Source organism: Gracilinanus agilis, chromosome 3 (genome assembly GCF_016433145.1).
Source record: "Gracilinanus agilis isolate LMUSP501 chromosome 3, AgileGrace, whole genome shotgun sequence".
NCBI lineage: Eukaryota > Metazoa > Chordata > Mammalia > Didelphimorphia > Didelphidae > Gracilinanus > Gracilinanus agilis.
The window spans coordinates 42,360,229-42,418,945 of record NC_058132.1 but is presented as its reverse complement, the minus strand read 5'-3'; the positions used below and the strand labels follow the sequence as shown (position 1 = coordinate 42,418,945).

General features: G+C 39.5%; 1 protein-coding gene across 2 annotated transcripts; it reads right to left on the bottom strand.

The window, feature by feature from the left end:
* Nucleotides 1-8,263: 8,263 nt before the first annotated feature.
* On the bottom strand, nucleotides 8,264-36,169 carry PARK7 (Parkinsonism associated deglycase). Of its 2 annotated transcripts, none has more exons than XM_044667676.1 (7): nucleotides 36,121-36,169; nucleotides 27,594-27,794; nucleotides 26,459-26,560; nucleotides 25,132-25,191; nucleotides 24,767-24,836; nucleotides 13,061-13,147; nucleotides 8,264-8,768 (listed from the first exon to the last, which is right to left on the bottom strand). In XM_044667676.1, the coding sequence occupies exons 2-7, from the start codon at nucleotides 27,681-27,683 to the stop codon at nucleotides 8,608-8,610; spliced, it is 570 nt and encodes a 189-aa protein (XP_044523611.1). In that variant the 5' UTR covers nucleotides 27,684-27,794; nucleotides 36,121-36,169; the 3' UTR covers nucleotides 8,264-8,607. The 2 variants fall into 2 exon arrangements, with proteins under 2 accessions (XP_044523611.1, XP_044523610.1); XM_044667675.1 differs by having other exon boundaries at nucleotides 36,056-36,139.
* Between the last annotated feature and the right edge of the window lie 22,548 nt (nucleotides 36,170-58,717).

Here is a 58,717-nt window from a genome sequence, read left to right as displayed (position 1 = left end):
CTCCTCTCCTCTCCCCTCCTCTTCTCTCTCCCCTCCTCTCTTCTTCTCTCCCCTCCTCTCTTCTCCTCTTCCCTTCTCTCCTCTCCTCTCCTTTCCTCTTCTCTCTTCTCTTCTCCTCTCCCCTCCTCTTCTCCCCTTCTCTTTCCTCTCCTCTCCCCTCCTCTTCTCTCTTTCTTCCCCTCTTCCCATTCCCTGCTCCCTTCTCCTTCCCTCCCTTCTCCTCTGGATTTTGTAATCTTTTCAACTCTCTTGGGTTCAATTACCCTATCTAGGCAGGTGATTGCCAGACTTGTATATCCAACCCTAATCCCCAGGTCTCTCCTGAGATGCAATATTTCTTTGTGTCTATTGGATATTTCCAACTGGACATTGGACATTGTGTCTAATGACATTTCAAATTGTATGTTCCATTGGCAGAACTCTCTATCTGCATTCCCCAAACCCATCCTGCTTCTGAACTTTCCTCATACTCTTGAGAGCCCCACCATCTTTTCAGTTACCCAGGTTTACAACTTCAGGAGAATTTTTCATCTCTGTTCTCCCACATCTCCAGTCAGCTGCCAAACACTATAATTTTTCTCCACAACATCTCTTGTATATGTCTTCTTCTCTCCAGTCCCATAGCTCCCATAAAGTGATAAAGTTCAGTTGCTAATCACTTCTTAGCTGGATTTTATAATAGCTTCCTCATTGATTTCTCTGTCTCAAATTGAATACTGTTTATTATTTACTGGAGTGGGATCACAAAGATTTGGACATGACTGAAAAATGTCTGAACCTTAACTTTAGAGTTAATAGTGTCTGAAGTCTCACTCTTGAAAGGAACAGAATCTTGTAACATCCAGAAAAAGCTAAACAAATTAAGCAGGAATGGGATGGCATTATTCACTTTTTTTTTTAAACCGTTGCTTTCTGTCTTGGTAACAAGTCTAAGACAGGAGGGCAATGGCAAGGCAAATGGGGTTGAGTGACTTGGATGTGTCTGAAGATGGATTTGAACCCAGCTTCAGGCTGGATGCTCCATTCACTAAGCACCTAACTGCCCCCATTATTCACTTCTTAAACAACTGATGAAGTATTTTTCTAACTTTTTTTTTTGGACAGAATTTAAGGTCTATAAAATCCAGCCTCAGACACTTATTAGCTGTGTGACCCTAGGCAAGTCACTTAACCTCTGTTTACTTTAATTCAGTGGAGAAGAAAATGGTAAATCACTCCAGTATCTTTGCCAAGAAAATCCCTCATGGGATTGTGAAGTGTTGGACGTGTCTGAACAAATGAACAACCACCACCTAACTCACTAGGATTAAGATTCTTGAAGGCTGGATAACCATTGGGTTTTGCTTTCAGAGAAATTCAAGTCATTTCCCCCCCATTAGAGTATCTTCTCTGTGTAAAATGCTCATGCTTAGGTGCTGCTAGTTACACAGTATGGTACACCAGGTGAAGGATTATACCCACTATTTTGTATTGTAATAACAAAGATTATATAAATCAACCTTAAGTGTATCCTCAGATATTCGAGCCTCCCTAAATGCCCTCCTAGGAATTTGAAATAGCCAAAAATTATAAGAAACATTTCTCTGATGTTTCACTTAGAAGATATGGTCATGACAGATGCTCAATGAACAAGGTGTATTTTTAAAAATCTGCTATAAAGAAAAATAGAGTTCTTACTCACCAATTTTACAAAAGGAAGTAAAAGGAACCCTATCACCCTACCCTCGATTATAACAGCAGAGGAGATTACACACGTTCTCCCTACTTGTTCAGAACCTGGAACAACTTGGTACTGTAGGGAGTGATGATGGTGAATCAATGATTAGCAATCTTTCTGAGTCAATACTGAATTGCTCCATGTCCCAAGAGCCTCCCAGGGGTCATTATATCTTCAGGCATTGGTCAACCCACAGAAAGAGGCACATGACTCCTCAGAGTATCTGTGCCTTGGAGTTCCTCATCATTGTTAGCTCTAGGATTGCCTAAAGAAATTGGCAGAGGATGCCACTGGGTGGTGATTGGGTTTCTGATGCCTCAACGATATATATTCATTATTGGTGCCTACTTGAATGATTCAGATTAGACAGATGGCATACATGCCCTGGTTAGGTCTTATCTGGGATACTGTGGGCAGTTCCAGGTACAAATTTTAGGATGGACACTGAGAAGACGGGGTGTGTCCAGAGAAAAATGAGCAGCATGTTGAGGGACTTGGACGTGTAGACAGATGAGATGGACTGGAAGGAGAGGGTGTGATTTCTACAATTTCACTATTTTTTTAAAATTTTTATTTTGAATATTTTCTCCTAGTTACATATTTCATGTTCTTTCCCTCTCCCCCAAGCTCTCCTAACCCCCCTTAGCAGACCCACAATTCCACTGGGTTTTACATGTATCATACAATCTCACTATTCCTTTCTTTGAGCTCTCCCCAGAATCATGGAAATCTCAGGTGTGGAAAGGACCTCAGAAAAGCCATCAAATGCATCCTGCACCTGAACAAGAATCACCGCTATTGCCCTCCCGACAAATCTTGGAAACCGAAGGATTGCTCTATGGAAGTGGGGTTTGATTTGTTTTACTTGGCTCTAGAGGGCAGAACTAGGAACAACGAGTTAGTTGCAGAGGCAGAATCCCAATGAACACAAGAAAAACTTTCCTGATATTCAGTTGACCCCAAAGTGGAAGGTTGCCTTAGGTGGTTATGGGTTCCCTTTCATCCTACATGTAGGAAACCAAAGCTACATCAATCACTGAAAAATGTAAACGATAAGAACAAGCTAAAAACCAATTTTCAGTAAGACTCTGATGGGGCAATTTTTCGTAATCACATTCACTAGAACTCTTTGATGTTATAAAAAATAAAATATAATATCCATATATCTCAAATGGACAAATAGAATCCCAAAGCCAAGGCTAGTAAGACTTTGATGCACTCGTTATCCATTGCATCACCCATCCATGCCTTTTTCTGTCCATGTCTTCTCAGTCCTCTCCATAAGGGATGTGTCTTCTGGCTCTTTAGTCATTGTGTTTGTAGGGGGTGGGTGGCTAGATGGCTCAGTGGATGGAGAGTCAGATCTGGAGATGGGAGGTCCTGGGTGCAAATCTGGCCTCAGACACTTCCTGTTACTGTGGGTGTCACTTGACCCCCACTGCCCAGCTCTTCTGCCTTGGAACCAATGCCCAGTGTTGAAATTCTAAGATGGAAGTTAAGGGTTCCAAAAAAATAAAGTCCCGGGTTTGACATCTAACACGGTGTTTGTAGGCTCCCCCACCAAGGGGCTGCCCATCAATTATCTCTCACTCTTGCTAAATGACTGGCCTGCCTGCTCTCCGGCCCTTCTTTGATGCTATCTCTTCTATTGCTTCTCCTGCATAATTCTTGGTTGATGATAGGCTGTGACCTACCCACACCCACCATGTCCTCTCCATGACCTACAACTTGAAGCCTTGGGGGACCAGTGCTCACGCCTCATTGGGCAGGCAGCATCCCCCCAAGACTGTTGGCTTCAAGAAGATGGAAGTCAGTCCCTGTTCAGTTTCCCAAATGCCAGCCAGCCATCTTGTTCTCTTCTCTATTCAACTCTTCACCAATAAAGATGTCAGTATTTACATAATAATGTTCACTGTGAGCTAAAAGCTCTACAAATTTAATCCTCACAACCTTGGGAGATGGGTGCGGTTATTATCCCCTACTTACAGATGGGGTAACTGAGATAAACAGAAGTGAAGTGACTTGCCCAGGATCACCTAGCTAGGAAGTGTCTGAAGCTGGATTTGAACTTGGGTTTTCCTGGCTCTGGGTCTGGTGCTATCATATCACCTAATTCACTGTCCTTCTGCAGTGTCTGCCCAAGAGATATATACTGATGACGGACTAGTTGTATGGGCTGTCCATTCACATGCTTATCTTAATCCGCACAAAAAGCTTATTTTTACTATGCTTTGCATGATTGCCCACTTGTAGCCTAGATTAACTTTCTTGCTGTCCTGGAAGGGAAGGAAGGAGAGAATTTGGAAACTTTGGAAAATGAATGTTAAGTTATTTTTGCATGTAATAGGAAAAAATATATGTAAAAATTATACAAGAAATAGAATTACAATATAATGTTAAAAACAGACGATTCTATTCCCTGGAAAAGCCAGTAACCATCAGTTATTAAATAGGGAGATGAATGCTTCAACGATGTTAGACACCATGGAAGATGTCCAAATGGTAACTGTAGATGAAATAAGAACCCCTATCGATCAGTTCTTGGGCTGTGGGGAGGGGAGGTTGGGCTAGGAACTTAAACATTTTTTGAATAACTATTTCAGTATAATTGGCTTCCTTCATAATCCTCTGAATTGTATTTTACACATTTAGAAGCTTTATTCTGAGAAGGAATCCATAGGCTTCACCGCACTGTCCAAAGAGTCCATGGTGCAGAAAAGGAGAAGAACCCTGGCTTAGATGGCTAAGTCCAAGAGCTTCTGCCTGTTTTACAAAGAAGATTCTCTTGCATCAAGCTCCAGATCATCTCCACCTTCTCGGCTTTCTTTGAGGTCCAGTTAAAATCACACTTTCTGACTTCTGTTCGCGGCCTTCCGTGCCCTGCAGCAAATAGCACAAGGACGAGACAGGCAGGAGGCATGACTCAGGTACCCTCCACCTTAAGGAACTCTCATGAAAGCCCACCCTGTGCCTTCTGCAGATGGAAGTAGATTGAGTCTTGAACTGAGTTGATGGAAGAAGAATTCAAAGAAGATTTGAGCTCGGTTCAAAAGAAGGAATTCACCCCTCATTCCTGGGCTTGTACTCACTGAGAGGAATGGCAGATTCTACATGTGCTACATAAATTGGGGTTTTTTTTGGCCCATCAAGGACAACTGAATCAAAGCAAATGCATGGATGATGATACTATGTATAGCAATTGTTTGACATTTGCATAGGACCTATTTAGGGCAGGAAGATGATCATTCTGGCACCTTTTTACTTTCATCCTTTTATTTTGTACATCTTCTGGGAGTTAGAAAAGCTAGAAAATGAGAATATGTAAGGGAAAGAGCTAAATCTCTTCACCTTTGCAAATAACAAAAGCCTAGGATTAGGGAATGGTTTTGGAATTGTGTCCAAAGTAACTCAGATGAACTTTGGAAGAGTTTGGTATTGAGAACATCATAACTGAAATAAACATAATAAACACTGAAAAAAAAATCACACTTTCTGCAGGAAGCCTTTCCCCCAACTCCTCTTAGTTCTACAGCCTCCCCCTGTATATAGCTTGTTTAGACTTGGAGCCCCGAGAGCAAAGTCTGCCTCTGCATCCCTGCTTAATACAGTACCTGGCATGTGGCAGATAATAATAAACGACACTGCAAAACTCCTAAATAAGACCCATATTCCCTAAAGTTTATTCTAACAATCCATACAAGACAAAACAAGTGGATGAAAAATGTTTATTATCCCAACAATGAAAGTTAGCCAGAAAATTAGTAAATAAATTTATATGAAAAGTTCAAATCCCGCCTCAGATATTTACTAGCTGTGTGATCTTGGATAAGTCATTTCACATCTACCTCAGTTTACTCATCTGTAAAATGGTAATAATAGCACCTATCTCCTAATGGTTATTGAGGACCAAATGAGATGATATATGGAAAAGACTTTGCAAACTTTATTATATTATAATATATTATACTTTAAAGGAGCTTTAGAATTCATCTAGTCCAACCCCCTAGATCCAGAATATCTATTACTTACCCAAGGTCACAATGATAGTAAGACAGAGCCAAAACTTGATCTCTGGTCATCAAACTCCAAATCTCCTACTTTTCTACTTCACTGCTTTTTTTAAAAAATCCTTACTTTCCATCTTAGAATCAATATTATGTATTAGTCTCCAGGCAGAAGAGTGGTTAAGGCTAGGCAATAGGGGTTAAGTGATTTGACCAGGGTCACACACTATGAAATATGAGGTCAAATTTGAACCCAGTACCTCCTATCTCTAGGCCTGGCTCTCCAATTCACTGAGCCACATAGCTGTCTCCTACACTGATACTTTTCGGTTATGTTTGTTTACTTTCCAAAGCTAAATGCTTAAAATTCAGGTTCATATTTGGTTACATTCGTTAATGAAGTTATAAGGATTTAATATTTCATATCAAGAAAGCAAATCCAGCCAAGATTAGGAAAAGAGTTCACATAACTAGAAATTTGGGAAATAGAAATACAAACCTGGAAAAGTCAAGGCCACCCTCTAGGTCAGACTTTGTCTCCCTTTCTCCACCCTCTTCCCCTCTAGTACAAAGGATGATATTTTTTTTATATATATATATTTTTTTATTTTATTTTTTTTTAAACCCTTGTACTTCGGTGTATTGTCTCATAGGTGGAAGAGCGGTAAGGGTGGGCAATGGGGGTCAAGTGACTTGCCCAGGGTCACACAGCTGGGAAGTGGCTGAGGCTGGGTTTGAACCTAGGACCTCCTGTCTCTAGGCCTGACTCTCACTCCACTGAGCTACCCAGCTGCCCCTGATATTTTTTTTAGAGTAAGAAAAGATTTTTAAATCAAGGGGAAAAGGGGGACGAAGGTGTAATGAAGATTTAAAAACGTTGTTACATCTCTAAAAATAAAATCATTCCTTTTAAGCCAGAATAAGCCCCTGGGCCTAGATCACAAAGCTGCAGGTCAGTTTTGGGGATAAAGATTAGGAAAACTTATATTGGCTTTGGAGAAAAACCTTAGCCTGAGACATTGATGAACTCTTTGAAATTCTGTCTTTAAAAGAGCTTTCTCCTAAGGTTTTTCCTTCTAGGGTTCAGGGGACAAACATGAAGAATTAATCTTCTTTGATCTGCATACATCCCATTTCACTTTCTTTTTCTACCCTATCCTCATCAGAGCTCTGTCTCCACTCAGAGCAGAGACAACATTTCAATGAATAGCTGCACCTAAATCAGATTGCTGTCGATCACAAAGGGTTTAAGTTGAGTAGATATCAATATGGAGGGCAGTTTACAAACAATGGAGAATAATAAATTATCAAATTGTGACTTCCATGAGCCAGCCTGATTCCCCTTTTCTTATTGACAGTCTTTGGTTTTTAAAACTATTTCCATGTTCTAAAGCTTAATGCTTCTTTTTAGGGTGGTCGTTCCCATCACAGGTACCAGCCATAACCCATCTGGCAGTGGACAACTTCCCAAGGGTTGCCGTGGTTACGTATGTGTCTATTTTTATACACACACACACACATATACACATACTGACCCAGGAAGAGTTTCTCAGCAATCACTGAGGCTGGGCCTTGCACTCCATCCGTATTTACTGGTAGTGAGGTAGGAAATGGCAGCTCAGGTCTATCAGACAGGTTAAACGAGCCAGACAGAGCGCAGAGCTGTTTTAGGGGAATGTGGAGCTGATCATTTCCCAGGCAGAAATAAAACAGACACCTCCCATTTGCTTATTGATTTACAGGGTCAAATGAATGAATTAATTTTATTTAGAATGTTTTATACCTTTAGTTTGGTAGAGAAGGTGGGGGTGCAGAGCAGGGTGTAAAGGAGGAAACTAATCCATGAAAGGAATCCAAATGCTGTTGTAAGTGATAAAAGAATTCTTAGTGGGGCAAAATTTGGTGACTACCTCAACTTCTACATCAAAAGTTTTCGATCCAAACTAGAGAGAATTGAAGGGACTGACGTGGGAGTAAGGTGCAGAGAACAAGGATTCAGATTCAAGGCAAATAATGGAAAAACAATTTGTTTCTATGATGAAATGCATATATGCCAGAAAGGGGAGATTTTATATATAATTTTTCCAACTAATGACTTAAATAAAAAAATCCCCTAAGTCTCTAACTTTGTAAAAAATACTTGATTATTTAAGTTTCTAATATGCAATTAAAGGCAGTTAGGAGGCTCAGTGGATAGGGCCAGGCCTGGAAATGAGAAATCCTGGGTTCAAATCTGGCCTTTGACACTTCCTAGCTGCATGACCCGGAGCAAGTCAATCAACCCCAATTGCCCAGCCCTTAATGCTCTTCTACCTGGGAACCAATACTTACTATTGATTTCAGGGCAGAAGGTAAGGGTTTTATTTTTTAAAATAAAATAAACAATGCTTCACTCTCATTAGTCAATATTTATGTAAAAAATATGGCTGCTAGCAAACATTTCAATAGCTCTATTTTGCATCTCAGAAAGAATGTATTAAGTTGAAAAGCCAGCTTGTCATAAACAGGTTCCACGTTTCACAAAAGCAAAGCAACAACTCACTCTTTACCAAATGTTTTATTTTACTTGGCTAACAAAGTTGAGAAATGTGTGAACAGGAAAGTGTAAGACTAAGCAGTAAGTAGCAACATGTGCAGCCAGCTGTCCTTCAGCCTCTCTGACAATCCCCAGTGCAGTCACATTATCAAGCAGGAAGACGGTTTTCTAAGTTTCCTTTAATTTTGTACATAAATGAATGAAATGCAACTGATACACAGATGTGATCCTTGAGAACAATTACACTTGAAAGTATCTCGTGTTACACCACATCTCATACTTCAAAAAATTTAAAACTTAGTGCTATCTAAGGACAAATGAGGCTTATTAATCAAGAAAGACTTCTTACTCTAGTCTTTAAGAACAAGAGGGCCCTTCACTTGAGCTACTACCTCATTTCCCATCAGTTCTGCAATAATGGCAAGCCCAAACTCAAAGCTGGTTCCAGGACCACGACTTGTAAGAATGTTGCCATCCTTTTCCACACGATTCTCGGTGTAGGTATAGTGATCTTTAAATGGAAAATAAAGACAGGAAGTAGGGAGGTAAGTTAGACAACAGAACACCAAGTTCCAGACTGCTCTATTCACTGTTCTAGCACAGACAGTTTCTTATAGATAATGAACAAAAAAATCAATGCCGGCCAAGCTCATTTACTTAACACCGATGGCCTGTGGAAGGAGAAGAAATGTGGGGAATATTAAAAGAAACATAACCAGACACCCCCAAATTACTGCTAATCATTAATGAAGAAATGAAATCTAAATGGAAATTATCCTCTACAAACAGCCAACTGAATTCAGTGAATACATATTTAGGCCTCCTTGGTATAGGGAACTATACTAGGCACTAAAGACATGGGATAAAACTAATCTTTGAACTCAGGGAGTGTAGGACTCTCCTGGGGATTCAACCTGGATACAAGATAAGTAAAAAACAAAGGAACTGAGGAAGGAGAGACTATTAGGATGAGTAAAGGCTATCTGAGGAGATAACACAGGGAGGAAAATGCTTGGAGACAAGAGACGGAATGTAGATTTGGGGGCCAGATTTGGCCAGAACTTAAATGTGTGACTATAAATATATGAAATAATGCTGGAAAGATATTCTGAGGTCAAATGCTGGAAGGTTTTCAAGGCCAAACTTAAGAGGTTCTTTTGTATTTATTTTGAAGGCAGTAGGGAGGTAATGAATGATTTTGAATAGGAAGACCAGATCTATGACTTAGCAGCAGCAGGGAGGAAAGGCAGGAAGCAGGCCAGGCACCAAAACACTCCTCACCTCTGCGGTGTGAGCTCGCTCTGCTCTCTTCCCCGGATGTCCTTCTGCTGTCATCTTTAAAAACCCAAACTGAATGGTCTCCCCATGGAAGCTTTCCCTGCTCCCTCCCTGCAGGAGAGGCCCTTCCCCCTCGACACTGAGGCTACTGCCTGCTCTTCCCTACAGAAACTGCAAGTGCCACAGAAACCGGGGAACTCTTATTTGGACTCTCCACAGGGCTTACCATTAGGGTTTTGCATAGAAATGCATGATTAATGTTTATTCAATGCATGTTTAATTATCTATACAATACTATGTTCTTGATGGTATGGATGCATGGCACAATTTTTAAAATCTTAACTGTCACTCATCCTATTTTCTTCCTCTTGGTAAAGCCCAAGTTGGATGAGATCAAATTTTAATCCCAACCCTGATTCCAGACAGGGCCGGCCTGTCTCCCGAATAGGACCACAGACTCTGAAGCAGGGCACGCTGGGAGGCAGGAACTCTCCATACTAGCACTGCAGCGGGCACCCTTTGCCCAAAATGAACAGTTCAGAAAACATGAAAGCCTGCAAGACTAGCTTCTCTAGTCCCTACATACAAGGAGAAGGGCTAAACGCAGCGGGGGAGCACTTGGTGTTGCTCTTTGGGAATGCAGGCACCCTACTCGACAAGCACTTATGAAGTGCAAGCGCTGGGGACGGAGAGAAGTGACCGAACCGCAGCTGCCAGGGAGCTCGCCATCTGACACCACGAAGCAATTCTGTACAAACAGCGGATATACAGGATAAACGGAGGCACTCTGGGAGGGAAGGCCTTAAGACTGAGAGGCGCTACGAAAGGGTTCATGTAGAAGATGCGACTCGGAGCTGCCTTTGAAGGAAGCCAAGGGATCTGGAGGCAGCCAGGAGGAGGGTGTAGGGAGATAGAGGGTCATCAGCCAGGGGGCAGTGTTGCTGGATCACAGAGTATGGGGTGGGGGTGGGGGCCAGGGAAAGGTGGGGAATAGTAAGACTGGAAAGGCAGGAAAGGGCCAGGGTATGGAGGACTTTAAAAGCCAAACAGAAGATTCTACACTTGATCCTGGAGGTCACTGGAATTGAATAGCTTTATTAAAATGAAATCTTAATAGTCCTATTATTAAAAAATAACCAATGTGATGTGCCATCTCCTATACATTCAGACAGGACTAAAGTTATACATTATACATTCTTTTTTAAAGAGCCTCAGAAATAAAACACAAGTTTTATGTTCCTCAATTTTGTCCAAACAGAATTTCTTACAGCTATAAGCCAAAGTTATGTCTTCTGATCTTAACATAAAAATAGTCATTAAAGTAAAGAAGTTCCCATTTTTCAGAGCAACCTGGAATGCCTTAAAATTCACTCTTGAAGAGAAAAAGGAACACACTATCTAAGAAGAAAAACTGTAGCGATCATTTCTCCTCAGCCTCGTCACTGACATCCTTTTAGCATCTCATATACAGAACAAGCAATCTTCTAGCAACCTCTTGAGCTGTCAGGCCAAAGAGAGCAAGAGAAGATATATTTTTGCTAGTAGTGCTTTCATAAGTACTTGAGGCCTAAAAAGCCCACACACCGCTACTAAACAATTCAGCCCCAACAGCTCATTTCTGAAAACTTTTTTTTTTTTTTTATTTCTTGTAGAGATTTAATGTTCAAGACATCTGGCATGCATGGGATTAGTCATGGTAAGGATAAATCAAATGCAGGCTAAATTCTAATTCTAAAGAGGAGGAAATTTGGTTAAAAACATTTTTTTTTAATTTAACTTTGGTTTTAAAATCAAAGCCAAATTCCCTGTTACCTCCAGAACCAGAATTTAGCATGTATTTGCTTAATCTCTAATATGACTAACCATATGCATGCCAAATTGGTTTGGATTGTTATAAATTTGGGGCAACTATTTGACACCTTCCCCCACAGAAGCCTCCTGAGGCGTGGTCCGGAGGGGATCCTGGTTCTCCAAGGCTGGGCCAGGACAGTACAGGCTCTGGCAGGTTCTACCAGGCTGCGAGCACTTCAGGTATGGGCTGGTGACAAAGCCCAGACCTATAGTGTGAGGATCAGCCTTCCTCAAGTTTGGAGAGGTTCCATACTGCATTGGCCACCAAGTGATAAAACTCTTAGCCAAAGATATAAACCTGCATCTGTGCAGGGGCAGCCATGCTAATAAAATCATTCATGCAAAAACAAATCATTCAAGTCCTTCCTGACAACACTGATATATTTTCCACCCTGATAGAATCTTTTGTAAGGAATCCAACATGACAACTTCTCCTGGAGCCTATATATTCCCAAGTCCTTATTACTAACTAATCCAAGGATCTTACTTATCCTCGGGATATTATATGTTATTAAATGAACACTGCTGTGCAAGCACAGTACCCCCTCCTCAATCCTCTCAGTGGCAGGAAGACTTTTGGAGATGGACACAAAGAAAACAAAGTGTCACGATTCTGTTCAAAGTTTCTTTTTCTTTTTTCCTCAAAACGTAAACAATTCAGTCATTATTTAGGGGGAGTTTCATTCCACATGTTTTTTGTTTTTGTTGACAGCGTGATTAAGTTTATGATAAAATATATTTAAAGACAAACTCAATGAAATTAAAATCACGACCCTTTAAATTTTAAAACTTTTTACATTCTCCCTTTAACTGTACTTATAATAGCAAAGAAGGAATTAATCTTGCAACCATGAGGAAGTGAGGACTAAGGAGACACCATTTTTAAGATATACTCTGATCTGAACACCAATTCCTCTCTTAAGGGCAAATGTCTGCAAAACAGGCTTGAGCCACAGACATAAATTCCATCCCTAAACCCCCCGAATTTCAAAAGACCCACTAAGAAGACTGATTTTTTTTTTTTTTTTTTTGGTCTTAAACCTTTACCTTCTGTCTTAGAATTAGTAAGGCAGAAGAGTGTAACGGGCTATGCAATGGGGATTAAATGACTTGGCCAGGGTCACATAGCTATAAGTGTCTGAGGTTGGATTTAAACCCAGGACCTCCCACTTCTGGGCCTGGCTCTCAATCCACTGAGTCACTTAACTGATCGACCCCAGAAGACTGTTGAGAAAGATCTGTTTAGTCTACAATTTAACTAACGAGAAGGTGGCCCTTTCTGAATATTTTTGTCCAGGGCTACAGAATTTAAACTTATTCAAAAAGATAAACTTCTAAACTAATTTTGCCCAACTATTTTTAGTCTGCACCAGAGCTATAAATTTGTTAAAACAGACTACAGGAAAGTGTCCAGCCATATTTCCACCATTGCTCAGCCACCCCCTCTCCCCACATTTTACAGCTATATATACACTCCATCCTTACCCACATACTGTAATGTCACCTCTACAGTTCTCATAAAAAATTTGACAAAAGTGAAAGAGAAAAGTCCAGCCATTTTGGAACATGAGGAACTCACAGAGAATCCTTGTTATTTAAGACACTGGCTGGATCCTTTCCACTACAAATTTTGGAGAGGCCATCTTTGTGCACTCAATCTACAACGGTACTTACTTCCATTCATCATCTTGTCTTTGGCCAGTGGGTGTGTTGTAACTTTACTTCCAAAGCCTATTTCATGAGCCAGGAGAGCTGTCGGCCCTAGAAAACAAAATTTTTTAAAGTTTACTAAATACCGACCTACTTAATTACCTCTTCCGAGACTGCAACATCAAGACTTCAAAACAAAACAAGAAGACGACCCGCATCAAGAATCTGAACATAACAGATTTTAATTCCAGAGCCTGAGAAAGATAACAAAAGATGAAAATGGCCAATGCTGGACTAGCTGTGAGAAGACTAAAGCACTGCAGGCAAAGCTGCGACTTGATCTAAGCATCCTGGAAAACACTTTAGAATTGTACCAATATGTCACTAAACTGCCCAGACCATTTGTACACACATAAAAATATTCACAGCAGCAATTTTTGTTGTCATTAAGAACTGGAAACAACACAGCTGTTTCATTATTTGGGAAACAGCTCAATGGAATATTTATTACACCATCAGACATGACAAATATGATGAATTAAGAGAAACGTTGGAAGACCAAGATGAATCGATGCAGGGCATAATAAGCAATAACAAAGACCCATTTACACAGTGACCACAATAATGAAAAGGAAAACAATTTTCAAAGACATCCGAGGAGCTCTGATCAGCACCAGAGGATGACTTCTGACTAAGAAACAACTTTTGGGCAGACAGATGAAGGACTAAAGGTGGGTGTAAAACAAGACAAGGCCAAAGCGCTGATTTGTTTTGCTTAGTTATAGTTGTTATAATAGAGGGCTACAGGACAGGAATGTTAATTAGGGAATAGTGACAGAGATGCCGCCCCACAAGGGGCATCAACAAAGTATTTTTAAGATGCACAAAAGAAAAAAAAAGTTCAGAAAGGGACAACAGGGAAGCAATGCATTACTCCATGTTATATTTAATATATGCTTAAAATTCAAAACTAATATTAGCAGTTCCCAGCTTTGTATACAATTCTTTTTTTTTGTATAAATGTTAATGTTTGTTGATTATGTTTACAGTAAGAAGGAAAAAGCATTAAAGAATTTTAGAGCCTAAATATGGTGTTCTAAGTTATTTTTTAAATTTAAAAGGAGAAAAATATTCATTTCTTAGGATGAAATTCAAGAGATTTTTTGTTTTGTCTGAGGCAAACAGGGTAAAATGACTTACAAGTAACTGAGGCTAGATTTGAACTCATGACTCTTCCTGACTCCAAGCCCAGCACTCTATATACTGTACCATCTAGCTGCCTGGTTTTAAAATTAATATATTAATGTCAATAGTTAACATTTTTATCAATATCAAAATAACGGATATTCTTTTTTTTTTTTTAAACCCTTACCTTCCGTCTTAGAGTCAATACTGTGCATTGGTTCCAAGGCAGAAGAGTGGTGAGGGCTAGGCAATGGGGGTTAAGTGACTTGCCCAGGGTCACACTGCTAGGAAATGTCTGAGGCCAGATTTGAACCCCGGGACTCCTGTCTCTGGGCCTGGCTCTCAATCCATTGGGCCACCCGGCTGTCCCCAATAACTAACATTCTTATACAAATATACACACACGTATATAAACCCTTCCAAATTTGCAAAGCACTTATATAACCTTAATTGATCCTTATAACACTATATGAAATAGATGTCATTATTATCATTATTTTAGCGATAAGGAAACCAAGACTAAGAGAAGTTCAAAAATTTGCCCAGCATCGCACAGCTAATCAGAGTACAGCAAGCATTATTCAAACTCAGGTCTTCCTGACCTGACTCCAAGTCCAGCACTTCTCTCTCTTCACCATCCAACAAATACATAAGGCCCTATCAAATTTATAATACATATTATTTTTAAATTGACTAAGGTATTTATTAAGCATCTGATTTGAAGACAAGCCTATTATTAACTTTAAGGCTAACAAACCGCTAACGATATGACAAAATATGATGAAATTTACTTTAATGGATGTATAATCTCCTCAATGTGGCTACCTTGTCTACAGAATAAGATCACAATCCATATTTTTCTCACCCTCATGCCCCCCAACGCCCCACAGAGGCTCCATTATATTACACTAGAGGTTTTCCCTCAGATCTTTTACTACTTCATGGGTACCAGAGTGTAACACCTAGCTGGCTATTATCCCTTAGCCTTGATATATGTCCAAATCACCTCCTTTTCTGAGTTAAATTTTAAAAAAACAATTTTTTAAAACTTAAAACACCAAAAAACATTTCCATATACCCAGCAGAACACAAGAAGTACAAAACAACAAATATCTATTTCATTTTTTTAAACCCTCACCTTCCATCTTAGAATCAATATTATGTATTGGTTCCAAGGAAGAAGAACATTAAGGGATAGGCAACGGGGGTTAAGTGACTTGCCCAGGATCACACAGCGAGGAACTGTCAGAGGTCAGATTTAACCTGGGCCCTCCTGTCTCTAGGTCTGGCTCTCAATCCACTGGGCCACTGAGCTGCCTCTATTTCATATATTTTTTAACAAGTATATAATATATTGCACACACAACTTAAAACTGTCCTGCCTGTTTCCTTCTGAACTTCTCTTAAGGGCATTTAAAAATGTTTAAATGGTTCTTTTTGGGGGGCATTGTTATTTTGCTAACAATATGTACAATTAAAAAAAAAAAGAATAAAACTACAAGCACACAAGCAAAATACATCCAAATATGGCTCTTTCTGGAACTGAAATCTATCACCTGTCAAGAGGTGAACAACATGCTTTATTATAAGCCTCCACTTTGCAGTGTGCTTGTCCCTGGTTTGTATTTTTCTATTGTCTTAGCTGTGATTTCTGTCAGTTCACATTAAAGATTCTCTGAAATTATCCCTTTTGTCATTTCTTACAGGGCAATATTTCATTATGTTCAATATGCAATTTGTTCACTTATTCCCTAGGGGATAGGGAATGAGACCTTGCTCTCTCCTATCCCCTTCTGTTTGCCAGGGAGGATGAGCCTTGTTTGTCTATGCTTTTCAGGGTTTACTGGCCGCCTCCTTTGTTATAGTTCAGGAGTGGCTGGCTCACTTTTTGTGCAGTTTAGGGGTACACTTACTGTAGCTTCTTGCTTTGGTCTGGTGTGAATTTCACTAATTTGCTAATTCGGGTATGGAGATGAACAAACGTCCTCTGCTTAGGCAGTGATCCTCGCCCTCCGGCACTCCTGAGCCTACATTTCTTTGATTATTTCATTTATGCCACTTCTCATCCACATCATTGTTAATATTCTACAGCCTCCTACTACTCTGCTTATCACCTTTGGATCACCAAAAGGATATATATATATAATACAAAAGTTTTTGTATTAGGGAGCAACCTGTGATGCAAGAATGAATGCATTGTCTAATTTCCCAAATGCAATCCAGCCTACTCTCTTCTCTTTCCTTCTGGGCCCAGATCAATGCCCATTTACATGCTGGGTCAAAGGCTATGTACTGAAGGACTTACTGGAAGGCATATCTAATTACACATAATTTGGGCAATATGCATTTACCTAGATGATTGTGCATAACCTGTTAGGCTGATCTCCTCTGAGTGGGCTTGGATCTCCTAAAGGATGCCTTCTATATAATATAATTCACTATTAGCAGCAGTGGGAGGGGAATTTCATCTATGGGAAACTGGGCTGAGCAGGCCATCCTCTAGGGCAGCATTAAATGCCTTTGAGAAACATGCATTTCCATTTAATTCCTCACTTAATATTGGCAATCAGGGGCAATGAACAGAGTTATCTTTGTGGCTGCACCTATCATGATCTCGTCCATAATCTTATGGAAAAGACCTGGTTAGACAGAGGAGGCCTTAAAAGCTACATTTTGCGTCACTGTCTTGGTTGGGAAATCAAAGAACAGCCAGAGAACACTTATATTTTCTCTATCCCTTTCAATGAACTGGGCAAACATAAAGATGTGATGTGCTTAAGAAAATAACTCACAAAAGCCGTTTTGTTTCCCTCATATTTTAAATGAAAGCTATCACTGACATCCTCATAGAGTACGTCATTTTCATAGATTTTACAGTGATGAGAAAGTCGGCCATAAGTGAGTAGCTGCTAGTGCTGAAACTCAATAGATCAAATGGATACTTCTGTGCTATTATTTGTTGCAAAAGAAGAAGTAAAACATTCTACAAAGAACTCAGAAAAAGAAATCAAGCCAACGTATGACTTCACAATTCAGTGACTTCACTGTAAAAGTGGACACAGCAAAGGATGATGAAAAATGTGTTGGGGGAAAAAGGGTTCTGGATGAAAGGTTTAGACACCCTTAAGAAACCTCATTCAGCAAGGCAAATGCTAAACAGTATCACACACAGGCTGCTTCTGGACAGGAAACCCATGATTACTGATGAGGATATAATTTCAGATCAGCTGTCTGGTGCAGTCAGACGACGCGGACCGGCCGGAACAAAGGTCAAAATCAATACCAAATTAGATGGATGAAGATGAGAAGATGATGTTTGCTATCAGAGCAGATTTAAACAAGCTATTGACTGAAAAAGAGTGAACAGAGGTAAAGGGACTAGCTCTGCTAATCATTTCCTCTTTGTTTATATGAATAAGCAAAATAGCTGTGACTTCATCAGCATAGGGCACTCCCTCTTTTTCCATTCTCCTCCTGAAGAATGTATTCCTAATATATAGGTGTGAAGTTTCTGGGCAGTTTACGAGCCTTTGGCCTTTTTTCATTTCTTAATTGTGAATCATATTTTCCAACAAATTTTTCACTCTCCTCTGCTATCCTTTCATATAAAACTGAAACAGTGTTTAAGGGACTTGCTCAAGGACACACAGGTAAAAGGTAGGCTTTGACTTCAAGTCATCAGGTGCCAAACTCAGCCCTTTTCTAAAATACTCCACTGTAGGTCACTCTCTACATTATACATATTTCAGGTGCATTTTTATAGATAGCAGAGGCTATGGGTTTTATGGATGCTTATTTCCTTGGATTTTGTCTTCTGTGAATTTCTGCTCATCTTGAGGGACACAGCTTAGTTTTTTCTCTTCTTCCCTTTTCCAGTCCATCATCCTTCTGATTAGATTTATTTTCAAGACTCCAGGCAAACATTTTTATCAGTCTCTTTTAGGTGCATTCCATCTCTGGTCAAGGGTCGGCCATTCCTATATTTTAAGCCACAATCCAAAAATGTTGATCCCATTTTCAGACACCATCTTTGTAACCAGCTGTTCATCTCCCAAATGTGCTTCTCTTCTGAATCCCTTGCCCACAATTGATTGCAGTGATAAAAATACCATCTGTCCCCCTTTCCAGCTTTCAGTTTCTTGTCTAAGAACCTCCTAGTTTCTCTTTGTATGCAGCTCTTGGTGCACATCCTCCTGAATCCTACTTCAAAGATCCGTCCACCTGCAGGTGGCTTTCTCCTCCTCTCTTACCACTCAGATGTATCACTAAGGCTTTTCCTCGTTCTCACTACACTCCTGGCTCACTTCTTTTCTTATTATATATTTCTGGAATATCTTCTACACAACTTCTCGCACACAAATCACTGTTGCTAATAGACTGAGGCCTGTTCACACCTACCATGTCCCCTAATTCTCCTTTAGGTCAACTATAATTCAGATCCTTCAGAGTTCAGAGTGGTGTTCCATTAGTTACCAGATTACTGAGAGAATCTTAGCATTTAAAAAGTGAGTTTTGGTTTCAGAGATTGGCTTATGCTACCTAAAAGAACCTTAGCAATTTCCTAGATCCAATCCAGCTTGTTTGCTTCCAATCCTGGGCCCAGTTCATTGTCTGACTGCTGTGTCTTTCTTTCTTTCTTTTTTTTAAACCCTTACATTTTGTCTTAGAATGGATACTATATATTGGTTCCAGAAGAGTGATAAGGGCAAGGGAATGGGGGTTAAATGACTTACCCAGGGTCACACAGCTGAGAAGTGTGTGAGACCAGATTTGAACCCAGCATCTTCTCTCTCTAGGCCTGGCTCTTTATCCACCAAACTACCTAGCAATATCTTTATGATACACACATTAATTCCATGCTACCTGTCTGGATGCATAACACTGTTTGGTTAACAGGAACTTTTCAGCCACTTCAGTTTCCTTTGTAGATTTTAAAGCCAGACTTTTATGCTGTTATAAAATTCAATAAAGAAGATCTGTAGTGCTCTGGGATTTAACACAATCTGCACAATAATACCAGCAAACGTATTTCCAGTGGATCTTGCCATCTACATGAACTCCAGTTTGAGTTAGTCTCTACAGATAATATTTCTGATGACTATGTTTATATACTAGGAAATTTAAAATGGGAACTAACCAATATTGCTACCTCTGAAATTAACAGAAGTTAAATAGCTTGTGTAGAGGACATGAATGTGAATTTTTTGAAGTCTTCTAAAACCAAGTTGAACTAGGTGAGGGGACTAAAAAGACTACTTAAAACTATGTAATACTTTAGGGTTCACAAAGCACTTTATATGCATAATCTCATCTGACCATCACAATGACTCTAGGGACACTCCAACTGTTGTTTCCTTCACTTTATGGATGGCAAAACTGGTCCTTCATCACAGCTATGAAGTGTCAGTTAGGATACAAAACCAAATCTCTTATGACTTCCAGTCCAGCTCTTATCATCTTCATCATCATCACCTGCATTTATATAGTACTTTAAGGTTTGCAAAGCACTACAAATATGATCTCATTTTATCTCCCACAACAGCTGTGGGAGGCAAGTGCTATTATTATTATTCCCTTTTTACTAATGCAGAAACTGTGGGGGCAGCTGGGTAGCCCAGGGGATTAAGAGCCAGGCCTAGAGATGGGAGGTCCTGGGTTCAAATCTGGTCTCAGACACTTTCTAGCTGTGACACTCGGCAAGTCACTTAATCCTTACTGCCTGGCCCATAGCACTCTTCTGCCTTGGAGCCAATATGTAATATATGTAATATTGCCTCCAAGGCAGAAGGTAAGGGTTAAAAAAATAAATTTTTTTTTAAAATACAGAAATTGAGGCAGGCAGAGGTTAAGTGACTTACCACTTACCCAGGATCACTCTACACTATGCCACAGGTAGATTGCCTGAAGGAACAAGGGTCATTTACCCAAAAAACAGAAGACTTTGGGGTAGTAGACCCAATGGCTGTCATAAAACACTTTTAAGGGCTGTCATACAGAAAGAGAAAACTTGTTTTCCATGAACCCAAGAAAGCAGATCCAGAACCAACAGATATGTAAGTTAGGGAGGTTAATTTCAGATCAAAGTAAGGGAAAATTTCCTTACTTATAATTGTTTGAAAATGTAGTAGAATAACTTGGAAAACAGAGTCCTCCATCATTGGAGTTCCAGCAGAGTTTGCATAAACACTTGGGTTAGATATGATTTGAGTGTTTCATGTTTCAGTTAGGGATTGGCCTTTATGACCTCAAAAGTTCTTCCCATGTCTGGGATTCAGTGACTATCTCTTACTGTATCTGAAAGGATATTCAGAGCTTGATACCTTTGTTATTCATAGAAGCACAAAGAATTGGTTTTGGTATCTTCTATTTAGGGCACTTCATAGAAGAGAGGAATAGTACTAATTCTTTTTTTTTTTCCTCTTGCTACTTAAAAATATCCTCCATAACATTTTCTCATGTTAACCTAAGACTCGGGATCCCCCCAAAATACAGACATAACATTTTTCCTTCCCAAGCAATGGCTCTATGTTCCTAAGATACATCCTTGTTCTCATTTCATTTACACTCACACGACAAAGAGGAGGTATTCTAGCAAGGAGAAAACAAGACATGGAACTGGGACCCAAAATTTCAATCTATGTGATTTTATGGGCCAATCACTCAATGTCTCAGAGCTTCGGGTTTCTCACCTTTAAAATGAGAAAAAGGTTGTTGCAAGGAAAAGTGTTTTCCAAACATTCAATTGTTACAGAAATGTGAGTTATTGTGATGAGGAAATCTTTTGTATCTCATAATACCCAGGAAAAAGAGTAGTAATATGATACCCCTATAAGTTACTGCAAGTTAGCTGATTCTCAAACTTAGAAGACTAAAACAAATGCTCAAGTAGCTATGTTCTCTGCAAGAATAGATCCTGCTTTATACTTAGTGCAAAACTCTTTAAAAATGGAAAAAAAATCTATTAATCTGTCAATTGCCTTTTATTTTTAAAAATGAGGGTTGGACTAGATAATGTCTAAGGTTCTTTCTCATTTTAATCAGCTATGACCTTATGACCTGGGCAGGAAAAAGGTTTTACTTTTTGGATTGATAGTGAAATTATTCTTCCTACTAAATTCATTATAATACTTTAAAAGATGTTTTGTTCTACTTAGTCATGATATGCAAACATTTCCAAAAAATGCAACTTTTTTTTGTAAATTTCGTAATTTAAGTACAAAATGCCTGAAAATTTTTTTTTTTACCTCAACTTTGTATCTTACCCAGCCAGTGCCTAGCAGTGTCCTACACCCAGCAGGCACTTAGTAAATGCTGGAAAGAAAAGAGCTCAATGTTATCTTTCAAATCGTGATTTCTGCAAACACAACTGGAGACACAACCCATCCGTGGTGGTACTTAATGAAAAGCAGAGCGGAACAAAAGAGGCCCTAAAAACGAAGTTCCACAGCGCCACCTTGTGGTGCGTCTCCTAAAGCCAGCAGAAAACCCAAGCCTTCTCCCAACCACAGGGACCAAGGCCACACTTTGGTCAGTGCCCTCTCCTTCCCCAGGACCCATCCACTTGAGTTCCCACTCCTGACTGCTCTCCTTTTCTGGAAACACTGCTCCAGTCTGTGCCTGCCCCTCTTCCCTGTGTGACCTGCTTCCGTCTCCCCCAGGATGGGCGCTGAGGGAGGCTCAGGCAGCTCTCCTGCAATTCCCACAGCCATTCCCAGGACTCCATTCTAGGTGGCTGCCTTCTGATAACTGGCACGTTTTTTAGTACTTCTACTATAATTGAGCTTTCACACCTACGGCTCGCCTTAATATCTAACCGGAAATCTCCTTAAGGAGACTGAACAATTCCACAGCATGGATGTCTTCTCCATACAGACAATACAATCAAGTGTTTCGCTGTGTGTGGCTGACACATTTGCAAACATAATAAAGTTAAAACTAATGCTTTTGTATGCTATAAAACCACATCATGTGACTGCACCAATACAGCTGGGATAAAAATGCAGAAATTTAAAATGGAGGAATTATAATGGATACTCAATGGGCAACGTGAGTGGATTTTTAACAATGGAAAATATCACTGAGATGCAAAGACACACTAAGGATGTAAGATTAGAATAATGTGCGTATACCACAAATCTCTACACTAGCCATTTCTCTGAGTGTTTCCCGATTCTCAGAGGGTAAAAGGCGAGTGTGCTGCCTGACCTGTTAATGTCTTTATGCAGAGGTAAAATGCTTTTTTACAGCAGCTTATTGTTCAGAAGTGGCTGACTGGCTGCGCCCCCTAACCAGTCCTTAATGAAGCGCTATTAACATGTAAGGAGGTCATTAGCAGAAGGCCTCAGGGACCGGGATCTGCCCATATTCCGGGGTTAACATTTTTATTGGTGACTACAATAGAGACATATAGGCATACTGTGACAAATTACATAAAGCTGCTGGTTGATAAACTTGAGATCAAAAAAGAACTCCACAGTCCAAATCTAATAAAAGATAAATGTAAAGTCTTAAACAAATACTCAATTTCACACGCGTAAGACTGAGAGAAGCAAAATAGGTCTAGAGCAGGGGTCGGCAACGTATGGCTCTCGAGCCCTATCTGGCTCTTTTGAGGGCCAGATACGGCTCTTTCTGCAGGTGCCATAAAGTCAATTTTTTTTCAGGCGCTGTTACAGGAGCGGCACTGTGAGCACTGTACGGCTCTCACGAAATTACATTTAAAAAGATGTGGCATTTATGGCTCTCACGGCCAAAAAGGTTGCCGACCCCTGAGATAGACAGAAGTTCATCCAAAAGACCTGGGAGCTGGAGCTGAATACAAGCTCAATACGTATCAATAGTATAACCATAGTGCCAACAAAGGGAATACAACTTTGGCTGCATTAAAAAAGAGGCAGTTTCCAGAGGGAAGGAAATAACAGTCCTGCTGCCCTCTGCTCTGCTCATACCACCTCTGGAGGACTGCGGTCAGTTGTGGGCCCACCCTTTAGGAAGAACACTCATAATGTGCAGGTTGTCAAAGGAGGGCAACCAGGATGGGGAAGCAATTCAGTTCAGACCAAGTGACAACCACTTCTTTGTCAAGAATCTCACGAACCATTCCTTTGATAATGGGTTCTAGAATTCTGATAGGAGTTGGAGTCAAGTTCATTCTAGTTTGAATATATTCTAGTTGAAAGTATTTTAATTCTAGCTCCAGTCTTTTTTTCTTGTCCTTCTCCAGTCCTGTGGTCTCTCTTCTGATCACCATAATCTTGCAAAGGTCACTAAGAGCTAACAAAAGAGCAATGCTTATTCCCTATCTCCCTGTTGACTGTAGGTCTGAACTGTCTAGGAAAAATACTTGTCTTGTCTTCTGAAGTCTCTATGCAAATGCTCTGATTACAGGGCAAGTGAATGAGAGATCCAAATGCAAAGAGACAAACTTGACTTCTTAGGTACAGCGGAGAGTTGGATTTTTCTTCCATGAAATTACTGAGTGTCTCTATTACTATTATTATTTTGAAGCTGCTATTCATTGGAATCCAATTTTGTAGACATTCTTAGGCATTTCTTCCAAATCAAAAAGAAAGGTCAAGATACTCAAAGACCTCATAGTTATCTGCAGTCTCTTCTCACTGGAATGTAAGCTTCTAGATGAGAGACTTTAGCTTTTCTTAGCTTCCAACACTGGGTGGGAATGACAGCTGACTCTTACTAGGCACTTTACAAAGTGCTTGTGCATTCTTCCTTCCATTTAACCTTCACAGCTCTGTGAAGAAAGAACTAAAGTTATTGTCCCCATGTTCCAGAAGAGAAAATTGAGGCTCAGAAAGGTGGCGCCACTTGTCCAGGGTTCCAAGTATCAAGACGAGAATTAGAAGCCAACTCTGACAGTCTGGTTTACTGTATGAAGTACACTGAAATTCAGGTACTAACAATGAAATGCTTTAAATATCGTTTTCAGCTAGACATATACAGAAAAAGGCAGCTCCAAGCAATTGGAAACATTCCAATGAGAAGTTGCCCAAATTAGAAAAGTTACAACTTAGACTTATGAAATGAAAGGTTAAATACGGGGCAGCTAATGAATTTACTCTGGACAGATTTATGCTGTATACCCTGGCAACTGAATCTGCTGGGGCAAGCATTTTAACACCACGGTACCATACTTCTTCCTGTGTTCAACTAAATATACGATTTATTCCATTTCAAAGAACATATGCCAAGGACTTGGAAAAAAAGATGATAAAGGAAGTAGGAGTAGGCCTCTAGAATCAGGAAATATCTATACTAGCTGCATCAAGAACTATGTGCCTAAGTAAGCAAAAAGTGAAACAGTCCCTATCCTTAAGGAGTTCACACTCTAAGAGAGAAAACATGTACCTACAAAAAATATACATATAAGACATAAAAAAGAATGGACAAGAGATTTTATCTAATAAGGTATTTTATGATTTGTAAAAGGTAAGAAGACCTGTTAGAACAAACCTGTCAAACTGAAAGACTATTCATATGACTTTTAGAGAACCAACATTTTTAAAGCATGACAAAAGTAAGGCAAACCTGCACAAACAGCAGCGATAAGGCCTTTGTTTTTCTCTTGTTCCTTCAGCAGAGTTTTCACAACAGGGCTCTACAAAAAGAAAAGTAACATATAAAGTAGTCACTAATCCACAAATCAGTACTGTCTATTAAGAATGCAAATAGAACCTAAAAATATATGTAAACTCCCCATTAGAATTTAGAAATATTATACAAAAGTGAAAAATTAAAAAAATTCTTAAATATTTTATTTTTGAAACATAAGCAAACTATAATTCCATACCATTAGTTTCATACTTTACATATCACTCCCTCTCCTGGAATTTAATGGCACCAAAAAACATAAAATATAAACAGATTCTTGAATACTTTCTTTAGATTGTTACCTCACACAAGTTTTGTGCACCCAGATTGCCTCCTGGTAGGACTATCACATCATATGGGCCCTAAATTATTAAAAAGACAAAAACAATAAAGTACATTAAAGAGAAACATTTTCATATTCTAAAAAAGAGAGCTAAGACAAGCTGTAAAGGACATTCAGAAAAAATGGAATTTGGGAGAAAAGTGATCAAAAGTATTAGTCTTAAAATTAGGGGCAGCTGGGTAGCTCAGTGGATTGAGAGCCAAGCCTAGAGACAGGGAGGTCCTAGGTTCAAATCTGGCCTCAGACACTTCCCAGCTATGTGACCCTGGGCAAGTCACTTGACTCCCATTGCCCACCCTTACCACTCTTCCACCAAGGAGCTAATATATACAGAAGTTAAGGGTTAAAAAAAAAAATAAAAAAAAAATTATAATATTAGCTAATATTTATAAAGTGCTTTAACAATGTGTTTTATATATGTTGTCTCATTTGCTCCTCAAAACCATCTTGGGAAGTAAGTGCTTTTATTAACTCCATTTTAGCTATGAGGAAACTGAGGCAGACAAAGGTTAAAGCAACTTGTTAAGGGTTACATGGCAACAAAGCAGAATTCAAACTCGGGTCTTCCTAACTCCAAGGCTAGGACTTTTCCCACTATATTCCATTTAGCAATTTGCTAAAAATATAAGCTATCAATTTGGCCTAATAGCAGTTTTGAGTGTTTCTTTTTAAACACTCTTTTTTTAAAACTTTAAACACACAGATTTCTCCACACTTTTCCTGGCCAAAAGTCTGGTAATAAATTCCTCCAATTTCATTTTGGATGATGACATCATTAAATAGGTCAATGTAAAAATCTGGAAACTTTCCTCATTTAAATTCTTAGATCAAGTTAAAGAAAATAATGGAGAAGGGATTTATTTATGCTAATCAAGTATTTCATTCTCTTTCAATCAAGAGGCTAATCAAATGCTCCATTTAAGAGTAAACATGTAAATATTTGTGCTCCTTTGGAAATGAAATACAGGCTTATGAGAATAAGAAAGGTTCAGGAAATCAAGTGCTAATCATAGTCTCTCTGGCCCAGGTTTTGTTTTGGTAGCCTTCAAGAGAGGAGCAGAACAGGAGGTTAGATAACAAGATTACATTGTTGTATAGAAATAGGAAATCCCAAAATGAGCAAACTTTTTGCCAGTTAAACAACATAATAAACAAGATAACACAATGTTTTAGAAAACTACCTCTAAACAGGGAACAAATCACAATTAAACTTCTAGAATCAGCTATTATATAATGAACAAGGAAAATGTTTTAAGGAATATTTCTAATTAAAAAAAAGGACAAACCTCCTTTTTTGCATCCTCTAGACTGGTATCAGGGCAAAGGAGTACATCCCTACTACACTGCACTGGGTCCTTTCCAGAAAGACCTGCAAGAACGACTTTTATCTGAAAAACAAAAATAATTTCCATTAGAAAACTGATAATTTACTGGGCAACAAATTCATTATGAATCAATAATGTGATATGGCAGTCTAAAAAGCTAAGATCTTAGATTACTTTAAAAGAGACTTATGCCCAAGGCCAGGGAAGTGATTGACCTAGTTCTACTCTATTCTGGTTAGAGTGTATCTAGCCTACTATTTTCAGTTCATGTTTTGGAAAGAGGAAGTACAATCAGGATGGGGGAGAGACTAGGATTATGCCATATGAGGATCAGGTTAAAGAACTGAGGAAATTTAGCCTCAAAATGGAGAGAGAGGGTAGAGAATGATAACTGTTTTCAAGTATTAAAGCATCATCTAGAAGAGGGATTAGATGTCTGATAATATAGAACAAGAAACAAGCAAGTTTAAAAAAAAATTTAGTCTCGCTTTAAAATAACTTCCTGACAAGGTTAAATGTGGGATTGGCAGCCAGCAGAGATAGTGGGTTCCCTCTCCATGGAGGTCTTCAAGGAGGGGCTGGAGGATCTCTGGTGAGGGATATTCATCGACAGGATTCTTGGACATGGGAGTCTTGCTTTGGACTAAACAGCCTCTGATGTAATCTTCTTAAGAGTTGGAAGGAATATTTTAATAGATTCCTTTATTTTACTATTTAATATGTTGCCAAGATGTTGCGAAAAATTATAGTGAACATTTATTTCACTAAATTGCTGTATGTTTTGATCACTACATACTTTGATTACTCTGTGACCCATCAATGATGGTAGGAACTCCTACAACATCCATTCAAATCCCAGGCAAATCTGTGTCTTCCTGTACAGAAGTCCACCTTACATCCTGTCTCCCACCCCCAGCAAGTATGCCAAATGCAAAATGATAAAAATGAGTTCGCTTTACATTTAACATTGATGATTTACATTGGCTGTGGAGATTTAAAATTTATTTAAATTTTCAAAAAGTTTTTAATCTTATTTTGGTCAAAAGACATAAAAGAAATCCACAGATAAGTTGACAAAAATGATCTGCATACTTACCCCAGCCCTCCTCATTAAATCAACAGGGATAACTGTTTCCATCTCCTCTGCTCCTTTAGCCAGAATGACTAATGCCTTTTTTGAAGCCATTTTTTAAATCTTATTTTTTTAAACAAACACAACTACTCCACTGAACCTTTTATTGCAACCAAGGAATGGACAAAATTTTAATTTGAGTCTTCTCAGACGGTAGAACACCTCCTAGGGAAAATGCAGTTTAGAAAGTTAGACAATGGTAAATGTTATTATCCTTTGACATTTTTGAAAGTACCAACTTTTACACAGTATTATTATCAACTAATCGATCTGTTACATATTTCTAAGGAGAGTTAAGTTTAGAGAATATATTCTCATGAGTCATGATAGGAGAAATTCATATTAAAAATGCAACTGAGTTTTAAATACAATTATACACGTCTTTTTCATATAATTCCTAATGAGAAAAAAGTGGTTTTTCTCCTTTAGGAAGAAGGAAAATTCTACTTCATAATATGACATGACTAAAATTTATTATGTGGACAAAAAATATATAGGATTTTGTAGTTATTTTTGGAGATTTTAGAGAGGAATTTGTAGCACCAATCTTGGAATCTATTTTATATTAACAATGGTCAATATTTTAACATATCTTTTTTTTAGAAGAGAAGACTTCACACCAAGCTTAAAGGTGAACAAGATCATTTTATTTTTTAAATTGTTTTTACTTACAAGTCACTTGTAACCCAACTCTTATCGCAATCTTTCATTCTTTTTCTGAACGGTTGAATTTACTTAATCATCAAACAAATGTTTCAATCACAAGAACTACCATAACTTTTACATCATAGGTACTTCAAACAAATATAAGCTGCTTTTAATTCACGTTTGGTAGACCTTATATCTATCTTCCAGCTACTTACAGGACTATTAAAAGTCAAGAAATTGGGCCCCCACGGAAGAAAATCGTATTTTTGAATTTAATTATCCCAATGGTGTTAATATTAAAAAGTCAACAGCATTCACAATTTGGTGGCCCTGATTTTTTTCATACTTTTTTGTTGATCATGTTGCCATCTGCACAAGCAAGCAATCTGTTAAATATTCCCGAATTAGCATTCCAGAGAGTGCTAAAGGTCAGCCTGAGAACAAATTCAAGACACAAAAAAGGCCTTTCTCCAGTTAATAACAGAGTAACTTCCAATTGTGGAAATGAGCCTATCACCTTTTCATTTTCTCCACTGTGGTTCCGAGGCTCCTAGTGCCCCAGTTAGTAAAAAAGATCTTCACGGGGGCAGCTGGGTGGCTCAGTGGATTGAGAGCCAGGCCTAGAGACGGGAGGTCCTAGGTTCAAATCCGGCCTCAGACACTTCTCAGCTGTGTGACCCTGGGCAAGTCACTTGACCCCCATTGCCCACCCTTACCACTCTTCCACCAAGGAGCCAATACACAGAAGTTAAGGGTTTAAAATAAAAAAAAAAAAAAAAAAAAAAAAAAAGATCTTCACTTCTCTACTCTATCCTTCCTCTCCCTCTCTGAGCTGATAGATTAATTTGCAGTCTTATCACAGATTTATACTTGTCATGTTTCGCATTCATTAATCCCCTCTGTCTTATCCAGATAAATCCAACCCAAAATAAAAGAAGTCAGCATGAAGCAGCCAGAGGCAGCCTGTCACCCCCCAGCGCTCAGGCAGAGATGGACGCACGTTAACCTGGAAGTCATTAGGTCTACCGGCATCATTATATTGGTTACTATGATCTGCTTGCAGATTGATGAGAACCATTTTATACTTCATTTGCTCCTTTTATGTCTAAATATATCTATTTAAACTTTTGGGAATGGTTCCAAACAAGGAATCAAATGATTTACAATGGCAGTATATTTAGGCACCCCCACTGGCAAGAATGGAATACTCTGATATGTCTCCCACCCCATCTGCTGTTTTTAACCCACTTTGGTCCAAACAGAAATGGAAAAGGGAGAATATCTCACACTATCTCAGCACTTGCTTTTCAAATTCCAAAGGCAAATTCCAATTCCTTGGGTTTTTGGACAGGCCTCTCCTTCTAGGCTACCAAGTTCCTCATCTCGGTCCTCCTTTAGCCCTGATCTCCCACACAGCACATCATGAACCCATGCAGCTCACCTTTCAGCTCTTCTGCTTCCACCAGCATCGCTCACATCCAAACACCACCTCTCTTTTCACACAACCACCACCCGATCTGGGGCCCTGTGGCCTAGTCTAGGTAACAGACCCCTCATCAGTCTTTCTGCCTCAAGTTTCTGGCACTACAACCCACCTTTCACGCAGCTACAAAAGGGATTTTCCTTAAGCAAGCTTATGAGCATGTTACTCTCCTACTCAGTAAATGCCAGTGGCTACCCCATTGCCTCTAGGATGAACTATAAACTCCTCCAGCTTTTAAAGCCCTTCACAGAATAGCCTCAATCTCTCTTTCTGTCCATATTATATATTATCCCCCTTCCCATTCTCTACAACCCAGCTAAACTGGCTTTTTCTCTTGGTCCTAACAGTCCTCTCTCTTGTCTTCCTCATCTCCTCCGTCTCATAGAATCTGTCTTGAGTTGAGGCTCCAGCACTGCCTTCTATATGAAGACCTCCTTGATCCTGTTAGTCTGTATTGTCTATGTACCTATTGTCTCTCTTGACAGAACATAAGCTCCCAGAGAACAGAGATTGCTCCATTTGTGTCTCTTTATCCTCAGTATCGAACATAGCATTTGGACAGCGTAGGGGTTTACTTGATATAAAATACATTCATTATTAAAGATACACATGAGGAAAGTTCAACTCCAGGTTACTAAATTTCTTTTTTCTGTAATTATTATTAATCCTAAGAAATAGATCTAACATTTGAAGCCAAAAGGACCTCTGAGATCATCTAATGCAACTCCTCTGCTATTTTACCGATGAGGAAACTGAGGTTCCAAAGGGGCTGTTGCTTCCACAGGGTCCTGTGAGTACTAAGTAGTCTGATGCTAGAACTAGTATTTTTCCCATTTCACTAAGCTGATTCTCTATTAATGTCATGCCATTATTTGTCGATGGTTCACAAAAACATTTTCATAAAATAGAAGCTCCTCACTTGTTTTTTCTAACTGAGCAAACATTAAGTGCCTACTGTGCAGAAAAATACTCTGCCAAAGGGAGACACAAACCTAGTGCAAAGAGCCTCCTGCCCTCTTTGGGCTTTACCTCATCCCAGTGCCTGGAATTAAATCCTCTTTTCCATGCACCTAAATACCTTTTCCTAAAGGTTCAAAAGTTCCATTTCCTTCCTAACCTGTCTTCTCTTACTATGCCAATTGTATCATCTGACTCAACAATTTTTCTCCCCCTTTATTTCCCACATCTGTTCTATGGGATTGGGGAGCAAGGCTATGTGAGAAGGACAACAGACAAATCTGAGGTTTGTGAGGAAGATAGCAGGGTGGGAAGGGCCCAGGGCCATTAGTCAGGAAACATGCATACTGGGGCCTGCTAAGCTACTGGCTGTGCATCCTTAAGGAAATTGATATCCTTTTATTTCCTTCAGCTTACTCAACTGTAAAATCAAAACGTCAGATTCTTCCATCAATTCTTAAAATACTCCATTTATACTGTACAATGTAGCATCTAATCGCCAAGAGCCTAGTACATGAAATTAGACAAAGTATGCAAAGCATCTGGCAAACCTTAAAGGTCAGTTATTGGCTAATACAAATCCTGTTCTCTGTTGAGCCATGTCTGCCTTGTCTATACAACAAGTGTTTTAAAGGGAGAGACTATAGCTGTCCATCCATGGCCTGGGGCACCCAGCAGCAGGGGTCACAGAGAATGTGCAGATATCCCAAGAATCTGTGTAGATCACAACCCAAAACCTAATGGGGAAGTCTTAAAGCTTGTCTGGAACACAGGGGTTAAGGGATTTCCCCATTTCCACACAATTAAGTGTGAGACACAAAATTTGAATCCAGGGCTTCCTGATCCAGGGCCCAAACTCAATCCAGTTGACCAGACTGTCAAGCAGTTAAACAGTTGTTAAGTAGTTAAAATATAATCTTGCACAATGTTACATATTTATGTCAGTGGATCTGAAAGTTTCAGTTTAGAAGTTACCCTTTCCATATCTTTTTATCTCTAAGAAGTCAAGTGATTTTAAGTTCTTAATGAGTCATCAGCATGAGGATATCTTAATTTGGTGGTATAAATAAAACTCCCAGTAGATTTCCAAAGAAAAAAACAAAAATGTCAGAAATAACTCACTCATCAAAAAGTATTACTACAGAATTACCATAAAAATAATTATGTAGGGCAATCCTGTTTCTCCAGGAAAGACCAAAGTTAAATGATCCTATAATACAATCTTTCTTAGGTAAGTCAAAAAATCACGGAAGCACCTACTATATAAACAGAACTGTGCAAAGCACTAAGTTGTATAGCCAAGGTAGGTTCCCAAAAGTAGAACCATAACCTGTCTAGAAGGAAGGAATATTCATTCTCTTGGGATAGAGCAGTGGTTCCCAAACTTTTTTGGCCTACCGTCCCCTTTCCAGAAAAAATATTACTTAGCCCCCTGGAAATTAATTTTTTTTAATTTTAATAGCAATTAATAGTTAAGATAAATGCACCTGTGGCCATCACCGCCTCCCTGGATCACTGCAGCACCCACCAGGGGGCAGTGGTGCCCACTTTGGGAATCACTGGGATAGAGGGTTCAGAATGTGCAGAAATGTGACAAAAGTAGCTAGCAGTTTGAGAATGGGCAATGCCCCTCCACAGAGAACTAATCAACTGATAAGCACTTATTATTTAAGAGTTAGGCATTGGGGATTCAAAGACAAAAGTCTGACAGTCCTTGTCCTCAAGGAGACTGAATTCTAACTAATGGTGACAACAATGATAATAGCTAACATTTGTACAGCGATTACTATGCACCAGGTTCAAAGCATACCCAGGCATATGCAAAATAGATACAAGGTAATGGGGGGGGGGAGCACTAGCAGCTGTGGGGATCAGTGCACAAGGTGGTGCTTGAGATGAACCTCAGAAGAGATAAGGGATTCCAGGTGTGGGGAACCAACTACCAGTGCTAAGGCACAAAGAAGACAATACGGCTGGCTAGGCCAGTCAATCAAGTACTGGAAGAAGAGTAACATATAAAACTACTGGAAAGGTAGGTTAGGACAAGATTGGGAAGGGAAATTTGGCCCTGGAGGTAATGGAATGAGAGGGTCAGACCTGTACTTTAGGAACATCACTTCCAAAGTCTTGTGGAAGAAGGCATAGAGCAAGGAAACCAATGCAGAGGCTGCTGCAATCATTTAGGGGAGGTGTGGAAGCCCTAAACAAAGGCAGGAGCTGGGGGAACTGAGAAGAGGCTGAAGGCCAGAAACATGGTGAGGATAAACAGCAATAAATGGATATTTAGGGGGATGGGTGGTGAAGAATGGGAAGAGATGCTTGATACATCTAATATTTCATCACTGGCAACAACTTCAAGTCCCCTAGAAATACCTTTAGATATGCATCTAGGAGAACTGAGAGCCAGGACAAAGGGAAGGGAAGGGAGGAAGCTGGCCCAAATTCTTTTTTTTTTTTTACAATCAATGATATTTTACATTAAAATTTTTTTTTTGTTGATCCATTTTTGTCTTCCTAACAATGTAAGCTCCTTGAGAATGAAATCATGATTTCCACTTCCATTTTCCCCTAGAATGGGTGCATTTTGCACCTAGAATAGCAACCCAAATGAGTTTCTGATCCCATTACAAGTGAGATCTGGAAAGGGCCTTGGACCTGGCATTCTGGGCATTTCCAGTCCTTCCTATTCCCAAGCTCCAAACTGATATGAAGCTCTCCTTCATTCTGTTTCAGTCCAACAGGGCGACTTTCTGTCACTCCTTGAGCTAGTCATTCTATCACTGTGTCTTTGCACTAGTCCCTTGTCTCTTTCTCAGAAGGCACTCTTGTCTTTTCATGGCCTCCCTGAACCTTTAGCTTCCTTCAAAAGATTCAACTTAGATGCCACCCTCTACAGGGAGCCTTCCTTGATCTCTCTAGCCTCAAGTCATCTAGCATTTACATACTGGTATAGCATGGTAAACCCTAATGAACTCCTTCCTAGATCACAGGAACCATTCTTTGTTTTTGTCTTAGCATCATCAGTGCCTTGCATATAATAAAAGGGCAAGTGTTTCTTGTATTGGATTTAATTTTTAAAAATGCATTCGGATCTGGCCTTAGATACTTCCTAGCTGTATGACCCTAGATGAGTCATTTAACGTAGACTGCCTAACCCTTACTTCTCTTCTTCTTGGAATCAATACCTAGTATTGATTTTAAGACAGAGGTAAGGGTTCTTATAAAAACAAATACATAAATGTGAACCTTTTCTTTAAAAAAGAATCTATCTAATAATGGTAAGATGGAGTTTCCACTGGTGATGACATAATCAAATGAGATGACTGGCATGAAGTGCTTTGCAAATCTTAAGGAGCCTACATCAATACTAGCTATTATTAGCATCAGGTAACAGATTTAGCAGCTATAGAGGTATAAGTTCTTCAAAATAATTTTAGATTACTGTATACAAGTCCTCCAAGCAGCGAGAGTCCAACAACTGACCAGCACTTCAGAGTAACAAAAAGGATCTGACAGCTATAGTTTCCTCTGACTTTGTGACAGTTAGGAAACATATTTCCTTTAGCATATTTATCACACTCTACGACCTCAGTTTACAACACAAGAGTTCAATCTTTGCCCTAGAGACCAAAAAAAAAAAAATCACTTCTAAGAAAAACAGCCAGAGGCTGAGTGAATAAAGACACAAAGGAGACTTTCTCAGAACCATGCTTAATTCCACAGAAATCTTACTTAGTTCCTTTATTCTCTCTTTTATCAATAAGGCCAACTTTAGGGGCAACTAGGTGGCTTAGTAGCTAGAGCAGCAGGCCTGAAGACAGATCCCAGGCTCAAATGAGGCTTCAGACACTTCCTGTGTGATCCTGGGCAAGTCACTTAACCTCAACTGCCTAGTCTTCATTACTCTTCTGCCTTGGAACCAATAAGATTCTAAGACAGAAGGCAAGGATTTACAAAGATAAATAAATAAGACCAGCTTTAATGTCACCTTATGTGGGCAGAAGCCCAGATAATTGGGGCAAATCTAATCTTCTAAGTTGTGTAATGGCAGGCTTATAGATTTTTTTCATATTCTCCTTCATCCAGTTTATGCTTCAGCCTAACAAGAGGACTTGCTGTCATTTCTTGAACTGAGTTCCCATCACTGTGCAAGTCAGCAAGTCCTGGATTCAATTCCTGCCTCTGACAAATAATAGATGAATGACCAGGTTTAAGTCACTAAAGCTCCGCATCCCAAGCAATTATTTGAGCCTTAACAGTTATCTAGAAGATGCCAATCTGCACTAGTGGAGAATTTCCCAGAGCAGCGAAATAACACAATCATTAGACATTCTTGCAAAACCAGTTTACCAATCCCACCCAATCTTCCCCACTCCCCTCCATCCCCCCAAAAAGGAGGCCTGAAGGGATAAAGGTTACAGATTGAGGCAAGTTGGTGATATTAGACTTGGGAGTCAGGAAAACCTGAATTCAAATCCTATCAAAGGTATTTACTAGCTGTGTGACCCTGGGCAAGTCAACTGAACTTCTCAGGCTGTTTTCTCATTCATAAAAGGAGGATAATAATAGCACCTCCCACACTGTGAGGATCAATTGAAATACCGTATGTTTTACAAGTCTTAAAAGTAGATATTACATAAAATATATACATGATTACATAGTTATGTTTATAGGTTATACATCTATATATTTGTATATTATACATTTATGGCATTTGTCTAATATACATATATTATGCATTTATATTTACATATAATATAAATGCCAGCTATCATTATTATTAGTCCCCCTTCCACAAGTTAATTGCAAGGCATTCCAGACTGTGGTCTAAGAGGCAATAATAAGGCGGATTAGTCTGGCCCTTTTATATTCTTTAGCCTAGAGCAAGGATATATAGAATGGGGGGGGTCAGGGGAGGCCTAGGTTCAAATCGTTTCCTGGACATTTCCTGGGGCCTCAGCTTCTTCCTCTGCAGGATAATACTTTGGGGTCCTTTTGTTTCCCTAAGTCACAAGGTAGGAGATCTGGGGGAATGGCTTTGGAGGTCATCTAGTGCATAACCCACCTCCCCATTTTACAGATAGGAAAACTGAGACCCAGAGGCCAAGTGAGAAGCTCTTTACAAGCCTGGCCGCGCTACATAAGCCTGAGTCACTATTACTATTGCTGCTGCGGCCAGCGACTTGCCAATAGTCCTGGTCACGCAGGGTAGGAAAGGCCTAGACCCCCCGGGGCCGCCCTGGCCTCCTTGCCCGCTGCTCTGACATTTGTGGCCAAGAGGTGGGCGGCGGCGACTGGAAAAAACTCTGTCAACCAGGGGGGCCCAGGCGCCTCTCACCCCTTCTCCGGCACCTGGCAGGTGAAAGACCGGGACTAGCACGCGGAACGGAATTCTACACCCACCTCCTCGCTGATGAGTGCTGCAGTGGGCGGAAGTGACGCAGATAGTGACGTCGCTACGGCTCGCTGATTCGAATGGCCGCGGCCCGGCTGCAGAACCGCCCCCTGTCCGCATCCCGTTTCGTGTTCTCGAGCGGAGGCGCGAGCCAACTACGGTGCGGAGAGGGTGGGAGTAGAGAAATGCCGGGTCAACTAGTGGGTAAAGGCAAGGGGGGGCGTGGCCAGCTCCACGCAGACGCTTTTGGGGGACTACTGAAAGCGCAAGCGTGTACGCGGAGGGGGAGGGGTGGAAAGCGGACTCAGTGTTTTCGGCTTGGAGTCTCGAACTTAGGATTCAAAGTCCTGAGCAGGAGTTCGAAGTGCCTCTGGGGGTTGGGAGAGGGGAATTTTTAACCTTTTTTTTAGATGTTTATTTTTAACCGGCACCTTCACTGAGTTAAGTGTTTTTATTAAAAACACAAATCGATGCAACCAACTAAATATTATCAAAAGAATATACAAGGGGACAGCTCTGGGGTTCAGTGGATGGGGAGCCAGACCTGGCGTTCCTGGTTCCAAATCTAGCTTCAGACACTTTCTAGCTGGGAGACCCTGGGCATGTCACTTAACTTCAGTTGCCTATCGCTTACCTCACAGTACTGATTCTAAGTCGGAAGGTAAAGGTTATTTAAAAAGAAAAAGTATGCAAGGTGTTCCACTGCAATGCGATGTGACAGCTATTATTGAAAACCTTAAAGCGCTCGAAGTGCCAGCTGTCAGTCTGACTGCAAGTCTTACTGCAGTATATAAATATCAGCTACATGATCACAAACCTTAAAGCATTATATAAATATCAGCTATCAGTATTGTAATCCTGAAAGCATCATATAAGTGTCAGTTATCATTATTTCGGACCTAAAGCATTACATGTCAGCCTACAGTATGATTGCAAACCTTAAAGCCATGTTTAAATGTCGGCTATTATTACTGAAAAATCTTAATGCACTATGGGACCTATTATTAATATAAACCTAAATGACTCTGTGATAGCTATGATTGCAGACCTTAAGGCAGCTTTATGGCAGCAATTATTAGTAAAGACCTTAGAGCAGTGTCTAAGTTATTATTGCAAACCTAAACATGCTTTCTATAACATCTGCTATTATTTTGATTGCAAACCTTAAAGTACTGAATTATTATTATTGTTTAAAACCTTAAAGTGCCATGAAAATGCCTGGTGTTACTAGACATCTGAAAACACTCTATGTGCATTCACTGTTACTATTGAAAATTATTTAAATATCATTTATTATTGTTATGTAATTAACCCTTTGGATCTAGACTTTGTTTCATTTATTGCATTTGTATCCCCGTCCTTTAACACAGTAACTGGGATACAAAGACAGAAATGATACAGTGCCTTCCCTCAGAGAGTTTATATTCTAATAGAAGAGTTAGCGTATCCCCAGCTAAGCATATATGGGACAGATATAAAATAAATGGTGAATAACGGGTGCAAACAAAGGGGTGTAAAGTGGTTCAAGAGGACCAGCACCTCTAGTGGGACGACTTACTGAGCCATTTCAGGGCTGCTCATTCCCCTTTGGTGCTCACCTGCCACTCAACTCTCAAATGTGGCTCCAAAAAACTGTAAACCAAGATAGGTTAAACCAAGCTGAGAGTATCCCCCCAAACCTGTTTGTGAGTCAGGGGGGTGGCTGCCCCAAGCTTGCGAAGACTCCCTCCAGGGGAATGGGTGGATAAGAACTGTTTGTTCCAATGGCCATGAAGGGAGCCAAAGCAGGCTCTGTGGGGTGCTTAGAGCTTGTTCAAATATCAAAGAGGGGAAGGTTAGCATCCAGGGCCAATTGCCAGTCATCGTGACTTTTGTCTTGTCATTGGACTTCCATTTCTTTAAAGGAGACAGTGACACTAACAATTTTGCACAACTCTGCCTCACATAAATCCAGTTCAAGAACAAGGCAAGATATCATTGGCCCTCTTTGGAATGAAGGACAAACAGCACCAACTAAATAAATACACTGTGCTTTTGGTGAGGGAGAACAACTAGCAGATTTCTTTGTATTCTTCAGAATTTATCTTAACTGAGTTATAGTAGTATACCACAGTACTATGCCACAATTTACTTGACCATTCCATTATGGTTGGATATTTAGATTGCTTCTAATTTTTTGAGTTTCATATAAGGCTGCGATGCAAATATTTGAACAGATCTCATTTTTTCTACTCTTGGTGATCCTTTTAGGGCAGGGGTTGGCAATGTATGGCTCTTGAGCCATATCTGGCTCTTTGGGCTCTTTCTGCAGGAGCCATAAAGTCCATTTTTTTTTCAGGCGCTGTTACCGGAGCGGCACTGTGAGCACTGTACGGCTCTCACGAAATTACATTTTAAAAAATGTGGCATTTATGGCTCTCACGGCCAAAAAGGTTGCCGACCCCTGTTTTAGCGTATGCTCCCAACAATAAAATTATTGAGTCAAAGAATATTCTTTTTGTAACTTTCACTGTCTACCCTCAATTTGCTGTCCTATAATAGCCCACAGATGAGCAAATTCCACATCAAGATTGAATTTCATTGCTTTTAAATAATTTTTGCCAATTTGATGGGTATGAGGTGGTACCCCACAGTGGCTTATTTGTAACTCTTTAACTTTATATCAACTGCTTTTTTCAAACATCACCTCTTCACCAATACGATCTGGGTTTCTGAGGTGAATCTTTGTCTCAGGATTTAATGAAATAAAATCCTTTGTTAGCAGATTCAGTCAAAGGCAGAGTAGTTGTTTTCTTTGACACACAAAATAAAATGACAGTTTAACTACTTCCTAGGAGTTGGACTTACTCTCTCCTTCACTCTTCCAATAGGAACATAGATTTAGATGGAAGGGATTTTCTAGTCAATTTTGAACGCTTCCATTTTTATAAGGGAAGTAGTTTTGTTTTTTTTAAATCCTTATCTTCCTTCTTAGAATCAATATTGTGTATTGGATCCAAGGCAGAAGAGCAATAAGGACTAGACAATAGGGGTTAAATGACTTACCTGGGGTCACATCTAGGAAGATTCTGAGGTTAGATTTGAACCCAAGACTTTCCATCTTTAGGCCTGGCTCTTAATCCACTGAGCCACCACCTAGCTGCCTCCAAAGGAAGTAGTTCAACACAGGTAATAAAAGACAAGTCTAAGATTAGAACCTGAGTTTTCTGACTCCAGAACCAAAGATCTTTTTATCCAACCTCTAAACCTTGTATACTAAAAGCATCTTTGCTGAAAGAGGCTGCTGGTAAATATTTTCTAAATCTCTCATTGTCTCAGGGTGGGTTTCCATGAGTAGTCACCGCTGGTTAGGTCTATGTCACTGTTGCTCCAAGTCCCTCCATAACTAAGAAAAGGATTCCAAAATTTTTATGAGTTCATTAACGCTTGGTCAAAAAGTTTTGACAAAATTTTATCTCTATGTTCTTTTCCTTTACAATAAACAGCTGATTCAATAATACTTTCAGATTCAAATTCAAAGAAATGTGAGGCCCTAACTATAGAGTCTGTAGCCAAACCAGTGTTTTTGCTAAAACTGGGTGAGGACTCAAGGCTCTTATGAGATATTGGTTCATTTACATACAAGCCCCAAGAAGAACTTTTCCAGGAAGAAACACCACTCTAGCAGAAATACCTTAACTATGCGCATAAAACCTCAAACATTCTGAGGGCTATTTGGGCAGTGATGATGTTTCCTTCTGGGGCGGGGAAAGGGGAGGAGAGGACACAAAGTTTTTGGTGACTTGACATTTCTGCTCACACTGCAGGTTTCTGTGGAATTTCCTCAGTCTTGCTTGAGTCTCTGCTTTACCAGTTAATTAACAATCATTTATTAAGCCCTTACTTAGCAGCTAGGTGGCACTGGAGTTGGGCCTGGAGCTGGGAAAACTCTTCTGGGCATCACTTATCCCTGTTGACCTCAGTTTCCTCTTCTGTGAAATGAGCTTGAGAAGGAAATAGCAACTCACTCCAGTATCTTTACCAAGAAAACTTCAAATGAGGTCATCATGAGTCGGACACAGCACTAAAAAACAACTAAACAATAATGAACAGGCTCAAAGGGGTCCTTATTGATAGGAATTCAACTTTCCTATCTCTATATTCCCTTTCATTTTAAAATCCATGTACTTATAAGAGGCATGTAGGAAGAAATAATGAGAATCAAAGTAGGACTAATGATCTTATTTTGAAAACTAATTAGGACTGCATAAACTCTGTAGCCATTCACAAATGGCATAAGAATACATTTTGTGGAAGGCAGCATGGAGGAGATGAATTCTAGACTGAGTTCAAATCCCAGGGACTTGAATTAGTCTTGTGATCATGTATAAATTATTTAGATTCTCAAAATCTAAGGCAACTCTCTTATGAGTTGAGTCATAGAGGTGTTTCAATGAATAATTTGAATAAAGAAAATTCCTATGTTAACTGTTCCTCATGCTAAAAAAACCCATAGATTTCTTTGTTTTGTTTTGGTTTTTGTATATACATACATATGGCAGAATCAGAAGACATGATTTGGAATTCTGTTTTGACTGTTTTCTCTTTATGATCTTGATATCTTCTTTTAGTCTGCTTCTTCTCTAAATTGAGGTTGTCAAAATAGAAGGTGGAGAAGTTTCCTTTCTAGCTCTCACAGTCCATGATTCCATAAAGTTTCTTGAAGGCAGGCAGTCACATAATCAGAGAACTCTGAGCTGAAAGATGAGAGATGATCACTCATACATACCATTTATGATTTTAAATCTTCCTTAGGACCCATCAACTAAAGGTAAGTGGGGCATTTTCTTTCACCTGACTTTCCCAACAATCATATATGGAAGCCCAGGTTCTGCTCCCTCATTTTTTAGATGAATAAACAGGCTCAGGGGGCAGCTTTGTGGTGCAGTATATAGAGGGTCAGGCCTGGAATCAGAAAGACTCATCTTCCTGAGTTCTAATCTGACCTCAGATATTTACTGGCTGTGTGACCCTAAGCATGTCATTTAACCCTATTAACCTAAGTTTCATCATCTGTAAAATGAACTGGAGAAGGAATGGCAAGCCAGTCTAGTATCTCAGTCAAGGAAAACTCTAAATGGGGTTATCTTGAGTTGAACATGACACTGAAAAATGACTAAACAACAAACAGGTTCAAAGGGGCCCATAAGGGACATGCTTGAAATCATACCTCCACTAAGAGTCAGAGGCAGGATTTGAACTCATCTTTCTGACTTTAGAGCTTTATCTATTCTAGTGAGTACCACTGTGCCTCTGTAAAAATTCAAGAAACATTTGGTGGTATAGAGAATGGAGTCAAATTTATAAGAATAGGAATCATTCCTCAATTAATAAATGGGCAAAGGATATGAATAGGCAGTTTTTGGAAGAAGAAATCAAAACTGTAGTCACATGAAAAAATGCTTTAAATCATTATTGATTAGAGAAATGCAAATTAAAATAGCTCTGAGATATCATCTCATGCCTATCAAACTGGTTAAAATGATAGAAGGGGGAAATGACAGTTGTTTGAGGGGATATGGAAAAACAGAGTCACTAATGCATTATTGGTAGAATTGTGAACTGATCCAACCATTTTTGGAGAGCAAATTGGAAATATGCCCAAAGAGTTCTACAATTATGTATATACCCTTTGACCCAGCAATGCCACTATTACATGACCAGGGAAAAAGGAAAAGAACCTATATGTTCTAAAATATTTATAGTAGCTCTCTGTGGTGGCAAAGAACTGGAAAATGAGGGGATACCCATCAATTAGGAAATTATTAAATAAGTTGTGGTAGCATGTGATTGTGATGGTAAGAAATGACAAGCAAATTGATTTTAGGAAAACATGAGGGATAGCTAGGTGGCTCAGTGGATAGAGAGCAAGGCCAGGAGAGTTCCGATTTCAAATTTGACCCCAGCCACTTTCTATCTGTGTGACCCTAGGCAAGTCACTTAATCCTGGTTGTCTTAGTCCTTACCACTCTTCTGTCTTGGAACCAATGCTTAGTATTGAGTCTAAGAGAGAAGGTAAGATTTTAAAACTTAAGAGAAAAAAAAAAAACTATTATCCCACACTACTGCTCACAATGCACATAGTAGGTGAACCTTCAGTGAATGCCTAATGAATAAATGTATAGTTGTTCTTTGGGAACAAATGTCCAACAGAGGTGCTATAAAGATTGTTTCAACATGTATTAATTAGTTGCTAGTCAATGGGTGACATTGAATGATACTCTACAGGGCCTACTAGTAGAGTAAATAGCCAAACTTTAGGATTTACAGAGCTCCGTATCCTATCCCCCTTTACCTCTTTCCCATTTTGCCTTTTTTTCCCCCTCTTAATTCTTCTATAATATGGACTTGAAGTGTTTTTTAATCTACATTTTGAATGAGTTGCTCAAATCCTGCCTCTACCTCTCAGTGGTCAAGTCCCTTTGGACCCTTCTGAGCCTATAGGATAGTAACACCTCTAGAAAAGCCTGTGGTACTTCAGAGGAATGTTGGGAAGGTGAAGTGAGAGAAAGGGCCTCATTAACCTTAAAATGATGAAGTTTAAGGAAGATTTAAAGCCATAAATGAAACATACAAGAGATCATCTCTGTAGTCTCTTTTGGCTCGAAATTCTCTGATTCTCTAAAGCACCAGCCTTCAAGAAACTTTATGGAATCATGGATGGTGAGAGCTGGAAAGGGACCTTCTCCATCTTCTATTTTGACAATCTCAGTTGAGAGAGGGAGGAGCAGACTAAAAGAGGATATCAAGATCACAAAGGGGAAAAAGCTAAGCCAGGATGCCGTCCTGTGTCTTTTGATTCCATTCTATGTGGAATGCAAACATTTACATGTCTCTCTCTAAAATAAAGATTTAACTAATAAGTATATTTAACTCCTTGTTCCAGTGCTTGGCCAATAACCCTATGAAGCATTAAGTCAGATCTAGCATAAAATTCTAATGCCATTCATAACTTTTCTGAAAACCAAAGTCGGCTTTTGGTTTTGGGTAATCATTCAAATAGATGAGACCGAGTGCGATTTTTAACACTTCCATCCACATTTCTGACCTCATTGGCCCTTAAACCACATCATTATCTATTTCACTATACTTCTGTGAAGATTAAAGGGTTTTTAAAATTTTACATAGACTGATCTCCACTCTTTCTCCCTCTAATCTTTCTCCCTCTAATCTTACCTTCAGATCACTACCAGTAAAATCTTCCTTATGCCTAGACCTGCTTATGTCACTCCTCCCTCCTTCCCCAGCCCACAAAATGTTGATGACTAGCTTATTGAGTATTTGAAAACCTTTTAGGTAACTTTGCATAATAGATAGGGTTGGGCCTGGGGTTAGGAAGATCTTTGCTTGAATTTCATCTCAGATACTCAGTAGCTGGGTGAATCTGGACAAGATCCTTACTTTCTCTAGACCTTGGTTCCTTCATTTGTAAAATGAGAGGATACAGCCTCTAAGGTCCTGTCCAACTTTAAAGCGCCGGTACCCACCTTTCTTTCTTTTCTTTTTTTTTTTTTTAATACCCTAATCTTCCATCTTAGAATCAATGACAAATATTGGTACTGAGGCAGAAGTGTGGCAAAGGTTAGGCAATTGGGATTAAGTGACTTGCTCAGGGTCACACAGCTAGGAAGTGTCTGAGGCCACATTTGAACCCAAGACCTCTCATCTCCAGGTCTGGAGCTCTTTAGTGGGGCCTTCGCACCCCCTTTTGAGAGTTCCACATAGTCTGTGGACATTTCTCTACCTCCTCAATGAGCTCTGGTCTTACATTTGCTTACTCTAAGTCTCAAACAACATGCCTCTCCCTGTTGGATTTTTTCCTCCATCCTTTGAAGTCCAACTCAAAAGCTCCTTCTTCTTCATGATCCTTATTGATCTTAATAACATTTCCACTTAGCCTTCACATAGTAATTTCCTTAGCAGATCTCTAATGCTTTTGGACCGCTAGATGGCACCATAGTGCATAGAGAGCCTGGCTTGGAATCGGGAAGATTCATCTTCCCAAGTTCGAATTTGGCCTCAGGCACTTACTAACTGTGTGACCCTGGGCAAGTCACTTCACCCTGTTTGCTTCAGTTTCCTCATCTTTAAAATGATCTGGAGGAGGAAAGAGCACACCATTCTAATATCTTTGCCAAAAACAAAATAACTTAAAAGGAGTCATGAAGAGTTAGACACAACTGAAACAATGACTGAATAATGCACTTATTAAGTAATACTGCATATTACAATTACATTCCAATAAGGCAGAGACTTTGCGTCTTATTTTATTTTCTCCTAAACATTATTTTCTCCAATATCCAGAATAATGTTTTTCGCCTAAGGGGAATAAGAAGAGAAATGGAAAACCTGTTATTTTATTGTTAGATTCTATTGTGAATAGGGATTAATTTATTTATTGTACTTGTATTTGATTGCACCTGGTGACACAGTGAAATCCAGAAGGCCTGAATTCAAATGTGACCTTAGACACTGACTAGCTGTGTGACCCTGGGCAAGTCACTTACTCTCTTTGTTTCAGTTTCTTCAGTTATGTAATGAGGATCATAATTGTACCTACCTCACAGAGTAGTTGTGAAGATCAAATGAAATATTAATTGTAAAAAACACTTAGCAGAGTGTCTCACATATAGTAGGTACCTTAATAAATGTTCCCTTCCCCTTTCATTTCCCTTGTGTCCCCAGTACTTGGCACATATTAGGTTCTTAATGAACACTAATTGATTGATTAAAAAAACAACAACCTTACTTTCTGTCTTAGTAACAACTTTAAGACAGATGGGTAAGGGTTAAGAAAATGGAGTTAAGTGACTTGCCCATGGTTACATAGCTAGGAAATATCTGAGGCTAATTTGAACCCAGGACCTCCCACTTCTAGAGGTGATTGATTTCTTTATCAGTGTTACTGGCAAAAAGAACTTCCTGGTAAGGAAAGTCCCTCTGTTCATATGGGTTGACCTTCTCTGCAATCTATAGCCTTAGAGAGTTTGCCTAGAAGACAAGAGACATTAAATAAGTAGCTTCCCCAGGTTTACCCTGTAAGTAGGTATCAGAGGCAGGTCTTCCTGACTTCAAGGCCAGTGTTGTCTCTCATCCTGACAATGCAGGCACTAAATAAAAGTATGCCTAATTAATCAATTTACTTTCTGAGTGTCACCTTGAGAGGTTCGATGACTTGCCCCATTCTCATAGTTGGTATGTGTCAAAAGGCAGGACTTGAACCCAGGCCTTCTAGATTCTGAAACTAGCTCCATTTTATCATGTTGCCTACACTGACCTTAATATGTACACTTCTTGTACATGGAAAGTTCTTCATATATGTCTTGTTGAATTAAATATTCACATTATGATGATTGAGATTGAAGGCCAATAATTATAAGATGGGCCCAGAAAGAAGAACTGTTTTCAGCCTGGATAATGGTGAAAGACTCCAAGGTGGAGCTCTCCAAAAGGACAGGAATAGGAAATGGACTTGTGAGTTCATTGCTTTAGGGAACTTCCAGGTGAGGAAATTCCACCTATCAAAGTAGTTCAACACCTCCTCAACTTATAGTCTTAGAAAATTGCTCTAGGGCAAAAGTGTCAAATACCAACCACCACATGCAGCCCACAACGCTCTCGAGAATAGCCTAAACTAGATTAATTGGGAAATATTTAATAAAAATATAAAAAATGTGGATATTATATGTTGAAATTATAAATATTATATGATAATATATGTACAACCTTTATCATATTACCTGCTTTCTTGGAGAGGGGAGGAGTGGGAAGGAGGAGGAAAATGAGACATTTTTGGGTACTTAATTTGAGAATTTATTTCTCTTGGATAAGCATATTTATTCTAATTTATTACATATTTATAATAAATCATATTAATTATGTTATCATTATGTTACATATTATATTATACTACATATATATATAAAATAAATGGTAACAAAACCCCCTAAATTTAAATGTAGCTGGAAGGGATCCTTATGTATGGATCAGTGAGCTTGTTACTTTTTTTCCTGTCTTTTCCTTTATTTTTTTTTCAATTACATGCAGATGCAGTTTTCAACAATTGTTTCCTACATTTTGTGACCCAAATTCTCTTTCTCTCTCCCTCCTCTCCCTCTTCCCTGGGTCAGGAAGTAATCTGATATAGATTATACCAGTGTTGTCATGTACACATATTTCCACATTCCCCATGTGATAAAAGAAGACATATATCATACGTATAATTAAAAAAAAACTCATGAAATAAATAAAGGAAAGGATGGCATGCCTCCATCTGTATTTACATTCCTTCTATGGCTATGGATAGCGTCTTTTCCTTGGGGTTGTCTTATAATCTTGCATTGCTATTATAGTTAAGTCATTCACAGTTGATCATAGTCCAATACTTCTGTTACCATATACAATGTTCTGGTTCTGCTTACTTCCCTCTGCATCAGTTCATGTAAATCTTTCCAGGTTTCTCTGAACTCATCCTGTTTGCCCTTTCTTATGAGACAACCGTTTTCCATTACAACCATACACCATGATTTTTTCAGCCATTCCCCAACTGATGGACAGTTGTGTTCAATTCTTCATGACTTTGTTTGGGTTTTTTTGGCAAAGATCCTAGAGTGCCTCAGTTTCCAGTTCTTCAAGAGTACCTATTTCTATTTAACACCACTGGCCTAGAAACCTGATGTAACTCATCCAGGATCATACAGCCAGGATAGCAGAGACAGAATTTGAACTCCAGCCTCTTCTGGCTTCCAAGCCAGGCCTCAGTTCACTTTACAGGGCAGCTTGGGTCAAATTTCTGAGGTCTTCTGAAGTTTGGGTTTTTTTCGTATTATTGTCACTGAGATCAGTAAATTGTTTTCTTGGTCCTGCTTATATCACTCTGTATCTTTCCACATTTCTCTGAATCTGTCATGTTCACCATTCCTTCTAGTGAAGTGATATTCTCTTTACCATTTGTTGTTGTTGTTCAGTCCTTTTCAGTTATTTTCAATTCTTCATGACTTTGTTTGGGTTTTTTGGGCAAAGATCCTACAGTGGTTTGCCATTTCTTTCTCTAGCTCATTTTACAGATGAAGACCTGAGGCAAACAGTATTTTGATTTGCCCCGGGTCATATAATTAATAAGTGTCTGAGGCTGGAATTGAACTCACAATGATGAGTCTTCCTGGCTTACAAACCCAGCACCCAGCTGTCCCTTATGATAATCCATATCCTATAATTTTTGCAGTCATTCCCCAATTAATATATATTCTTTGCTTCTTCAAAAAGTGATGCCATAAAGTGTTCTTGTACCCATAGGACATTTATCTCTATCCTTGGATCTCTATCCTTGTAATTGGATCAAAGGGAATGTACAATTTACTGTAGAATTCCAAATCGCTTTCCTAAGTAGTTGAGTCAATTCACATGTCTCTTATCCTATTCTGTTTCTCAGCCATTCCTTCCATAAATCCTCTGGAGAGGAAATATACCCAGCATGCTAGAGCCTTTTCCCACATTTAAAAATTTTTAAATTTATATGTGGGTATTGGTATAACACTGCCCACATTATCTCTCTGTCTTATCATGTCAGATCACAGATTTAGGAAGGGAACTCAGAGATCATGTTGCCTCACTCCCTCCCTTTACCCAACATCACCCAAGTTAGGAAGTAGTAGGGCCAGGATTTGATCTAGGTCCTTTGTCTCCAAAACAGGACCTCTTTCCACTGTTTGATCATATCACACAGAAACTTGACTACCTGATGACCGACCAATTAGTCAACAATCATTTGTCAAATGCGTACTATGCACTAGGCAATGGGGTTTGGAAACCATTGGGTTACTTGGCCATGGTAACCTATGAAGTAGACATATATATCGATCATATATAGAGACATAGAGTCACATAGACACACCTTTTACATTGTTATACTCACTGTATGTACAACATATACATATATTTAAAACTCTTACCTTCCCTCTTAGAATCAATATTAAGTATTGGTTCCAAGGCAGAAGATTGGCAATGAGGGTCACCTAGATGCCTCAGTGTATGTATAATATTCCTTCTGTTTTTTTAGAATTTGATTTTTGTGCTTTGTACTTTTTGACATGTCTGAATATCCTTTCTCCCTGTTATTTTTATATTGGGCACTTATTCAATGGTGTCCTAAGTAGCCATTACTCAACCACTGGGTATTTAGGTTGTTTCCAGTCAATCTGCTGTGTTTTATCTATTAATATCTTTGTTCAAAGAGCCATCTCTTTTTCTGTTTAATCATTTCTTAGGACAATTTTTAAACGATGACTTTACCAGGTCAAAGGGAATCTATCACCAGTTCTGTGACTTATATTACTTGATCACTTTCCAAAAAAATTGTCACAAGTTATAATGCCACTAGGAATATATCCATCTCCCCCACGTTTACCGACACTTGAATTTGTAATTTTTTTTGTCAGTTTAATAGACAAGAACTTATAGTTCGTAGTTGTTTTAATTTGCCTTTCTTAATTTTGAATTAGTGAAGTTGAACATTGTTTCAAATGTTTCCTCTTTTCATTCATTTTTAAGAATCATGAGTCATATTCTTTGACCCAAATGACTTCCTTTTAATGAAGTTATCTGATCTTTATCATTCTTTTAATGTGCCTGATGACTGGGAATGCTACCAAAATTTCTATAATGATAGATGATAATTTTAAATATATATAAGCATATATATTTATAGTCTCTGTGGGCTTATTCTCCCAACTTGAACTGGCCCTGCTAGGTTGAGTCCTATGGATAAAAGTGGCTACTGTCCAAAGATCTCAATTGCCTAGCCCTTGCCACTCTTCTGCCTTGGAGCCAATATTTAGTATTGATTGAAGGTTAAGGTTGTTTTCTTTTAAACCCTTACCTTCCATCTCACAATCAATATTGTGTATTGGTTCTAAGGCAGAAGAGTGGTAGAGGCAGGGCAATGTAGGGTAAGTGACTTGCCCAGGGTCACATAACTAGGAAATGTCTGATGTCAGATTTGAACCAAAGAGTTCCGATCTTTAGGCCTGGCTCTCAATCCACTGAGCCACCCAGCTGCCACTAAGGTAAAGATTTAAAAAAAAAAATGGAAAGAAAGAGACTGAGAATTCTCAGAGCTAGAGGTGAGAAAAATGTAAATTCCAGGCTTGTGGAGTGTGTAGCACACATAAAGGTGGGAGGTGGGAGGTGGGTGGGTGCTAAAGGGCATTAATATGAGACAAAGCTGGAAAGGCAGATTGGGACCAGTTGTAAAGGGCTTAATGTCAAACCGAAGAGTTTATATTTGGTGCAGCAGGCCAATAGTGGATGATTAAGGGTATGTCGGTAGGAAGTGATGTGGTCAGGGAAATCACAGTAGCAGCTGTATTCAGATGGTCGAAGAGGACAGAGACTTGAGGCAGGGAGTGTCATTAGAAAGCTATGGCAGTAGTCTAGATGAGAGGTGATGTGGGCCTGAATTAGGGTGATGGCTGTGTGAAGGGAAGGAAGGGAATGGAGGTTGGAGATCTTGTGAGGAGAAACAAGAAGACCTGATCTTTAACTGGATATGTAGGGAGAGAGTAAGGTGATAAAGTTGTAAATGCAGGCAACTAGAAGGATCGTGGTAGCCTTAATGGGAACAGAGAAATTTAGAAGAGGACTGTGTTTGGGGGGAAGAGGGAAGATAATTAGTCCTGCTTTGTTCATGTCTTCCAGAACATATCATTTGAAATGTCCCCGAGGCAATTGGTATTGTGGGACTAAAGCTTAGTAGATAGATTCAGGATGGATATGAAGATCTTGGAGTCATCTGTATAAGGATAATTAAATCCATTGGAATCAATGTGGGGGAAGAGAGAAGGGTGGGGTAAAGAAAGACAGAGAGAGGGAGGGAGAGGGAAAGGGAAGGAGAAATAGAGGAGGAAGGGGGAGAAGAGAGAGAAAGAGAGAGAGAGAAAGAAAGAGAGAGGGAGAGAGAAAAAGGGATAGGGAGGGAGAAAGAGGGGAGAGGAAGAGAGGAGAGAGAGAAAGAGAGAGAAGAGGGAGAGAACAGAAACAGAGAGAGGGAAGGAGGAAGAGGGAGAGGGAAAGAAAGATGAAGAGAGGAGAGAGAGAAAGAGGGAGAAGGATCCAGAAGAGAGCACTGGGATATCCCACATTTAAGGGGTGTGATATGGATAATACTCAAGCAAAGAGGCCGAGATGGAGTGATCAGATAGGTAGGAGAAATGAGAGAACGATGTCAAAAAAAGCCCAGAAAGAGTAAGTATCCAGAAGAAAAGCCTGGTCAGCAGCATCAAATGACATAGAAAAGTCAAGAAGAATGAGGACAGAAAAGAGCACCAAGTCTAGCAAGTAAGGGATTGTTGGTAACTTTGGAGAGAGCAGTTGCAGTTGAGCTATGAGGACTATGAGAGTTAGAAGCAGATCCCGGGAGAGGAATGAATATCAGAGAGCCTAGAATCCTTCCAAAATGGAGGTCTGGGCAGAACTCACCAAAGGCAGAAGAGCTCTAGTGTGGTGGAGGAAGTTCCATGGTGAGAAGGTAACTAACTGAGCCATGGTGGTGAGAGCAGAGCCAGGGTAGGGAGATGCCTAGCTCGAAGAGGAGGAGACTTGAGGATCCCAGCACGCCCTCCTTCCAGTATTTGAAGGCATGTCAGGTAGAAGCAGGATTAGACGTGCTACGCTTGGCCATAGAGACCAGAACTAAGAGCAGTGGATGAAGGCTTCAGAGGTCCAGCCAAGAGCCATACCAGGAGAGACTCCCAACAATGAGATCTATTCCAAAGTGGAATGGGCTACTTCAGGAGGTCTCACTAGAGTCTGTCTGTGGGGTGACATGATCGTTTGCTTGAAGTTATATGCACACATAGATACACATGCACACCCAATAGACACATGTATGTACACAGACACGTATGCACATATACATATATGTATGTGTGCATATCTATCTCTTGCTCTCCTATTTAGGTTAGTCTGGGAAGGCTTCATGAAGGAAGTGAGTGATAGTTTAACAGAGAAGGAGGACCTGATCTGATAGAGTATGCTCTGACTTGAAAAACAGGATTTTTAAGGGGGAAAAAAACTGACCGTATAGATCTAGGCCTGGATTCATATGAATAATGAAGCCTCTGCAGTGGCCACATAATTCACATTCTCACTGTGTATTTCCATTGGGCTGGAACCAATAGCCATATTTACATAATTATAACTTCAGATGATATGAATTTGTTATATATGACCTCTGCAAAGCATTCATTATCCACTTTACTCGGGAAGTCACTGTATACCAGCAGCAGAATTATATGTGTTTATTAGCCGAGGCACTATTATGTTTGTGATTAATTAGCTATTTAATTTACTTTTCGATTCAAGCTTAACTGATGAGTCAATGAAGTACTTTTCGATTCAAGCTTAACTGATGAGTCAATGAAGTAAGAATACATGGTGTGCCATTGCAGGGCAGGGGGAGAACATTGGGGAGGACCCAGATTTATCTCCTGTCTCTGCCATGCATTATCCCTCTTGCCATCAGTTTCCTCATCTGTAAAATGAAAGAATTGGACTAGAAGACATAAGGCCCTTAGCATCTCTACGGACTCTAACAACAGCCCTGCACAGGGGAGCCCAGCCTTTAATTGGAACAGTTTTGAAATAACTGATTCTTTAACTATGGACTAATAATCCTTGGTAAATATGTTTTTAGTCCGGTCCTAAATTTGCTCCTGTCTCTGGCTCAGTTAGAAAAGTGAGCTAAATATAGGACAGAGAAACCAGATCCATCACATGTAGACTTTAGCCCACAAAATGTCAGTTGAGTTCAGCAAAACGAAAATGCAGTCTGCTTAAATGTCAGCCCTAGTATGACGTGTGAATGAGGTCAGCTTGGTTCGAGGGGCGATTTTGAAATGGTGCTAAGAGAGCACTCAGCAGTGTTATTTAAGGTCTAACCCTCCTACACTCAGCTTACCATGCTCAGACTTGGGAGAGTCCCACCACCAGCGAAGTTAAAGCCCAGATACCTCTCCACGATTCAGGGATCCGCTTGTGGCTAAGCCTTTCCTTTTATTTCCTCTCCTTTCTATCCTCATTTCTTCTCTTTTTTTTTCCAAATGCATTTCTCATCTGGCGAGGCAGCTGGGTGGTACGATGGAGAGAGGCCTGGTTCTGGAGTCAGAACCAGATTCAGATAATTGCTAGCTGTTGTGACTCTGGGAAGGTCCTATCTCCTTCAGTTGAACTAATTGGTTAACAAAAAATGGGGATGATGATAGTATCTATTATAATTGTATACTAGATAGGTGCTATTACCTCCTGAGGAAGTTGTGAGGATAGGATGAGAGTATTTGTGAAGGGATTTTTCAAACCTTAAAGAACTATATAAAAACTAGCTAGTGTTACGACAGCTTTTAAAAAAAGATTCTCACCTTCCATTTTAGAATAAATACTAAATATTGGTTCCAAGGCAGAAGAGCAGTAAGGGCTTGGCAATTAGGATTAATGACTTGCCCAGATCACAAAACTAGGAAGTGTCTGAGGTCAGATTTGAACCCAGGACCGCCCATCTCTAGGCCTGACTCTCAATCTTCTAAGCCACCCAGCTGCCCTTACTATAACTTTCTTCATACCTTCCTCTTATCCAACCGAACATTCTCTTGTAACAAAATAAAACCAAACTGGCATGGGCATGGTAGGGAGATGCCACGGACACTGTACCCCTTAACTCAGGCAAAGCGTAGACAGGACATTCCCTGCTCCCTCCTGTCCTTGTGACTCTAAGCCAAGAACATCTGAGAGCGTCTGTAAGACCCCGAGATTACTATCATCCTTGGATGTCCTTTAGGTGGAGATGGACAAAGAGATGCCCCTCCAGGCTACCCCTTGATACCATCAGGCTGTATCTCAGGCATCCATCTGCTCCCCAAACCATGAGGGTCTCCAGGCAGGCCCCACACCCCACCGAATACCTAAGCACTTACCACTCTAGAGTCAGGGCCACACCGTGACATAATATCATGTACTCACTGTTGTAAAGGGTATAAAAACCCCTGAACCAAGGCATTCTGGGAGCAGCCCCCAGGGTTGTTCCACTCGTGTCGTCTTGTGGGCTGTTAATCCTGTCTTACTAATAAATCTTTCTTTTTACTTTTTAAGCTAAGTTTTGGAGTCTTGCATTCTTGCAAAAGGTATCCTTCCCGAACCCAGGGGTTCACCATTGTACCCCACAGCACCCGGCTATAACCTCATAACAAAACCACACATTGTCCATGTCAAATAACATGTCATGACTATCATGACACATCATGACTAACATATACATCATTTTGTACATATACTTTTTGTTGTTGTTCAGTTATTGTTTAGTTGTGACTTACTCTTCATTAACTCCATTTGGGATTTTCTTGGCAAAGATACTAGAGCGGTTTGCCATTTCCTTCTCTAGATCATCTTACAGATGAGAAAACTGAGCCAAACAGGATTAAATGACTTGCACAGGGTCACACAGCTAGTAAGTATCTGAGGCTGGATTTGAACTCATTTCTTCTGAACTTCAGGCCCAACACTCTATCTAGCTGCCCTGCTTATGTCTATCATCTCCCTTCTGGGAAAGGGAGTTACGTTTCACCATCATGCCTCTGAAATCAGAGCCGATCATTAACATTGAGCAGAATTCTGATGTCTTTAATTTTTTTTTCTTTTTTAGATCTTTGTACAAATTGTTCTCTTGTTCCTACTTACTTTGCTCTGGATCAGTCAAATCTTCCCAAGTTTCTCTGAATTCTTCCTATTGGTTGTTTCTCTCAATACAATACTCCCATAGAAAACCCTAGGTAAACTGTAGACTACAATGGAACAGAACTCTTTATTTCTCCGAAACAGACTGAAGACTCTCCCTGATCAGTATTACCAACCCGTTATGAAACTCAGTCTCAAAGAAGTTTTGACTTACTCAAGGTACAGGCTAGTAAAGTGATGGGACTGTGACTGAGATACAAATCTGACTTGAAGTTTCTTTTTTTCTAAACCCTGACCTTCTATCTTATAATCAATACTCTGTGTTGGTTCCAAGGCAGAAGAGCAGCAAGGGCTTGGCAATTGGGATTAATGACTTGGCCAGGGTCACAAAACTAGGAAGTGTCTGAGGTCACATTTGAACCCAGGACCTCCCATCTCTGGGCCTGGATCTCAACCCACTGAGCCACACAGCTGCCCCCTGGACTTTAAGTTTCTGTTTAAAGTCATTTTTCTACAGAGTTCTCATCAAATCTCCATAGTCACACCCAATAGTACCATCATGAATCATGGAGACTCCTTCCTATCCTTCCTCTATCTTTCCCATCCTCCACTCCAAATGACAACATCAAATTAGATACCCTTTCACATTCACATTCAAGAATTCAGCCCACACAATCTCTTGCTGAAAACAATCCCCATTCTATCGTAACTCTCCTTATGATGCCTCTGATTCCAGTAAGTAACCCTTTAGCCTCTTGTCTTCAATCTCTTTTGGTGAGCTTGACCTTCCCACTCCTTTCTTGTTTTATTTTTAACCCCAGAGTACTGAAGTTCTTAAGAAGAGAAACACAAAATAGAAGGAAGTGTTTGGACCAGATTATGAGATTATCATTTCGAGGTCAGAAAACACAAATGTATTTGCAGAATACTATCCAGTAAGTGAAATTAGAGCAGACTGTTGGACTTGCCATCGTTGGCTAAGGACGACAACATGGAAAGCTCAGAGGACTCAGAATACCTGGGTTCGCACTTCAGCTACTGACTCCCTATGTGACCTTGAGCAAGGTGCAACTTCTCGAGCTTCAGTTTCTCAAGTGGAAAAGAATTCTCTTGATTATAAAGGGAGCCATAAAACTGGAGAGTGATCTGTTATCCTGAAGTTTTCATCCTTTCTCTTACAAGCTCCATTCAAGGTCCTTTGTTCGTTTCTGTACCATCTCTTTATCTTACTGTGTTAGAAGGCTGGGTTTACTCCATTATGGAAGTCTGCGTCCCAGGTATAGAGACAATGTGAAGGGATAAAACATCTTCAAAAGAATTCTTAAAGATATCAGAATCATTTCTTTTTTTAAAAAACTCTTTCCTTTCATTTTAGAATCAATATTGAGTATCAGTTCCAAGGAGAATGGTAAAGACTAGGCAATCGAGCGAATGTGACTTACCCAGTGTCACCCAACCAGGAAGTGTCTGAGGCCAGATTTAATTTTTTAATTTTAAAAAATGTTTTTAAACCCTTACCTCCTGTCATAGAATCAATATTAAGTATCACTTCCAAGGCAGAAGAATGGTAATGGCTAGCCAATTGGGGTGAAATGACTTGCCCAGGGTCACATAACAAGGAAATGTCTAAGGCCAGATTTAAACTCAGGACCTCCCATCTCTAGGTCTGGCTCTCAATCCATTGTGCCACCTTGCTGCTTCAGGAATCATTTCTAAAAGATCCTTAGATATTTCTCTTCCTCCTTGCATTACATTTCAGTTCTTTAAAAATGGATATTATCAAAAGAATAAATAAATAAATGAATGAAGAGACATTTATTAAGTGCCTACTATGTGCCAGGCAGCACTGAAGATATAAATAAGAAAGTAATTTAGTTATTTAGGGGGAAAATAACATATATATGTGTAGGTATACACATTCGTATGCATATGTACATATGTATACATGCACACATACACATATGTATATGTGTATAAATAAATGAACAAATGAATGAATGAAGAAAAGAATGGTGGATAAATCTGACCTCTCAGACACTTCCTATCTATGTAAGCTTGGGCAAATCACTTAACCCCCATTGCCTAGCCCTTACCACACTTCTGCCTTGAAACCAATACTTAGAATTGATATTAAGATGGAAGTTAAGGGTTTTTTGTTGTTTTGTGTTTTTTTTTTTTTAAAGAGTGGTGGTGATGCAGTAAAGGTGTTTTGGTTTGAGTAAGCATAGAAATTGTGAGTTGATTGATAAGACAACCACTTGTTACACCCTTTCCAGAAGCAATGGTCATATTCTTTAATCATGGTTTCCAGAGCAAGAACAGGAAAGTGGGAGAGGGAGAGGAGAAGGGAGGAGAGTACATACAAGGCAGGAGGGTGGATGTCCAGATGACTAGGGTGGATACATGGATGGATGGATGGATGAGATGTGAAGTAAATATAAAATTAAAGTGAGTTTGTACTTATTCATTTACTTATCAAGACTATTCTTCATCCCTAGGGCAAGAGTTCCAAAGCAAAGTGAGCAAACTAACTCCTTCAGAGAGAAGAAGGAAGCAGCAGGAAGGGGAGGATTGACATAGTTTCTGGAGATACTGCCTGGACGAAACTGCTCAAGATAAGCAAAGTGGAAGAGCAGCCTAAGGCAGTCTGCTTGACACCTGGTGGGGATGACTCGAGGTATTATTCTAGGTAATATTCTAATCCTTCTGTGTATCTCCTTATATATACTTGTATACTCCTTACAGTGAGTAAGCTGTTTTTTTGTTGTGCCAATCCAATCTATGTTCTTCCAGAAGTTCATCAATGTGAGTCTACTCAACTGGAGTAGGATGGGGGAAGCTCCTCCTTTTCTCTTGACATCAAGTCAATCCTTTATAAGAAACAAATCTAAATCTGACTAGCTCTATCTTTAATAAGGATAAGAACTAGAGTTCTGATTTTACTGGTAAAAGGAACCCCCAAATGAGGAGATACCCTCTTTCAATGCAGATTGGCACCTTCTCTGTAACTTTCAGTCATAGAGTGTTGCTTAGGAATACTTTTTGCAGATGCTTATATGGTCTATCTAGAGGACTCTAAAGAATCGACTAAAATTAATTGAAAAAATAAATTTAGAAAATTCACAGGATGTAAAATAAATCCACTTAAATCATCAGCATTTCTATATATTGCCAGGAATACACAGTAGAAAGAGAGAAAAAAAAGAAATTCCATCCAAAATAATTATACAATGTATGAAATATTTGGGAGTCTATCCTCCAAGATTACCCAGAAATTATATGAATGCATTATCTGAATGTAAAAATATTCTTCACAGATTTTAAGACAGACCTAAATAATTGGAGAAATATTACTTGCTCGTGGATAAGTCATGTCGGTGTAGTTAAAATGGCAATACACTTATTTTAACTTATTCAGTGCCATACAAGTCAGACTAACAAAGGACTATTTCGCACAGTTAGAACATTGCCTAGAACACTTAATAAGGGACTTGCACAGGTCTAAGGCATCCCCCTTACTCAATAAACTTCAATGATTCCCTATTGCCTTTAGGATCAAATACAAAAACCTTTTTTTGATGTTCAGAGCCTTTAATAACCTTGCCTGCCCCATCTGCTTTTTTAGTCTTTTTAGACTTGAAACCCTCATCCCCCGGCCCTCACCCTGCCATGTACTCTTTGTTTCAATGACACTGTGTGCCTCCTAGCTGTTCCATCAATAAGACTCTATCTCTTGACTCCAGGTATTTTCACAAATTGTACCCTATTTCTGGAATGCTCTACTTCCTCATCTCTGCCTTCTGGCTTTTCCAGCTTTCTTTAAGTCCCAACTAAAATCCTTCTTTCTATAGGAAAAATTTCCAAACCCTTCTTACTTCTAGTGCCTTCCTTCTGGTAATTATTTCCCATTTATCTTCTTTATAGCTTGTCTGCAGGATTTTGCTTGTCATTTCCCTCATTAGATTGTAAGATCCTTGAGGTCAAAGACTCTCTTTCCCCTTTTTGTATCTCTAGTACTTGGCACATAATAAGCTTTTAATACATGTTTATTAACTACTGACTGACACTATGTGCCCAAGACTAGACTTCAACCCCAAGTTTCCTGGCTCTCAGCCCAGTTGTTTATCCACTTCTTCAATATGTTAATACTGAATATTTTATAGGACACGTGGTACCCCGGGCCCTTATCGTAATATTGCTCAGTAATGAGCATTTCCATGTTCTTGAATGTAAGCTGAGAGCAAAGCCTGTCCTGTTTCTTTGTACTATTTGTATCCCCAGTGCATAACACATGCCTGGAATATGGCAAGCCCTAGAAATATATGAACTCATTCTATCTATCTGTTGGTATATCATTTGTCTATCTGTCTATGTACTAATGTACATCTCTTCCCCTCTATATCCACCCATCTTCCTTCCTTCCTTCCTTCCTTCCTTCCTTCCTTCCTTCCCTTCTTCCTTCCTTCATTCCTTCCTTCATTCCTTCTTTCCATCCCTCTACCAGGGTCCCTCCAACTTCCCATTTTCTATAGTCCTATGACTATAGAAATGAAATGAAAATGAAAAAAATAGGGAATGATTTCACTTTTCTATTCCTTCTGTATATACTCCTCCCTCTTTTTTCTTCTTTGCACTTCTTAGTGGGAAGTCCAGAGGAACTGCTGGAACATGGAGTCTTCCACAAGTTGTCCTTTCTTTTAGACTTTTTTATCTTTAAGAGACAAGTCTGGAACTTAAGGTATGGCTAGCACCAGTTTTTTTTGCTCGTGAATGTGTCATTTTGAAAGGGGTATAAATGCAGATTTTCTTAACTTGGGATGCATGAACTTTGATTATATATATATA

Excerpts from the sequence above, each read along its gene's own strand:
- PARK7 (XM_044667676.1), bottom strand. The coding sequence starts at position 27,683 with ATGGCTTCAAAAAAGGCATTAGTCATTCTGGCTAAAGGAGCAGAGGAG. Across the intron at positions 26,561-27,593 it reads ATTTAATGAGGAGGGCTGGG|ATAAAAGTCGTTCTTGCAGG; the intron begins GTAAGTATGCAG and ends TTTGTTTTTCAG. Across the intron at positions 8,769-13,060 it reads AGACAAGATGATGAATGGAA|ATCACTATACCTACACCGAG; the intron begins GTAAGTACCGTT and ends TTCCATTTAAAG.